This window comes from Drosophila sechellia, chromosome 2L (assembly GCF_004382195.2).
Source record: "Drosophila sechellia strain sech25 chromosome 2L, ASM438219v1, whole genome shotgun sequence".
NCBI classification, from domain to species: domain Eukaryota; kingdom Metazoa; phylum Arthropoda; class Insecta; order Diptera; family Drosophilidae; genus Drosophila; species Drosophila sechellia.
This window is the reverse complement of record NC_045949.1, coordinates 23,196,421-23,268,509: the sequence shown is the minus strand read 5'-3', so window position 1 is coordinate 23,268,509 and position 72,089 is coordinate 23,196,421. Positions and strand designations below refer to the sequence as shown.

The 72,089-nt window shown below is 41.3% G+C and overlaps 2 protein-coding genes across 2 annotated transcripts; one reads left to right on the top strand and one right to left on the bottom strand.

The window, feature by feature from the left end:
• The first annotated feature begins 1,051 nt into the window (after positions 1 to 1,051).
• Positions 1,052 to 2,868, top strand: LOC6620146 (60S ribosomal protein L5). The gene is made up of 5 exons (XM_032725068.1): positions 1,052 to 1,077; positions 1,132 to 1,160; positions 1,299 to 1,562; positions 1,623 to 2,060; positions 2,591 to 2,868. The coding sequence occupies exons 2-5, from the start codon at positions 1,158 to 1,160 to the stop codon at positions 2,783 to 2,785; spliced, it is 900 nt and encodes a 299-aa protein (XP_032580959.1). The 5' UTR covers positions 1,052 to 1,077; positions 1,132 to 1,157; the 3' UTR covers positions 2,786 to 2,868.
• Positions 2,869 to 18,229: 15,361 nt separating this feature from the next.
• LOC116800480 (secreted RxLR effector protein 161-like) lies at positions 18,230 to 53,998 on the bottom strand. The gene is made up of 3 exons (XM_032715716.1): positions 53,830 to 53,998; positions 52,635 to 52,924; positions 18,230 to 18,265 (listed from the first exon to the last, which is right to left on the bottom strand). Exons 1-3 carry the CDS (start codon positions 53,975 to 53,977, stop codon positions 18,230 to 18,232), a joined length of 474 nt encoding a protein of 157 aa, XP_032571607.1. The 5' UTR covers positions 53,978 to 53,998.
• Between the last annotated feature and the right edge of the window lie 18,091 nt (positions 53,999 to 72,089).

Below are 72,089 nucleotides of genomic sequence, written 5' to 3'. Positions count from 1 at the left end.
GTTAACCCATCTTATGTCTGAAACAGCTTAAACGGCTGTTTGCTATCTACAAAACATTCCGCCAACAACAATTTTTTGAAGACCGGGGCACCTAAAAAGGAAATCGAAAGACTTTGCCCAAATCGAAATCGAAAATATGTTACGACTACCGGAGCATGCCTAATATACTTTACAAAATCGGAAACGCTTCGTTCTACCTGTTCCATTTTTTTCATTGAATCTAGTGTAGACTACGGGTAACGAGTAAAATATCTGTACTATATCTCAGCAGAGGATATATGTACATATTATAGTAAAGTCATTGTAGCTGAAAATTCTGTTTCGTCCATATCTGTGATCTCAGGAAGATAAAGTAGATAATTTAGCATTTAATAACATTTGTATATCCAATTATTAATATTTCACATGAGTATTGCAGTGAAATTAAATATATATTAATATAATTTTAATATATATATATATATATATATATATATATATATATATATATATATTTATTAATATGTATTATATATATAATAATATATTATATATATATTAATATATTTTATATATATATTAAATATAGTTTGAAGATAGAGGAAAGCTAATGTATTGCTATGATTTGGACTTAATGAACAATTACCATGTTCATGATTTTTATTTTATACTAATATGACCCACATTGTTTGCTGTTTATCAATTTGTTTTCGAAATTTTTACTTGGATTGTAAATATATTAGAGTAATGCGTTTTGCTGTGTAAACCTGCCGTATTTAGTACCGTTCACATCGCTTGTTTCGTACTTTAAAAATTGCTTTGTTTCGTGTTACACCTAAATCTGTTTGTACATCCTTATGCTGGGTAGGAAAAAAGGTTAACAATTAACTTATTTAAGGTTTTAAAATATCTAATATAAATAATACTAAAGCGGACACTATTTCCAAGTGTTCCATAAGTCGTGCTTTGCCTTTGACGCTGTCTTGCCTTATATTGGCATTTATTATTTTTATAGTAAGGTATTTTTTAGTACTTTTGATGGTTGGATCCAATAAGGCCGCACTATTTTCCTTCTTTTTGCTAGCAATTTCCGGCGAGGTATGTGTAAAATTTTTTAACTCCACGTGATTTTAATAAATCTTTTTATTTTAGCGGTTACATTGTTATCAAGATTTAAAATGGTAGGTGCTTCAAACATTCAGCATTCATTCATTAAGATTAATACTTAAATAAATTATTTGGACGAGCCGACAAAATAATGTGTCCAGGCACCTAAATATTTTGGCTTATTGGTTGCATTTGTTTTTTTTTTTTTGCAGGGTTTCGTTAAGGTAGTCAAGAACAAGCAGTACTTTAAGAGGTACCAAGTCAAGTTCCGAAGGCGTCGCGAAGGAAAGACCGATTACTATGCCAGGAAGCGCCTAACATTTCAGGACAAGAACAAGTACAATACTCCTAAGTACCGTTTGATTGTACGTTTGTCCAACAAGGACATCACAGTACAGATCGCCTATGCTCGCATCGAGGGTGATCGCGTGGTGTGCGCTGCTTATTCCCATGAGCTTCCCAAATACGGGATCCAGGTTAGTTTTACCACAGCGTTCTGGCGTACTCAACTTGATAGCCCATTATATTTATTTAAGGTTGGATTGACCAACTACGCTGCTGCTTACTGCACAGGCCTGCTGGTCGCCCGCCGTGTTCTTAACAAGTTGGGACTGGACTCCCTATATGCAGGATGCACCGAAGTGACTGGGGAGGAGTTCAACGTCGAGCCTGTTGATGACGGCCCAGGGGCATTCCGATGCTTCTTGGATGTTGGACTCGCTCGTACCACAACTGGTGCACGTGTGTTTGGCGCTATGAAGGGAGCAGTCGATGGTGGTCTAAACATACCTCACTCTGTAAAACGCTTTCCTGGATACTCTGCTGAAACCAAGAGCTTTAATGCCGATGTGCATCGCGCTCATATATTTGGCCAGCACGTTGCAGACTATATGCGCTCTTTGGAGGAGGAGGATGAGGAGAGCTTTAAAAGGCAGTTTAGCCGATACATCAAGTTGGGCATTCGTGCTGATGATGTAAGTACAACATAGTTTTTCAAGACGTCCACTTAAAAAATTACAGCTGCGTTTCGCACACAACGCTAACTGTGCCATAAGTGGACAACATAAAACCTGCCACCTATGTTCGAAGTTTTTCTCTCAATAGATCACACTTCCTGTTATGGTTACACATTTCATACATATTATTATCCAAATACTCGCAGAATTAAATAAAATAATAGGTTCGGTAAAAAGCATGTTCCGACCATAATATGCCTTGATTAGGATCACCAGCCGAGCAGATCTTGCTCCTGCTGATCTTAATATGCGTCATGCATCTGTATGTTGAATTTCAGTTTCCGAGCTCTCAACATTTTAATTGCGTATCGACTGTGTTAGCGATCCTGACCAATATTTCATATTTCACTGCTCCGTCTTTCAACCTGGTCCACACTTTTCATCAAATATTGTGTATTTAATTCCAGATAACCATATATATTATTTAGTTTCAAAATTATTAGGTTCAACAATTATTAAAAGTCTAATTCATTATTTCGGTTTTGCAGCTTGAAGATATCTACAAAAAAGCCCACCAGGCAATTCGTAACGACCCTACACACAAGGTCACCGCTAAGAAGTCTTCTGCCGTTACGAAGAAAAGGTGGAATGCTAAGAAACTCACAAACGAGCAACGGAAGACTAAGATTGCAGCTCATAAGGCAGCTTATGTTGCAAAGCTGCAGTCTGAAACTGAGGCTTGAAAGTGATCGTCATCAGCTTCAGTTTAGATTGGTGTAAAAATAAATAAACAGTTGTAATGACACCAGCAATTGATACTGATTAACAGCCATTATTTGGGATTTTTTTTTTTTTTTTAACTTTTTAATCTGTGGTGTGCGGCAGAGAAATCCTCTGAATCCTGACAGAAATAGGGCAATACTAGTATAATTATATGTTTACTTTAAGTGAGGAATGCACTGAAGCAGTATTTAATCTAGAGAAACCCCACCTCTCTCCGTACAAATTACAAATTATAGTCATTTTGGTAAAGAATGGGAAGATCGGAACATGTGTACTTGATTTGATTTCGGCCGCAGTGCAACACTATTTTATCAATTCACTGTTGAACATTTCTCTAGTAGGCAATGTATTACAGCGGAAAATTAAGACGAGTATATATCTAGTATATCTTAGTATATATATATAGTATAAGAATATATATATAGTATATATGAATAAGAATAAGCATCTCCTAGCCTATAAAGTACATATGTTCTTGAAGTGGAATACTATTCGAATCGGTCTGGCCATGTCCGCATGAACTAAAACTATATGGACAAGAGAGTTTGGAATAAGCATGCAGATTGTTGACAAGCAAGTTTGTTTTGCAAGAATGCCTCCCATACCCCCCACACTTGGAAATTCGTAAATTTGTTTCACTGTTATTTGTCGTGTCAATTTCTATCGACAATCCAAACATTTTGGCACCGCCCATCTAAAAACCCTAAACAGCGCAAAACTCTTGCTCTTACCAATTACTATGCAGAGTAAAACGCCCACAGACTGTCTAAAAACTTAATTTTACACTTTAATATTTGTCTTGCAAATTATGCCAAAAACATTTTGTTCTTTTCTAACGCCCAACATTTTTTAGAACGTGTTGATATTTTTTTATACCCGTTATTCTTAGAGTAACAGGGTATACTAGACTCGTTGAAAAGTATGTAACAGGCAGAAGAAAGGGTTTCCGACTATACATATAGATCAGGATCAATAGCCGAGTCGATCCGTCTTTCCTTTATAAGCTTTTTATAAGTAGGCTGCGAAATTATTTTCAAATCAGACGAAATTCAAGTTTATCCCAGGATGCTATCCCATTGCCGCCGGCGGTAGTGGAGTGAGGAGAGCTCCCACACCCCAGTCAGTAGGGCACTACCGCCGGCCGAAGTTCAAACCCAGGTATGGTATGTGGTATTCTGAAGCCAAAAAGCAAAAGCCAAAAATTACTGACGAATTTAGTTTTAATCTAATCAAAGAGACATAGTATGCGGTATTATGAAGAATTTACTTAAGCACAAACAGACATAAATATAAATTATAACACAATTACACTTTTTATTTTATCAAAATCATACTTGGAAATCGAACTTCTGAAATTAATTCAGAAAGTTTAACCATATAATGAAAGAAAAATTGTACCATATATTTATTTTGATTATTGGCCGCAATCGGGATGGTTGTTACTCGTAGATTAAAAGGGTATACGAGATTCGTTGAAAAGTATGTAACAGGCAGAAGGAAGTGTTTCCGACTATACATATAAATCAGGATCAATAGCCGAGTCGATCCGTCTTTCGCGTTCGCATTCACACTAGCTGCGTAACGGATATCTGATAGTCAAGGAACTCGACAACAGCATTCTCTCTTTTGTTAACTACTTCTAACTTAAACTTTTATATTTACTGTTAAACATCCATTCTCGTTTCAAATTTTGGCACTTTCAAAAATTTGGTTTTCCCGACGGGGAATTGAAACCTGGTCCCCACTGTAGTATCGAGGAACCACTTTTCAAAATTTCTTACTTTAATTTGTACATTTGCTTTCTTTAATTTGATATTTTTTTAATTTTGCACTTTACACACACTCATTGCACACCTAAAAAAAAATTCCAAAATGTCTGTATAAATACCGTTCTTTCAAAAAAAAAGTGCCTGTTCGGGCACCAGCTAAGTCGTCCCATATTGGTCGACTTCTGCCGCATGCCCGCGCCGATAATACCTTAGGTTTCGGAGAATATTCGGCGTTGTATCCTTGGAAAACAATGACTTCAATTTAAAGTCTCGGAGGAATAGGTTTTGACAATATAATGTTTTATTCAGCGAGTCGTCGGGCTTACAACACCAGGGAAACTGCAGTGTCTTAACTTATATATAAACATAACAAATAATTCCAAACATCTTCAATAGTAACGTTTAAAGTAAAGTATAATGTATATATATTCTTGATCAGGGATCAATAGCTGAGTCGATCTAGCCATGTCCTTCTGTCCGTAAAAACTTCGAGATCTCAGGAACTTTAAAAGCTAGAAGGTTGAGATTCAGAAAACAGTTTATAAAGAGATAGACGCAGCCCAACGTTCCACGCCCACGCTAACGCCCACAAACCGGACAGAACAGCCACGACCACATTTTTAAGAAAATGTGTTGATATTTCTTCATAATTTTATTAGTATTGTAAATTTTTATCGCTTTAAAAAAAATTTGTTTCCACGCCCAACCGAACGCCCCAAAACTGCAACGGCAACATTTTTGAACCTTTTTTCGAGTTTTCCACATAATTTAATTTTAGTAGTTTTCTATCGATTTCCAAAAAAAATTTTGCCACGTCCACTCAACGCCCTAAAGTGCCTCCCAAAAGTGCCACGCCCAAATTTTTTAACAATTTTTAAATTTGTTCTCGTTTTATTCCCCAATATCTATCAAATATCCCAGAAAAATTAGAAAATTTCGCGTTCGCATTCACACTAGCTGAGTACCGGATATCTGATAGTCGAGGAACTCGACTATAGAATTCTTTCTTGTTAAATTTTCTTTTTTTTTCTTTTTACTTTTTTTTTTTTAAGTTTTACTTGTGTTCCCATAAGCATGAGAATCTGCGTAGATCTATCCCATCAAATCCCTATCAAATATCCCAGAAAAATTAGAAAATTTCGCGTTCGCATTCACACTAGCTGAGTACCGGATATCTGATAGTCGAGGAACTCGACTATAGAATTCTTTCTTGTTAAATTTTCTTTTTTTTTCTTTTTACTTTTTTTTTTAAAGTTTTACTTGTGTTCCCATAAGCATGAGAATCTGCGTAGATCAACTCGATTAGAGCACTCTCTCTTGTGATGTCGTCATGTTTGCTAAGTATCAATTTAGACCGTGGGGCTGCTATTGATACAAGTTCTGCAAAAACAAACAAATGTTGTGCTTTAGTTTTCAGGTTGGAAAAAATAAAAGCACAACACTTGGTTTTATTTAATAATTGTTACAATGTGTGGGCGTGACCGGTTCGGCGGCTTTATGGCATTAGAATGGGCGTGGCTAAAAGCTGTTTAGAAAATGAATAGAAATTTACAAGACTTATAAAATTATGAAAAAATATCGAAAAATGGTTCAAAATGTGAGCGTGGCCGTTTTGGGCGGTTTTAGGGTGTTAGGGTGGGCGTGGCAACATGGGTGCGCGGGACTTTGTCTCTAGAATCTGTATGCTGAATCTTAAAATTCTAGCTTTTATAGTTCCTGAGATTTCGACGTTCATACGGACAGACGGACAGTTGGAAAGACGGATCGACTCTGAATTGGAGTGGGCGGAAAGATTCCTGTGGTTGTGGTTGCTGCGGCTGCTGCTGATTCTCCCCGAAATTAAACGCCCGGGATCGACTTCACAAAAACTTCGTACTTTCTTCACGCACTTGTAAATTAAGACTACCTTAACAATAACAGTGGAAATACCGCGGGACCGCGGAGTGGTGAATACCTTGCGGGAAGGGAGGAGAGCGAGAGGAGAGAAGGAGAGCGCGAGCAGCGGTGCTTGCGAGCCGTGGAGGAGCTTCGAGTACAAGCATTGGCCGCTTACACTGCCGCTCAACTGTTTGCGCCCTTCTGGCGTGAACATTCTCCCCTCCCCTTGCGTAGGCAAAGGTATCCCTGGCCGGCTAGACATCAGGATCGGCCTCTTCATTCCGTGCACGCTCCAGAAACGGTCCATCCGAACACCGTGTTCTGCGCGACGGGCAACCCATCCTCAATTTTTAGGAACCCCGGTTGGATCAAGTAGGCATATACATCTGATCCCAACGCGAGGGAGATGGAGGCCGGCCGGTGGAAGCGCTCGTCCGCGAGACGAACACCGTCAAACTTGGCCCTGGCGGCGTCGCTCAGAGCTCGGATGGGTGTCCGGATCCTTAGGCTGGGTTCGACCTTCAGGACGACGTTGAGTCGGAAGGTGCTTGTTCGGGACCGGAGTGTCACCGAGCAGACCTCGTCGCCTCCCAGCCGGGCGATGGGCAGACGGAACGCAGCCGCCAACGACCGGTCGATGCTGCTCACCGGCATGCATGGGTCGATCATGGCCCCGGTCTCGAAGGTCTTCCTGCCCGTGTCCATCGTACGACGATGGCTGTAGGCAGAATGGGAACAGCCTTCTGCTGCCCCGTTGCCACCGCCGGAGACGCGACGGAGACCTTCGGACGCGGACGATTGTTGGCGACTGGGGCTTGTGGCGGAATGCGGGAAATCCGGACCGGACGAGGTGAGCGGGATGGCGCTCTCTGCGCGTCGGAGCTGGTAGCGCTGCCGGGGACGGAGCGGGAAGGACCTCGTGCATGTGGAGTAGAGTGTGGTGGTCTCCTCCACACTTCTTGCATCCCTCTTGGCTTCGGCAGTCTCCTCCTGAGTGCTGATGGGCGAGGCAGTTCGAGCAGTACTTATTAATAAGTACCGCCCGAAGGCGCTTTTCAGCGCTCAGTTTGTGGAACCTCTTGCACTTCCGAAGAGGATGGATTCCAGAGCAGACTCGGCAGCGGTAGGATTTAATACCTCGAGTACGTCTGCTCTCCAACGACTGGGTGGCACAAGGACGAGGAGCCATTATTGGAGGAAGTGAGTAAGTCTGCCAATAAAAGAAATGAAGAAGCTTAGTATGAGCCGACTACTATTTGGGCCCCGGAATGGGGGAAGTGCCCTAATCCCTAGGAACGGAGGACTCTTTGTCCTCCATCGGTAGCAGAATAACTTTGTGGACAGGGCGTTTTATGGTGCCGCGAGACGTACGGATCTCAACGACTCGAATGCGGTGGTCGGCTCCTGGAAAGGCAGAAACGATTCTGCCGAGCCGCCATTCGTTCGGTGGTAGATTGTCCTCCTTAACAAATACCATATCGTCGGCTTGGAGGTTCCTGGTCGGAAATTGCAATTTGCTTCGTTTATGGAGTTCTTTAAGATACTCCTCTTTCCATCGTGCACTAAACTGCTGATGTTGTGCCTTGAGGTGTTGCCATCGATTTATTATCGACTTGGCTTTGCCTTTTATCTCGGGTTCCGCCGTGGAAAGCAACGGCCCTCCAATAAGGAAATGGCGTGGTGTGAGGGCCAGCAAATCTGAGGGATCTTCGGACATAGGGGAGAGGGGTCTAGAGTTGAGGCAAGCCTCAATCTTAGCGAGAAGCGTCGCCAGCTCCTCAAATGTATATTTGCGGACTGACGTCGATTTAAGGAACAGGGTTTTGAAGCTTTTAACCCCTGCTTCCCACAAACCCCCCATATGTGGAGCCCCTGGTGGGATGAACCGCCATACGAGTCCCTGATGGCTATATGCATCAGTCACGGACTCTTTGATAGCTTGGAGAAAGTCCCTGGAAATCAAAGTTGCCGCCCCCACAAAGGTCTTACCATTATCCGAATGGACCCGCGGAGGGCAACCGCGCCTCGCTACGAAACGAGCAAAGGCCGCTAGAAAGTTCTCGGTTGTTAGATCGGAAGTGGGTTCCAAATGGATAGCCTTCGTGGAAAAGCACACAAACACACAAACATATCCCTTCGTTATGAGACACGCTCTCCCTGTATAATTTTTTATTTCAAAAGGGCCGGCATAGTCGATACCCGTGTAGGTGAACGCCCTCGAGAAGGAGACTCTATCTGTCGGGAAATCGCCCATCAGCTGTGTTTGGAGTGTCTTCTTGTAAATCGTGCAAATCTTACACGGATTGACCACAGCCTTCACCAGATTCTTGATTTTAGGAATCCAATACTTCGATCGGATCAGGCGTACGATCAATTGACTACCGCCATGAAGAGTAATCTGGTGAGTAAATTGGACGACGAGGCGCGACAGTCTACAGTCATAGGGGAGAATAATCGGATGACGTTCATCATATTGCAGGGTTTTGGAGGCAGTGAGACGGCCGCACGCCCTTAAAAGGCCGTGTTGGTCAATGAACGGGAACAAATTCACCAAAGGACTTGACACTGGAAGAGGCCTTTTCTCGGTCAGATGCTGAAGCTCTTGGCCATATGCTCTGCGCTGCGCAATGGAGGTCAGAGTTCGTTCTGCCCCTCGGATCTCTTCACTTGTAGGGCGTGAATTGGGCAAGAACGAACCTTTGCGACAGCGTTTAAGGAAGCGTTGAACATAGACCAGAACTCGCAGGGCCTTGTCCAATTTGGAGAAACGTTCGAGAAAGTCGATGGACGGGGCCTTGACAAAATGCACTTTGACCGTGCGCTGCTCTAGCTCTGTCACTGGAAGAGAGTCGCTTTGTGCTGGCCATAGCTCTCGTGGCCCTTGCAGCCACTCTGGTCCGTGCCACCAGAGATGGTTTTCTGCCAATTCATGTAGGGATACGCCTCGACTGGCTAGATCGGCGGAGTTTTGTTCTGAGCGAACGTGTGCCCAACAGTCGACTGGCGTCGCCTGCGTGATCTTGGCAACTCTGTTGGCCACAAATGTGGTCCAGTTGCACGCAGGCTTTCGTAGCCAGGCTAAGACGATTGTGGAATCTGTCCAGCAGCGGATATCTGAACTGGCGGAGGGCATGTGCGGAAGGATTGCTGTCACCATTTCGGTTAACAGCACGGCACCACAGAGCTCTAGCCGAGGAAGGGAGACGGTTTTTACCGGGGCCACTCGTGTTTTGGCTGTAAGCAGGCGAGTCAGGATCTTTTGCCCCATCTCGACGTGGATGTTTATAGCCGCTTCATAGGCTCTCTGAAACGCGTCACAGAAACCGTGGTGCTCTATGATTACCTCAGGCTGGTACCAGATCCATCTCGGAACGCGGATCTGGTTGAGGTCGGAATACTCGTCTAAAAACGATTGCCACCGCTGACTCATTTCAGTGGGAAGCTTATCGTCCCAGCCTAAGTTTTGCAACCAAATCTCCTGCATGAACATTTTTGAACGGATTATGAACGGCGCGAGCCACCCGGCAGGATCGAACAACCTAGCGATTTGGGACAAAACTTCTCGCTTTGTATAGGAAGGTTCCACAACTATGTCGGGGGGAACGACATAGAATTCGTCGGACTTTGCCCTCTACCGGATACCGAGCGTCTTGGCCGTGCTTTCGGCATCGATGTCGAGGAACTCGCTATGAAGGAGGTGTTCGGCCGGGACGTCTTTAAGGACGTTTTTGTTGTTCGAGGTCCACTTTCTTAGCGGAAACCCGGAGGCACTTAGGGCTGCTTGCAACTCTGGAATTGAACTTTGGGCTTTGTTTACGGAATTCGCCCCTGCCAGAACGTCGTCGACGTACATGTGCTGCTGGATGATGCGGCTGGCATTTGGAAATGGCACTTGGATATCCTCTGCCAGCTGTTGCACGACTCGAATGGCGAGGAAGGGGGCGCAGTTGACCCCGAAGGTAACTGTTTTTAGTTCAAAGTCTCCGATATCTCCTTCCTTGTTTCGGAACAGAATTCTTTGAAACGGGGTATGTTTTGGATCGACCCAGATCTGACGATACATTTTCGTAATGTCTGCACTGAAGACGAATTGAAAATAACGCCATTTCAGGACCTGGATCGTTAGATCGGATTGTAGGACTGGACCAGCATGAAGGATATCATTTAAGCTGGTCCCATTTGCCGACGGACTTGAAGCGTTGAATACAACGCGAAGCTTTGTAGTGGTGCTTTCGGGCTTAACTACCGCGTGATGAGGAAGATGATACGAGGGAGAATTGTGAGTCGGCGGAACTTCTTTCATATGACACAGATCCAGGTACTCCTGGATCACGCTGTCATATTACTTTTTTAAGGGAAAGTCTCTTTTTAAACGATTTTCGTTTCTAAGAAAGCTAACGCTTTCTTTTCTAAGAGATAACGCAATGGACCTTGAATATCCTAAATCGGATCCGGTATTCTCGGGGTCCCGGAACGGGAGCGTCACCACGTACCTCCCGCTTGCGTCTTTTGTTGTTGTTTGGAGGAAGTTCCTTTCACAATAGGAGTCCGACTCTTTTACCATCTTTACTGGTAGATCCGCCACCTCCCAGAACTTGCTGAGAAGCGTGTCGAGCGAATCAGGATCGCCTATTTGGTGCACCTGGGTCGTGAAGGATGCGACCCGTTTCGGCTTACCCTTGGAAATCGGCCCCGTTAGCACCCACCCGAAAATAGTTTCTTGGCCCAGGAGCGAGCCGCAAATATTTTGTCGGGTGCCATCCATCATTATGGATGGTAGAATGTCAGCCCCGATCAGTACATCAATTTGAGAGCTCTCAAAAAAGGTAGGATCTGCCCAGCGGAGTGCGGGCAGGTCCTTCAAAGAATTCCGAGGGATCGGATAGGAGGGCAGTTTGCCTGAGAGCTCCGGAAGGACGTACGCTTCAGTGTCTAACTGTAGACCTGGCTTAGTAGGAGAGCGAATCCCGAAGTGACACAGCTTCGAGGATTTCGCGGAGACCGAATGATTTAACCCGGAGACTTGGGTCTGGGTGTTGCGGAATGGCAACTTGATGAGGTTGAACAGGCGTTCTGAAATGAACGTCGCCTCGGATCCCGAGTCGATTAAGGCTCGGGCTCGGTAGTTCGTCCCCAAATGGCACACGTCAATCATGCTCAGTAGGACGGCTGAAGTGCCGGACGCGAAAAAAGTTTGCACCGCTGAGGTGCTTGCCGATGCATTTCTGCTAGAGGGTCTCGGAAGTTGCTGTGTAGGGGGCGAGGTTGAGGAACTCGCATTTTCGGAATTTGGGGGGCTGCGATGCAGCAGCGTATGGTGCCTGCAGTTACATGTAAAGCAGCTGTGTGTGCTTGTGCAGTCACGTAGCTGGTGACCTCTGGCAAAACAATTCAGACATAGCTGCTTCTTTTTTATATACCCGGAGCGCGAGTCAACAGACATTTGAAGAAAACGCGGGCACAATCTTACCGGATGGTTCTCCTTATAACATAAGTCACACCCTTTCTGTTTGGTGCTGACCTTTGTCTCGAAGGATTGAAGCCTTTTTGGAACTGCCTGAGTCGGTTTCATATCTTCGATGGCTTCCAATGTCCGATACCTTTCGCTCAGGAAGGCATTCATTTCTTCCCAAGCTGGGATCTCGGATTTGGCAGTTAGCGACTTTTCCCATAAGGACAGGGTCTGCTTGGGCAGTTTGCTCGCGCAAAGGAAAACCAAGATACAATCCCAGTTTTCTGTGGATACCTGGGAATGCGCTAGTGCTGTTAAACACCCCTGAATCGTGGATTGTAGCTCTTTTAGAGCATGACCAGATTCTTGCGAAATTGAGCTCAAGTTAAAAAGAAGCTTGAGCTGGCTGTTGACTAAAAGTCGCTTATTTTGGAACCGATCTCGCAGCGCCTCCCACGCCGAAACAAAACCATCATTCGTGAGCGGAGATTTCGCCACGATGGCTTTTGCTTCGCCACTTGTTTTCGTAAGGAGGTGGAATAGCTTCTCGACCGGAGTCAACCTGGGGTTGTTTACGTAAATTGCCGTGAATAGGTCCCGGAAAGTGGGCCATCGGAGGTAGTCGCCATCGAAGACTTCCGTGTCGCATGGAGGTAAGCGGCAGCCGGACGAAATTAGCGGCTGAGAGGGTGCTTGCGCGACTTGAGGCGTTGCTCTGTCGATTGTTTCGCCGATTTGTGCTGCACATGACTCGTATACTGAGTAGCAGTAGTCATATTTGGCCTGGAGAATAGGCACTGTGTCGAGGGATCCTTCTTGGGCCATTAGGTCAGAGCATGTTTCGCACTCTCTTTCCACTTTGTCCCATAAGGCTCGCACCTGTTGCAGACGGACTTGTAACGTGTGTAGGGACGGAGAGGCTTGATAAGGAGTGTTGATCTTCGCTTCGAAACGGCTTACGCGATCGCTGACGGCGATGAATTTATGCAACGCTGCGTTTGCGGGCGTTGGTTGCTCAGAGGATGCCATTTTCCTTGTGGTAGAGCGTGTGACGCGGAGGAAATCAGTCCCGACAGCGGAGGGACTCTCGGATTTTCTCGATAGAGAAGACTCACTAGACGCTCGCGTCACTGGTCGGGAAATGACCAACCTAGGAGTTGTCTTCGAACTGGTCGATGGCAAAACCTTTGCTTTCGGAGTGGGAGTCGCGGTTTTGACCCTGGGACTAACGGACTTGGGTGCTGGCTTACCGCGAGTGGACAGCGCAGATTGCGGGTTGAACTTTTGTTCTTTTCCAGTTGCGGGTGTCTTTTTCTTGTCTTTTTCAGTCTGTCTCCCTCTAGGGGCATGCTCAGCTATGCCCTAAGAGAAGGAAGTCAAGAAGGCCTGCACGCCGCAAAAAAAATGTGGAATTGAAAAAAGAACCAGACAGAGAGGGCACCCAAATCTGGATGGAAAAAGGATCCCGTCGGAATTCGGGAGAAAGTTGCAATTGGGATCTGGAGATTGGAGCACGAAAGAAACAAAAATCGCAATCTTTGTGAAATAAGGCGTGTTGCTATTTTTAGATGTTCTTTAGCCGTTGGGGATCTATGATTCTGCCATTCTCTTCTTAGTCTTCGTTTTTCAAGTACTAGCTGTTCGATTTCACGATTTGTCTTGCTATGATTTGTCATTTTGTGTGTGTCTGGAGGTGTAGAGGCCTTGGCTGCAGCAACAAGTGTTTCCTCTATCGATTTGACCAGGCGATCCACATCCTCGTCGGTGTATACTGTTTGAGTTGGTTCCATGTGAGTACAAACATATTTCGCGTACCTTGCCCAGTTGGTCCTGTTGCCTGTCAGCCTGTAGGGCCGCTCAGTTATATGTGGTCGGTGCCAGAGATTAAGTAGAACTGGAGAGTGATCAGATGATAGTTCTGCAAGTGACTCGGCCGTAATATTATTTCTTGGAATCTTTCTTGTTATTGCGAAGTCAATGAGATCCGGTAGCTTATTTGGATCTGCTGGGATACCTAAAGCCGGAAAGCCGCCAACGCAGATCGATGCATATCGCCCAATCAGCCTGCTATCAACATTCTCTAAGATTTTTGATAGAATACTCTTAGCCCGCCTGATGGAACTGCCGCAAGTAGTGAACCACATACCTCCACACCAATTTGGTTTCAGGAAGTCCCACGGCTGCCCTGAACAAATACATCGACTGGTGAACCAGGTTACGCATGGCTTCGAGCACAAACTCTACACGGTCGGCGTCTTTCTAGACGTGAAGCAAGCGTTTGACAAGGTGTGGCATGAGGGCCTTCTATACAAGATGAAAGCTCTCCTTCCTGCTCCCTACTATGCCATCCTGAGATCGTTCATCTCTAATCGGACGTTCGACGTTGCAGTGCGTGATGCTCGATCCAGCCTGGAAGAGATTTACGCAGGAGTTCCACAGGGAAGTGTTCTTGGGCCCTTCCTATACACCCTGTACACTGCTGACATGCCATCTCCCGCAAACAACGCCGAAGTCCCCCCGGCTCAGCTGCTCTTGGCCACTTACGCCGATGACACTGCCATGCTGGCGTCTCATCCTTCACTGCAAACTGCCTCCAACGCAGTCCAGGAATGGCTGCACGCAATCGAAAAATGGACTGCCAAATGGAATGTGGCCATTAACTCCTCAAAGTCAGCCTGTGTAACTTTTTCCCTGCGACCCGGAACCTGCACAGATCTGACCTTCGATGGAAGCCCTATCACCAATGCTAGATCGCACTGCTACCTAGGAGTTCATCTAGATCGGAGACTGACCTGGAGGGCCCACATCACGTCGGTCAAATCTAAGTCACTGGCGAAGCTAAAAAAGCTCGACTGGCTCTTCCACTCCAGCAAACTTCAAATGAGCTCTAAGGCTCTTTTAATCAAAGCCATTCTCGCTCCAACGTGGAGTTATGCCATCCAGGTGTGGGGAACTGCCGCCAAATCCCAGCTTAATAGGCTCCGTGTGGTCCAGTCGAGAGCTGCACGTCACGCATCTGGGCTCCCCTGGTACGTGACGAACATAGTCATCGAAAGAGATCTGAAAGTTACCCTTCTTGGGGAACAGATTAATTTCCACAGCAGCCGTTATGCCGACAGGCTTATGGCCCACCCGAACCAACTAGCAACTATCATAGCTGATCCCATCTCCCTCCGAAGACTGAAGAGGGTACACCCCAGCGATCTCCTTACCCGGAGGATAACATAACATATTACATTTTCTTTTGTACTTTATAATTAAGATACCACTTGGTCTCATTTATCTTTATCACACATTAGGTTAAGTTCAGAGGAATTACTGAACGATTCCTTTTGAAACCTTAATAAATAGAATAGATCAATAAAAAAAAAAAAAAAAAAAAAATCTGTTAAACATCCATTCTCGTTTCAAATTTTGGCACTTTCAAAAATTTGGGTTTCCCGACGGGGAATCGAAACCTGGTCCCCACTGTACTATCGAGTTTGATATTTTTTTTATTTTTGCACTTTACACACAGTTTTTTTTTTTTTTTTTTATTTTAATTTTATTAATGGAATTAAACAATTTTACTGCTACCTATGTGGCAACTTGACCAGGTTTGACATAAAATTTTACAGCATAGGCATACCAATATAAACATTACTTATACATTACTTTATAAATTAAGTTATTCTAACAATATTTAATTTTTTTTTTCTAGAACAAATAATTATAATAATCTCAATGGGAGATCATGTGGATGGAATCTTTTTAGCCTTCTTTTTTTCGGGGGATGGATAAGCCTTCTCGCCAAGGTGTTGGGGTGGGAACATAGTCGCCGCATATAAATTTCCGCATTGGTCCTCAATACATCGCCTTTCTTTGGAATATTAAGATCTCTTTCTATATCTCTGGTTCTCATGTACCAGGGAGAGTTACATAGTGATCTAACTACTTTACTTTGAGCAACTCTTATTTTATTCAGGTTAGTTCTGGCCGTAATTCCGTATTTTTTCAACGCATACTTCCAAATTGGGGTCAGGATGGATTTATACAGGCGAACTTTATTTGCCAATGAGAGTTTGTTTCTCGGCGATAAGAGCCACGACATTTTTGCAGCCTTTGAAAGTACTGCTTGCTTGATCATAGTCGCATGTCTTTGAAACGTTAGTCCTCTGTCCAAAATCACCCCGAGGTATTTGTAGAAGATCTCGTGTCGAAGTGTGGAGCCGAGCATGGAAATTCCAGAGCAGTTCAAAGGCCTCTTTGTGAATGTGACGCAAGCACATTTGCTGCAATTAATGCCGATATTCCATTCCGTTGCCCACTTCCCGAAGGCCGTCACATATTCCTGTAGGCTCCTGGTTGCATCACTTATGCTTGTACTCCTGACCATTACCGCGGTGTCATCCGCGTAGGTTGCAATAAGAACGTTTTCGTCTTCAACTTCTGTACAGCACAAGAAATCCGGCATATCAGAAGTATACAGCGAATAAAGAGTCGGGCCTAAAACACTGCCTTGGGGTACGCCTGCTGAGATTGTACGCGTAGACGATTTGTCGCCATCGACAACCACACTGAACTGTCTGTTCGATAGAAAGCTTTTGATAAGAAGAAATAGCTGTGGCGTAAAAATGGTCTTAAGCTTACTTAGAAGACCATCATGCCAAACTCTATCAAAGGCTTGTTGTATATCCATGAATACAGCTGTTGTATACATCTTGTCCTCCATTGCCTTCAAAGCAAAGTTTGTCACTCAGTGAAGCTGTTCTGGAGTGCCATGACTTTTTCGGAAACCAAACTGCCACTTTGGAATAGCTTGGCTCACGCTTGGAAGTTTGAGGATGCGTTCTAAATTACTCTTTCCAACATTTTCCCTATATGCATCTACTTCAGTGGGTTGCTTTCCAGGCTTCGGAATCATCGTTATGATTGCTGATTACCATTTGCTTGGAAAGTGTCCCAGTCTTAGAGCGCTAATGAACAGTAGGACTAAGAAAAGTACAGATTTGATGGGAAGGAGTTTGAGCGTCCTGTTATCTATCTTTTTGATTTGCGTTACTACCTCTTCCAAAGTAACAGGGTTTGTGGGAAGGGCCATTTGAAAAGGTTGGTCCAAGAGAGTTTGCACCCTGTCTCGGTGTTCTGCCGGAGTAGATTCAGTGGCTTGAATCTATCCTCTAAGCTGCTTGCAAAGATATCGGCCTTCTCCTGACTGGAGCCGCACCAACCACCAGCCGGATTTCTGATGGGAGCCTTTGGAATAACTTGTCTTTTAAGGTTATTCGTGAGTTTCCACAGCGAGTAATTAGTCGATGCATCAGGACTTGCATTTTCCAGCATTTGGTCAAAGTGGTCTTGTTTGTTTTTCACCAGAACTTTGTTAAGACGATTTTATAACCTTTTGTAAATGTTGTGGGCGCGTGCGTCTCCTGTTCTGGAAAATTCTCATCTAGCTCTTCGGTTGAGATGTATGAGAACTGAAGCGTTTTGTGGAAGTACACTGCGTCTACTCTGGGTAGGAGAATTTCTGCTTCCTGGTGTAGCAAGTGTCGCAGCCACGGAATTTTGTCCATGAACATCACTATAGCATCTTCGATGTCTTCTGGATAATTTATGTCCATGTTTAGGTTAATGCTTCTGTCTAGGACATTCCTTAATGTTTCGACAGAGGAGCCGGGAGCTAGTAAGGATTTCTTTCTGGATTTATATTGGGGAGTGTGGCTTAATGTTGCTACTATAGGTAGGTGATCAGAAGATAGATCGTATTTTGTTTCAATTGAAAGTTTATTTATTGGCACCCCATTTACGATAAAAAAGTCCAAAGCTGTTGGCGTCAGTCTAGTGTTAGATGAGTAAAAGGTAGGTTCACCTGTAGCTAGAACTTCGCTAGAAATAGTTATGATGGCCTCTTGTAGTCGTTTTCTTCGACTGCATGCCCTTAGCTTGCCCCACCATTGGTGCTTAGCATTGTAATCCCCTCCTGCTAAAAACTTGGGGCCCAATGTGATCAGTAGCTGATCAAAATCGTTTTTAGTCCAACCCTTATTTGGAGGAAGATACAGAGAAGCTATTTTGATAATACGACCACTAGTTAAAAAAATGGCTTGCCTTTTGTTGTTACTACCTGTAGCAGTCGCTTTTAGTGGTGTGAGTTGGGTTGTTAAAAGCGGGAGGGCGTAAGGGGGAAAGGAATGCTGCGAAATTATTTTCAAATCAGACGAAATTCAAGCTTATTCCAGAATGCTATGCCATTGCCGCCGGCGGTAGTGGAGTGAGTAGAGCTCCGACACCCCAGTCTGTATAGCACTACCGCCGGCCGAAGTTCAAACCCAGGTTTTATGGTATGTGGTATTCTGAAGCTAAAAAGCAAAAGCCAAAAATTACTGACGAATTTAGTATTAATCTAATCAAACACAGACATAGTATGCGGTATTATGAAGAATTTACTTAAGCACAAACAGACATAAATACAAATTATAACACAATTACACTTTTTATTTTATCAAAATCATACTTGGAAATCGAACTTCTGAAATTAATTCAGCAAGTTTAACCATATAATGAAAGAAAAATTGTACCATATATTTACTTTGATTATTGGCCGCAATCGGGATGGTTGTTATACCCCTTACTCGTAGAGTAAAAGGGTATACGAGATTCGTTGAAAAGTAAGTAACAGGCAGAAGGAAGGGCTTCCGACTATACATATAGATCAGGATCAATAGCCGAGTCGATCCGTCTTTCCAACTGTCCGTCTGTCCGTATGAACGTCGAAATCTCAGGAACTATAATAGCTAGAATTTTAAGATTCAGCATTCTGAATTCTAGAGACAAGGACTTAGGGCACCCATGTTACCACGCCCACTCTAACGCCCACAAACCGCACAAAACTGCCACCCCCACACTTTTGATAAATGTGTTGATGCACATTTCTATTAATCTTGTAAATTTCTATCGATTTCCAAAAAGAATTTTTGCCACGTCCACTCAACGCCACAAAAACCGACCAAAACTGCCACTCCCACATTTTTGAACAATTTTTAAATTTGTTCATTTTATTCCTCATTTTTTTTCCCCAAATATCTATCGATATCCCAGAAAAATCAGGAAATTTCGCGTTCGCATTCACACTAGCTGCGTAACGGATATCTGATAGTCAAGGAACTCGACAACAGCATTCTCTCTTTTGTTATTTAACAATGTTTGTTGACTACTTCTAACTTAAACTTTTATATTTACTGTTAAACATTCATTCTCGTTTCAAATTTTGGCACTTTCAAAAATGTGGTTTTCGCGACGGGGAATTGAAACCTGGTCCCCACTGTACTATCGAGGAACCACTTTTCCAAATTTCTTACTTTAATTTGTATATTTGCTTTCTTTAATTAAAACTTAAAAAAGTTCCAAATGTATGTTTAAACGGTCCCTGTTCGGGCACCAGCTAAGTTGTCCCATATTGGTCGACTTCTGCCGCATGCCCGAGTTAACATACCCCCTCTCTCGGTCTATCCAGTACTGAAAAGAGAGACAACACCGACCCAGCAACAGGGGACTGAGAGCCGAGCGAAAGTTCAACGAAGATCGCCAATACGAACTCCAACGGTGACATTTGGGAGTTACATACATACATATTTGTAAATCTCATTTCATCTCATTTCATACCTCAAACTGCTCAGTCTCGGAGGAATAGGTTTTGACAATATAATGTTTTATTCAGCTGAAAGTTCTGTTTACCCGTTTCCAGTTTAATTGTTACTGACCGCTGGATATTTCTACCAGCCCAGTTAAAGTGCTGATCAGACTTTTCGGCCATGTCTGCGCTCGTTGCGCAATTCGGTCGGTCGAGCGAATGAGCGACTTTTTGTTTGTCAGCAAATTGAATTGGATCGGAAGACCAACTTCTGATTGGCTTGCCTTTTGTTGTTACTACCTGTAGCAGTCGCTTTTAGTGGTGTGAGTTGAGTTGTTAAGAGTGGGATGGCGTAAGGGGGATAGCATTGGTTGGTTGCAGTGTTTCTTATCGGAATGCTCAAGTGCTGAAAGGATGAACCAGCGAGTCGTCGGTCTTACACCAGGGAAACTGTAGTGTCTTAACTTATATATAAACATATCAAATAATTCGAAACATCTTCAATAGGTCGGTTATGTTCATTCATATCGCTCATAGGCAATATGTGTACTTAGACATAATGTTTATAGTTTCGCTTCAAGTATATATAGCTTAATTTTTATTTCTAGGAAAGCTTTTTACAAATAGGCTGCGTAATTATTTTAGCCAACAAATGTCGCAATCACTTCATTATCTCTTCCAGCTGAAATGGGTGCCTCAAAAACACGAATTACCTCAAGCAATTGTTCAGAAGCATAGCCTCGAAACTATTTTTCAGAATGTGATCTTTCATTGAATATTATAGTGCCTTTCTTTTGTAGCAGATGCCAATCCGAGCTGCTGATGAGGTTGAATCTTGATCCTGAGTCAATAACTAGGGGAATTTTCTGGCCTCCTACCCGGCAGTATATAAGCTCTTCTTCCTCATCATTTGCTATTTTGAAAGCTTGTGTTATCCTTTTCCAATTTGGGCTCTGTGTTCTCGCCCTCCACACAACGAACATTCGTATTACGTTTCTTAACATTTTCAAAATTAGACTGAGAGTTCCGTCTCTTAAGAATTCTTCTACACTTTCGGGAGAAATTATGATTTTTTAACATTTGTTGCACTTCGCTTGCCTTGCTGGGCATGATGAGTCATAACTAGCGTGACCAAAACGTCCGCATCTTGAACATTTACCTTGTGGCTTTGGCTTCCGAGTAGAAATTTTTCGAATTGCGTCGACATCGGATTTCGACAATATTACCTCAGACTGTTTATTAATCTGCTCTTCCACTTGGCATGTTTCAATTATTTCATCTAGTGAATATTCTTCGGCCAGAAGTTTTTTCTTTAACTCTATAGGGGCCCACGAGTAAATTATTTTATCATTGATGCAAATCTGCTCTATCTCGGTTATATATTCTCCAAATGAGCATTTATACATTTGTTGGCGTAACCGCAACATCAACGATAGCATCTGGCAAGGAAAAGGCAACAGGCCTTCACATAAGAATGGTTTCAAATTGTGCTCAGCCATGTTTCATTTGCAATCTAAAATTCAAAAGAAAATATATATATAAATTACCTTTTTCCCTTCTAAGACCAACATTTTGTTGATCTAGCTTTGCTTGTATCATTTATAAGCATATATGTATAAGTTACTCAGCCATTTATATTTTCTAAATATGTCAAGTGCATAAGCTTGCCAGGAGAATTCTCTTCACGCGCAAAGCCTTTTATTTTCAACAGCTTGCAAAAAGAAGTTCTTTCTTGCGCGGCCTTTGATTAGTACGGCTTGTATAGATAACTTTACGCAGCCTTCCAGCTTGCAGCAGTAACACTCTTCTGCCCAGCCTCTTTCTAATAGCTTGCAAAAGAGAATTCTCTTTTGCTTGGCCCTTTATCATTAATACAGCTTGTCTTTACGCAGCCTTTTGTCATTGTAGCTTGTCAAGAGATCTCACTCTCTCTCTTGACTCAGCTTCTTTTCACCGTTATTTGGCTTCTTCGTTTCTTTTCCTTTTCTTTTGCATGTACATACTTATTTTATGTTGGACTTTAGATTTTAACTTATTGTTCCTCCGAATGTACACTTTTTGAACACATATATATATATATATTTACGAATTTTGACCGAGAGTTTAATAAGAAAAATAACACAATTATGTTTTTTATGTATTATTAAACGTTTTTATTATTTCCAATAATGGAAGATCTAGAGCCTTTGGATTATCACGCGATTGATCAGAACTGAACAAGTGTATGGGGACATGTTTGGGTTTATATAGGCAGATTGGGATAGCTTAAGAGCGAAGTTTAAGAGAATAAAGTTATCAACGTCTATTCTCCCGAAAAGAGAGGTGTCTATTCTCCTGCTCCCGAAAAATAGGAGTAATTTGAGAATCCTGAGACGATTGTGTGGGCGGAAGTTTTTGTTATTTCAGTTGGCTCGCCAAGTGATCGAATGTTTAGGGGACGTGGACGTTGGCTCGCCACAGAGTCTAGACTTTGGACTTTGGACTTTTTCATTTTGTTGTGCGTAAATGACAGCTAAGGTTAATCGAAGGGCTATCGATCATTGATTACATTTCGTACTTAGACATTAATGTGTGTGTTGGGTCATGCAGCCGCCAAAACTGTGCAGTAGACTAATTTCATACTTGTTAATATTTAAGCCAAATTAGCAGTTACATGCCCATAGTGCAAACCGCTGCTCTCGCGCGCATTTATCTGTACGGCGCTCATTCCTTTGTTGTTGTTAGCTACCTATGTTAAGCTTGGGCGCTGCATTTCGGCTGCCTGGCCGCCAATTGCCTTTTCGTCGCGCTTCGGAAAAGACCAAACTTACTTACTTATTGTCGCTATCGTAAATTATCGCTATTTCCATCCATCCGGACCTCTCCAACGTTGAGAAATTCCAACATCTGCGGTTGGTGCAGCGCGCGCATTTATGGGAGGACCTGCAGTCCCTAAAAACGCTGGGAAGAGTTTCCTCGTCTAGTCCCATATCATCGCTCTCGCCGTTCCTGGATCAATTTGGACTTCTTAGAGTAGGCGGTCGCCTCCGGAATTCGTCGTTGGACTTTGATGGCCGCCACCCGAATAACTGCCACATCTCGGCAGTTATTACTCCAGACCTTTAGTTCCCATTTCAGAGAACCCCTGCCGATCTAGATGTCCTCACTCCGGCGCATTTTCTCAATGGTGGTCCGCCTTCGTCGTTTGACGAGCCAGATATAACGGGCCTGAACTATAATCGGCTTGACTCTTGGCAGCGCATCTCCTTTCTTCAGCAAATATTTTGGTCGCGATGGAAGGAAGAGTACTTGACGTTGCTCCAGCAGCGTTCCAAGTGGCGCACCCCAAAGCCTGGCGCAGCCGTGGACAACGTCGTTCTTGTTAAGGACGAGAATCTACCCCCAATGAGATGGCCTTTGGCGAAAGTCATACAGTTGATTCCTGGCAGAGACGGCGTCGCTCGAGTTGCAGAATTGAGGACCGCGTCTGGAGTAATAAGACGGGCAGTGAACAAGCTGTGTCTGCTCCCCCTTGAGGACTCTGTTGGAACACAAGCTTCCAACGGGGGGAGGATGTTGGGTCATGCAGCCGCCAAAACTGTGCAGTAGACTAATTTCATACTTGTTAATATTTAAGCCAAATTAGCAGTAGCATGCCCATAGTGCAAACCGCTGCTCTCGCGCGCATTTATCTGTACGGCGCTCATTCCTTTGTTGTTGTTAGCTACCTATGTTAAGCTTGGGCGCTGCATTTCGGCTGCCTGCCCGCCAATTGCCTTTTCGTCGCGCTTCGGAAAAGACCAAACTTACTTACTTATTGTCGCTATCGTAAATTATAGCTATTTCGCAAATAAAACTGTCGTAATAAAACAAACTTTCTTCGGTTTTTTATTATTCTCAACAGCTATTGAAAAAGCTCAATAGCTAAACAGTGTGTGTGTGATTGTTTACAATAGTGTGTGTGGTTGGGGAGTTGTGGGTGTAGAATGGATACTATATGTTACTTCCCCATCCTTAAGAAAAAAGCCTGTCATCAGGCGTTTAGATTAGGTTACAATACAGGGGTATTGGGGGTGCAATATTATCTGTGTCAGGACTTATAATATTTTCTTTTTTTGGGGTATGATTTTTAAATTTTAGAATTAACTTTTAGGGTATAGTCTTATATTTATAGATAAAGTACAATATTACAATAATAACTATTATGATTAATGTTGTAAGTGTTATTATTTGAAAGATATTATTTGTCTGATTTTGTTGTTCTATTATTTCTTGTGCCTCAATTTATTCGAGTGGTTCATGTTTTGTTACATTATTGTTTACATAGATAGTTTGAATATGTCTAACATTGTGTTGGTATAAATATTTCTTCTAATTGGACAGAACAATTAAATGCTTTTATCATGTTATTGCCTTCTATTATAGTTTCTATATTGATACAGTTTTGGTTTAGGGTAGTCTTGGGAAGGTTCCAAGTTTTGATTACATTAGGTTCTACATATTTTATTTAAAAATCAGAATGTGATTTACTATGTCTACATTGTGTGGAGACCTGGTTTAGTATACCAGTTATACATTTATTTACAACCAATCTTTGAGAACTTGCCGTGTAAGTCTGATTATTGTGTGAAAAATATTTGTCATGTATTGTTTCGGTAAGTATATTACTTTTTCCGTCTGGGTAGAGTATTATTTTAAAAACTGGTGTTTTGGTTATTTCTCTTGGAATGTGGGATATTATCAGAATTTCGATCGTATCGGATTTAAGCCAAGCTGAAATTTCAATATTAAGAAGTTTTTCAGAATTGACGTTATTAAATCGTGTTTTAAAAGTTTTGGATTAAAGATACCTAAGCGTGTCAGTTACAAACCAAGCTCTATGTCTTCAATGTATTCAGTGAATTGTTGTAAGTTGAAAATTATTAAATTTATCATTTGTTTTCCTTCAAAGTTATTATTTAAATGATTGGTCAATTCGATTCCTTGGTTAATGACTTCTATTACGTGGTTAAGTTCGCTTATTTGTACATTTATTTATTTTATTTTTAGAGATGTCGGCTATTTGTTGTTTATTGAAATACTAAAATATTACTTATGTAAAGTTGGCAGCAACTATATGCTGAAAGTTGGTCACACTGATCTGAATAAGTTCTTTTTGTTTTTCTGGAAACTTCCTTCTTCTTGTGTTAACTTCCAAACGACACAACGGTGTCACGCTTATGTCAAATAAAACAGTTATTAAACTTTAACTAAATCGCCTCGCGTTTTACTCCACCATTTACAATAGGTTATGGGCCCAGGAGTAGTAAAGACTTTAATAATTGTGTGTGATCGAGAGGAAAGTAATTATTATATATAATTAGCTTGAACATTTTTTATAAACATGAGCGGACAAGGGATGTGTGCGATCGACAAATTGAACGGCGAAAATTACGCAGTATGGTCGGTGCAAATGAAGAGTGTATTGGTGCACTCGGGTATGTGGTCGTTGGTGTGCGGAAGACGCGTGAAGCAGGATGGTGATACAGCTGAGCAAGGAGCCCAATTCGACGAACTAGACGAGAAAGCACTAGCAACAATATTGCTGTGCGTGAAGGCTTCAGAAATTAATTTGATTAAAAACTGAGCTAGTTCTAAAGAAGCTTGGGACAAGCTTGCAGCTGTGTACAAGCCTCGTGGACCCGCCAGGAAAATTACCTTGTTCAGGAAATTACTCCGGTTGAGTTTGTCGGAAAGTGCGTGCGTACAAAATTACATAAATGATTTTGTGGATATCGTCGAAAGACTGAAAGAAATTGATATGGACATTTCTGAAGATATTCTTACTATTTTAATGCTTTCGGGACTCGGTAAGAAATTCGAAAATTTCGTGGTAGCGATCGAAACGCGCGAACAGTTACCGACTCTCTCTATAAAAATTATAGAAGAGGGTGTTCGGACGAAACGGAACTTTGTGTGCAGCAAGCGTTTGTGTCGCGTCCCAGTGGAAAGGGAGACAAGAAAAATAGATCGGTTTAGACAAAAATGATGAAATAGAAACATCTGCAAAAGAGAAGTCGTTTACTATGCTTGCAAGTGTAAATAAAAATGACGTTTTAACGAAATCGATGTGGTGCTTGGACAGTGGAGCAACTGCTCACATGTGTTGTGGAAAGTCGTGGTTCGCGGACATTAAAGAGCATAAAGAGAAAATATTACTTGCAGAAGAAAACTATATATTTTCGGATGGCGTCGGCACGGTGGCCGTTAAAACAAAGAATGGTTCCGTTAATTTGAAAAATGTGCTTTACGTAAAAAGCTTGCAAAGTAATTTCATATCGGTACCGAAAGCCGTTGAAAAGGGGTATAAAGTGATTTTTCACAAGCAAAGTGCGTATATAAAGGACGGTCGAAATGAAGTAGTGTTACAGGCAAGAAAAGCTGGAAATCTTTTTGTTGTTGATACTTCGAACAATCGGTGGATGTACTTGTGTTCAAATGATGAATTGTGGAAGTGGCATTATCGTTATGGTTATTTGAACATGGCGAGCCTAAAAAAGATGGCAAGTGACAATATGGTCAATGGCTTAAAGTCAATCAAAAATGTTGTGGACTAGACCGAATCGCATCGCATGTGAAACCTGTGCTAAAGGTAAAATCTGTGTGAAACCATTCCCAAAAATGGCAGAAAATCGTGCGGACAATGTGCTAGGGCTAGTGCATTCGGACATTTGCGGGCCAATGAACAAAGTATCTGCCGGTGGAGCAAGATATTTCGTAACATTTATTGATGACTATTCGCGTTATATGTTCGTATATTTTTTGAAGACCGTGATGAATTGCTTCCCACGTTTAAAAACTTTGTCGCTTTTGCAGAAAAACAGACCGGTGAAAAACTTAAAGCAATTCGCAGCGATAACGGTCGCGAATATATAAGCCACGAGTTTCAGAAGTTCCTATCCGAAAACGGTATCAAGCGGCAATTGACAGTACCGTACACTCCGCAGCAAAACAGGGTTGCTGAGCGCGCTAACCGGACGCTTGTGGAAATGGCAAGGAGCATGATTATACATTCAGGAGTGAATGAGTCCCTGTGGGGAGAGGCAGTTAGGACTGCAGCATATCTACGCAACAGATCGGAGACAAGGTCGTTGAAGAGTCAAACAGCATTCGAGCTGTGGACGAACTGTGTAGGGTATCCGAAGAATGGAAACAGCGAATGGCACTTATTGGCGAAATTAGAGTTGATGGTTCGCAGATTTTGGCAGTTGACAACAACAAAGAAGATGCTGAGGTGCTCGAGGAAGAGCAAATTGACAGCGAGATTAATGAAGCCGATAGTTCTGATGTTTACGAGAGTGCGAAGAGCGATGATACCAAAGAACGGAAAATTCATGGTCCTGGTCGCCCTAAGAAGATAAAAACTGGAAAGCCCGGGCGTCCACGAAAACAATACAACTTGTTGAACATGATGAAGGTTCAAGATGTTAAGGTACCTGTTACGTTTGCTGAAGAGACGCAGTCTGAAATGAGTCAAGAGTGGATAGCATCAATTCAGAAGGAGATTGACGCCCTCGAAGCTAATCAGACATGGGAGCTACAGGACTTACCAGAAGGTAAGAAAGCCATCGGTAGTAAGTGGGTTTTTGGCATCAAAGGAGATAAGGATGGCAATGTGATGCGATTTAAATCGAGGTTGGTGGCTAAAGGATATGGTATCGACTTTTTTGAAATGTTTTCACCAGTTGTCAGATATTTGTCGGTGAGACTTATTATATCTCTGGCTGTTGAGCATAACTTATTTCTACATCAGATGGATGTATCGACAGCATATTTAACTAGCGAATTAAGCGAAGAAGTCTATATGAACATTATGGAAAAGTTTTGAGACTAAAGAAGTCACTTTACGGACTAAAACAGAGCGGTAGAGAGTGGAACGCCAAGCTCAACGAAGTCTTACAAAAACTGTATTTTGTTCCCTGTGCCAGCGAGCCGTGTGTGTACACACGCAATGAGTAGGACAATGTTAGTATAATTGCAGTATATGTCGACGATCTTCTTATTGCAAGCTCATGTAAAGATGATTTGATTGGTATAAAAGAGTCAATTGCCAAAGAGTTTAAAGTAGTAGATAGCGGACAGCTTAATCATTTCTTGGGCATCGAAGTTGAGCGAGAAGGTGAAACTGGAGCCATATCCATAGGTCACAAGACATATATCGAGAGTATGCTACACACCTGGGGCATGTTAGATTGCAAATCGGTAGCAACGCCTTTGGAGGCAAATTTCCAAGTTAAGTGTACTGATCCTAACTGCAAACCTATTAACGAAAAGGACTACCAGTCACTTATAGGATCACTGATGTATTTGGCAATTACAACCAGGCCAGATATAATGCATTCAGTTGCAAAACTGGCTCAAAGAAATGTGAACCCACAGAAGGAGCATGAAGTCGCTGTCAAGCGTATACTAAGGTATTTGAAGGGCACCTCAAACTTAAAGCTTCATTATCACCCAACAGGTAAACCGATTCATGGCTACGTCGACGCAGATTGGGGAAATGACACATCGGATCGTAAATCCTACAGTGGATATATCTTCATAAACGCAGCTGGTCCAATATCCTGGGAGTCCAAGAAGCAAAGTCTGGTGGCATTATCCAGCACGGAGGCCGAATATGTTGCATTGTCCATTGCAGCAAGAGAAGCAGTATTTATTAAAAAGTTTCTGAAGGAAATGGGTTTTTTGATAGATCACTCAATTTTAATTTTTTGCGATAATCAGAGTGCTTTATGTTTAGCTAAGAATCCAGTATTACATAATAGAAGTAAGCATATCGACATAAAGTACCACTATGTTAGGGAACTTTATTCCAAAAGGAAATTGATGTAAAATATATATGTGCAAACGACATGTTAGCAGATATTTTAACAAAAAACCTACAGAAAAACAAGCACTTAAAATGTATAACTGAAATGAATTGTTTCTGAATATGTTGTTGAGAAGGAGTATTGAAATACTAAAATATTATGTATGTTAAGTTGGCAACAACTACATGCTGAAAGTTGGTCACACTGATCTGAATAAGTTCTTTTTGTTTTTCTGGAAACTTCCTTTTTCTTGTGTTAACTTCCAAACGACTCACAACGGTGTCACGCTTATGTCAAATAAAACAGTTATTAAACTTTAACTAAATCGCCTCGCGTTTTACTCCACCATTTACAATATTGTTGTAATTCTTCTTTATCTTCTTGATCTAAAGTACCGAATAAGTATTTGTAAATATTTCCCATAAAGTTAACAAAACCGCGCTTACTACGTTTTACAATTCGAATACCGTTCAATTTTCTGTTAAGTTTTTCTACTAGATACTGTATTTGTGGTGAGTTATTAAAATGTTGAGTTTGTTTAATAAGTTCTTCATAAGTAGTTTCTGTTTTAGTTAAGTTAATAGATAAGTAATGATATTTGTGGCTTATCGGTAAGTCTATTGGTCCGGTTTGAAAGATTAGGTAGCCGTTTTTGGCCTGGATAGGGGTTACTTCTTGGTATTATGTGTTAATTGTCGATAGGAGGCATAACATGAGTATCGTGCTCGGGAGTAGGCCTGGAATTATCGTTATTATATTTACTTTTATTAATTTTATTTTTCTTTTTGAACTTAGACTTATAGTGTATTATCTTTCTACCTCTATTTATTTCTTCGAAATGTTTAACATCTATTTGTCTTAAATTTCCTGTCTTTTTGAATGGGTTAGTCGTTTTTGTTCTAACTAGAGGGGATTCCTTGAAGTTTGTGTCTATGTTAAAGTCGTGTCTATTTTCATTGAGTTTGTCAATTTTGTTTACTCTATTTTATTGAGTGTTATAGGCAGAGGTTCCTGCAAAAATGAAGATGTCTGCTGGGGTTCGAACTTTGTTCTAACGACTTTGGAGTCGTACTTAGAATAAATGTCAATACATGATAGGAATTTTTTATTGTTTATTAAGTAAAAATCCATGACTATTGTCTCTGGGACTAAAGGCTTCTGGGGTTGTTTCAAGGGTTAATTTTGTGTTTCTATGTTCAGTTTTAGCGATGTTACAGATTTCACATTCGTTTATGATGTTTTGGATAAGTTTTTGATAATCTGGGTAATAGTAATGTTCTTTGAAATGAAGTGTGAGTTTTTCTATACCAGGCTGTAATAATTCTCTATGTGTTTTGAGAATGATTTCCTTGAATTGGGCGTATGTTTGAATGTCTATTAATTTACTACTAGTTTTCATAGTTTTAGTGACACTGTCGGGACTTATGATTTGAATATACGCATTTTGAATATTTGAAATCCGATCTCATCAGGGAAGTAAATAACACTTTTCTTAGTGCAAAAGTATTCTTTGATTAGATCCTTAGCAAGGGTATCAGTCATTTCTTTATAACTGATTTTTATTCTGGTTTTATGGAAATATTTTATTATTTGGACGTCGTTAAAATTGTATTTTATGGATTCAAATTGTCTGTTATAATAATTAAGAGGTCTTTCTATTATTGAAATGTGATTTTGGTTGTCTTCTTGTGCTGCTGTGGGAAGGGAAGCTGGGTCATCTTCCCCTAGTAAGTTTTCCTGAATTTTAACTCTAGATAGCGCGTCAGCTACATGATTTTCTTTACCGGGTAGATATTGAATATGTCGGAGCACAATTATTATTTTCCATTTCACGCAGCGAGATTCGAAGGCACCGAAGGTCTAAACACAATTAATTTGTGTCACTCACTTCTTCTCCGTGCTGACCTTCGAACCACACTCGGCGACAGCGACCACACGCTGCGGCCGCGCTGAAGCGGGAGATGCCAAAGCTACAAAAATACAGCCGACCAATAGCCACGCAGTATGCAATAATGCGATATGATGAAATACCAATGGTTTCCCCAAAATGATGAAATTACTATTCTTCTGGAATATTCTAACACATAATGCAATATGATGAAATACCATTGATTTCCCAAAATGATGGAATTACTATTCTTGTGAAATATTCTAGCACATACACTAGCTTACAAAAGTATGCGCCGACAAATATTATAATCGTATTCGTTAAGTTTTATCTTCCATCTCTGTAATTTCACATTGGGATCTTTTATGTTGCTTAGCCATACAAGTGGTCTATGTCGAACTTTCTACCGAATAGGTAGGACCTGAAATATATTGTTGCCCATACTATAGCTAATAGTACTTTTTTTATAGCCGAATAGTTAAGTTCGTGTTCGTTTATAGTTCTGCTTGCATAGCAGATGGGTTTATGCTCTTGGGTAATACAGCACCTATGGCTATATTACTTGCGTCCGTTGTCAGTGAAAATTTCTTTTGGAAGTTGGGGTATATTAGGATTGGATCGGAGGTGATGAATACTTTTAGTTTCTCGAAGGCGGACATGTAATCATTATCTTTTGTGTTAATTACTGCTCACTTCTTTAATTTGGAGGTCATAGGTTTTGCTATTTTTGCAAAATTGGGAATGAACTTACGGTAGAATCCGCAGAGTCCAAGGAATGATTTTATTCCTTTTGTGGTTTTAGGAATAGGAAAATAATAATTGCATTTATTTAGGGTTAGGGGTAATTAGGGTTTGGTTTTACACTGTCTGTTGTAATAATGTGACCGACAAATTCAGTTTCTTTCTTCAGAAATTCACATTTATCAAGTTGCAATTTTAGATTAGCTTATCGTAGCTTATCAAATAACTTTTTTAGTGACATTATATGTTCTTCCACTGTGGAATAAATGATAATATCATCTAAATAAGCTAAACAATCTTTATAAATTAAGTCTTCTAGAAGATTGTTCATGAAGCGTTGAAATGTTGCTGGTGCATTTTTCAGACCAAAAGGCATACGAGTATATTCGTAATATCCCTGTTTTGTTAAAAATGCTGTTTTAGATATGGATTGCTGGTCCATTTGAATTTGATGGAAACCTTTAGCTAGATCCATAGGGAATAGGGAATTTGTCGTCAATGGTTATTTCATTGAGACTACGATAGTCTATGACTAATAGAAATTTTGGTTTACCAGAAGCATCACTTTACTTTGGCACAATCCAAAATGGAAAACAATTGGGGGATTTGTGGGAAAGTTGCTCCCTTCCTTCTGTATTTAGATGTTCTAATCTGAATACATTAGATTCTCTTAACTCGTCATCTAAGGCGTAGTTAGAGGATGTTACTAGAAGAGCTTCTTCTATGTATGGGGTAATAAGAGGGTTTTCCTCAGATTTAGAAGTGAGAAGGAACACTCATTGGTAGTCTTGGACTCTTCTGGGTTAGACGATCTGGGGCACTCATTGGAGTCCTTTGACTCATCTGGTTTTAGGTGGTGTTTTCGCTTAATTTTTTGGCGGTTTTTCTGCGTATGTAGAGGGGTTTCCTCTGAATTAGATGATCTGTGACACTCATTGGTAACCTTTGACTCATCTGATTTTAAGTGGGGCTTCCGCTTAATTTTCCGGAGGGTTTTCTCCTTTTTTGGGGTATGTAGAGGGGTTTCCTCTGCGTTAGATGACCTGGGGCACTCATAGGTAGCCTTGGACTCATCTGTTTGGATGTGGTCACACCACATTTTAAATGTGTAGCCATTGTAAGTGAATGTTTGTGTTGAATAATTAATTTCAGTGTTAGTTGGTTCTATATAGTTTCTGCCTAATTGTAAGTCATATTTTTCTGAAAAGTTGTGATAATAGAATGTTTGTCTTTCTAACCTTGGATTTCGTTCGCAGGGTCTCGGAGTAGTGCTTGGATTTGACTTAATTGTATTATGCATAGCATTGTTCACGAAATTTTGATAGTTTCCCTTATTCTTAGAGATTTGGGGTTGGATTGTGTTAGGATTGGAATTATTATGGGGTTTGATTCTGTCATTGAAAGTTATTTCGTATACACATTCTTCTTGTTGTGCTATTTGTTTAAGTTTATATACTTTCGTAATGTCAAATCTCATAAATAACCAATCGGGCCATTTTCTCATGATTACATCTTTGATTGTATTATTTAATGCATTTGTGTATAATACGGTATTATCAAAGACACTAGAATAACAAGATGCGTAACGCCATACAATTTTTTGGCACGCGATTTTTTGGCCGTGGCTCTAGAGGTGGCTCCAGGCTCTCTCGAGTTTTTGTTCGAGAGAGAAAGAGCGGAGAGCCCTACAGCAAACAGCTCTTTTCTACGCATACAGTGATAGCAGACAACTGTATGTGTGCACACGTATGCTCATGCATTGTAAATTTGACAAAATATGCCCTTCACCTTAGAAGTTCGTTGACTTTAAATCTACTATATTATTTTTTATCAATTGGCGCCATGCGAAAAATTCTTGTTTTGCATTGCCTTAACGTTATTATTATTTAAATAAAGCTTAGAAATAGTAAAAGCCGAATCTATGTACATCACAAAATAAATTTCGAAAATTACTTTATATTAGAATACTTGTCATTAGGGTATTTAGCTTGCGGCGTGACAAAAATTAATAAGGCAATGATTATTGAGTGCTTGTGTCCGCACTTTGTGCCTGAAGATATGACTTTTGCAACAAACTGTTTTCATATTTTTATTTATTTTATTAATTTTTTTTCTACTACGTATTATTATTTTTTATGAATTAATTTTATGAAATATTATTTTTATTATTTATTATTAAAATTATTATTTTTTTATGAAATTAAAAATTAATTATTATTTTTATGAAATATTTATTTGTCAATGTAATGTCTTCTTTTTGGAAAATTTATGTTTCAAATTACAGTAGTTATAATAATTTCCTTTGTATTTGCTTTAATTATTTAGTATACTTATTAAGTCATTTGCCTTAATATGATGTATGTAAATGAACCATTTTTATTATTTAAAATGCGCATTATATTCAGCTTTCAGTTTTATTTTTTTTTTTTTGGTCTTTTCCAAATTGATATTTTTAAAAAGCGCGCACTTTTGGGAGGTAAGAATAGCGCGCCATCATTATATTGCTACGAAATTGGCCACAACTCCAAATATGTAAATTCGTTTCTTCGATCAGAATGGATTTCGACACGAAAATCGTCTTCTAGAACAACACGCACACATGTACGCGTTCTCGTCTCTTGTTTTTACTCACATAAGCAAGCAAAATCTATTTTTAGATTTCTTACGCTCTCAGCGTCAGCGAGCGGAAAGAGAGCAAATTTGGCCTTCACCAAAAAAGTGGCTGCATAGTGCCAAACCAATGTATGGCCGTTACGCATCTTGTTATTCTAGTGTCTTTGGTATTATTGATATCATTTTCTAGCATAAGTTTATTCGGTATTGTGAATGATTTAATTTCTAACTGTTCGACGAACTTACGGATACTTCCGCTGAAGGGTGTGTTGTAAAGACGACGGAGTAATTCTTTACATGGTGTTTGGGTTTTATATTCGCTGATGAGCGCATTCATTAGGGTTGGCCAGGTTGTTGCTCCAGATAACTGGTATACTCGTTGAGGATGTCCTGCAAGTAGCATCTCAATTGCGCTGAAGAATGCATGCCTTTGCCTGGTGTCGGTTGTTGAATAGAGCTGAAGTATGAACTCGATCCTTCGAATTCCTTCGGATAAAGGCACTCAGTTCTTGGGTATTACCACTGAATGTTGGTATTTGCCTAATTTGACTTAAGGCTAGATTCAGATGGGATTCCGATAACAGTTTGACTTGGTTGATGAATTAATTTTTATTTTTGTTTTTACACTTTTATTGACCGTATGCAGTAGGTTTGACTATTGCGTTTCAACCACCGATTATACGTAGTTCTTTTGCGGATAAAAAGAGTTAATTGTATTACGATTTTATGTTATCTTTAGCGCCGATTCGCGAGGTTCAATCTTAAAAGATATGCTTGGTCGTACAAGGATCTTTTGTCACTAGATTGTTATTTGTAAACAACTCGCACAATTTCCATATATCCAATCCATATATTTATGTGTATTAAGTTGGATATTAAGCACCAACAGGAGTATTTTCATAGGAGTCTTATCACCGCGTCTCTCCCGCTCACGCGTCTGTGACGTCGCTGCTTGTTCCAGTAGCGTCGCTGTTTAACGAGGAAATGAACATAATGTAATCAATAATAATAAATAATGTAAGTAAATAAAAACATAACTTTAATAAATATTAGTGTTAGTAGGATCTAATTATGTACTGAAAAAGTTAAAATTGATTGCTTTAAGAGCGGCAGAGAGTCAAGATTACAGATAATAGGATAAGGGTCATGCAACTCATAGTTAGATCTACCATGATTTAAGATAAGGGGTATATAGTTTCTAGTGAATATAATATATATATATTATATTGGTTTTGGTCACACTTTTATTATTGCCTTCCGGTAAGAAGCTCTTTTTACCTCTTCTCAGTTTTAATCACTGCTATGTAAATGTCGGTGTTGCAAAGAAGGCATAAGATATATAAAAATATAAGTTTTAAAGGTGAAATACACATAAAAACTGTTCTTATTATTGAGGGTTTTAAACTAAACTTGGTTTTGACAAGCTAGAGCTAATATATTTAATAGTAGTCTACTGGAATAAGAAGCTAACATTAGCTCTGCATCCCAATTTAGACGCTGCAAGGCGATTGAACCAATTCATTGCGGTCCGAGTGAACTACATACGTATTGTGGCCTCCAAACAGGCGATCCATACTCAAGAATCAAGGACGGACTAGCGAAATAAATAAGGTTTTAGTCATGTAAGGATCATCAAATTCCTTAGACCACCTTTTTATAAAACCAAGCACACCCCTGGCCTTATTGACAATAGTTGAAATATAGTCGGAAAATTTTAGTTTAGGGTCCAGAAGAACACCAAGATCACCAACTCGTGTTTTTCTGTCCAAAGGGCACCCACTTAGAGTGTAAGTCGAGAGTATTGGGTTGACACGACAAAAGGTCATAACTTTACACTTGGAGCCATTTAAGTTTAATACGTTATTACGCCACCATATTTGAAAGCTGTCTAGATCGGATTGTAAGTCCAAATGGAACGAAATGTCCTTGTGCTGGAGGCATAATTTTACATCGTCTGCGTACATAAGTACACGCGAATGTTTTATTACTAAGGGGAGGTCTATAATAAATAAGGTAAAAAGAAGCGGACCAAGGTGGCTCACTTGTGGGACACCGGATGTGACTCGGAGAATGCAAGATAGAGAATTTTTAAAGAGGACCATTCAGATAGCTTGAAATCCAATTTAGAAAATCAACAGGGCAACCTAATAGATCAAGTTTCCTTACTAGAAGGTAATGATTAACAGAGTCAAATGCTTTACTAAATCAGTGTAGATGACATCTGTTTGAAGATGATTTTTGAACAAGAGGTTAGTGGTTGTTGATCTGCGTTTCATAAAACCGTGCTGAAAACTTGGCGAATAGATCGGCTATTGCATGATCCAATGTTACCGTAGTGTTTTCAAAAAATAGCGAGGAAGGGTAAAAACTTGTTTTTCGCTTAGTGTTAACGAAATTATAAAACTGTTTCGGATCCTATGCGAATTGGAACTTACAACGTTTTAAAAAATTCCTGTAACACTGAGCATTAAGCACGGTAAAGTTTAGCCGAGTGCATACATATTTAGAAAGGATGGACTGAGAACCGGTATTTTAAAATGTTGTATAAAGTCTGGACTTGGCATTTCTTAGGTGTGTCAACTCTTTATTAAACCAAGGAGGTTTAGAGATTGACGGATAGTACATCGGAACACAAGGGTCAAAAAATTATTTAATTGCGGTATAAAACATATTAATCGCATCCGCCATTATGTTGCAGGAGTAAAGATCGGACCAATTAAAGCCAGCTATAAAATTGTTTAGCCTCCGAAAATTTGCCTTGCGAAAACAGGGAATTCGCTTTGTTGACTTTTCTGAATTTACTTTTAATACCGTACCTAAGTCGATTTCCACCTCGAAAGTAGGATGATACAGGTTGAGTAAGAGGTACTACCCTGGACAGAAACACACTTTCAGGACTTGTTACAAAACATAGATCCAAAAGTCGACCAAAAGAATTTGGAATATAATTAACTTGCGACAGCGATAAGTCGAGCAAGCAAGACTGGATAGCGGACAGATAATTCTGATATTCTGGGAATTCAGAAGATGGCGGAATATACGAGCACGTAATATAAACTGATATGTCGGAAAATGGCAGCTTTACGCATAAGAATTCAGAGTTACGGGACTCGTCAAAAAGTAACTCCTCCGACGCGAGGGTAGATCTAACCGTAATTAAAACTCCACCTCCCCGTCTGGAGGGACGGTCAAACCTATATATAGTGTACATACCTGGGAAGACTTCGGAGTTAAGTATCTCCGGCTTTAACCAAGTCTCTGTGAGCACTATAATATGGGATGCAAATGAAAGACTATCACAATACAATTTGATTAATTTGCTACGCAAGATTCTAACATTTTGATAGGAGATAGTAAGTTTTGTAGTTAGTTTTTTGAAGAGGAAGAAGATGAAGAGGCGGATGGTGCAGTGGTCTGGCCACGTGAGGGAAGTTTAATTCCCACGGGCACCTTTTTCTTATTTTTGATCTTAGCTTCAAACTCTTTTACCACCATACTATCCGGCCAAAAATCACCCGAACATATGGTCGAAAAGAGCTCGTTTGGGACAGTTATCTTGAAAGATGATATGTCCCTAGCGTAAGAGAAGTTAAATTTTTCCACTTTTTTATTATCGGCTTTTGTTTTGTCTAGCATATAAGACAATACATCCGACGATGTTTGATCAGGGGAATGGCGAGAAACGAAAATTTGTTTCTTTAGTGGAACCACCGCGAGGGGTTTTGGCCCTGCAGATTGTATTTCTGAAGCGCCAACTTGTGCCGGTAGTCCGGACTCAATGTTTCCTTGGTTGAGAAACCAGTGCAGACAATTCGGAATTTTTAGCAATCACAGGGTGGGGTCCATCCGCAGCCGATTGATCGCATTTCTCCGAATCTTTTTTAGCTGCGGAACTTAGCAGCATATGTGGATTTACTGCGATTGACAGCTGATCAGTTGTGGAGTCCTGTTGATCATTTGCCCGTGGTTGCGGGGCCTTAGGCAGCCAACCACCAGCGGCTTTTTTGCGCTTTGGAGATTCATCTAATAGCTTAAGGCCATTAAACTTTGAATTAAGCGCGGAAAGAAGATCACCGGCTCGACGAAAACTATCTCTAGCTACGCCAAAACTGTTGATCAGTTCTTTCAAGCCACCTTTAGTTTGGCGCATAAACGATTTCATCTCGTTCGCAACCACAAGGCAAGCATCACAACAGTAATTTAGATTTTTACCCTTTGCTAGGTCATCACTTGTACGGCCATTAAAACCAGCGCACTTAGAATACACCATTCTATCACAAAGCCAACAAATAATTTTTGTCTGCTCAGGTTTTATAACCTGGCAGCAATTGTTATAAAAGCAGAAAACATTTACTGTTTCCATATTTGTCTACAATCAGACCACTGTGCACGAAAACACAAGATCAAAAACTTTCAAGCGAGCTGTTAAAAGAACCGCACGAGAGCAGTCTGCACGCTCAGAAATTTAAGATTTTGTGTGGGAGAGCGAAAGAGAGAGAGAGTGAGAGCGAAAAGTGCAGTTTATGTGCATGCAAAAAACAACACCAAACAGCACTACGAACAACGCACAAAAGGGAGAGTAAACAAAACAAAGAGACGAAAAATGCAAAAAACTTTTTATATTTGTTTAAACTACTGCACAAATCACAAAGAATCACTCGCGAAGCGAACGTATAATTATGTTTAATGACCTGATTAGTCGGCTTGACATCTCGGTTCCAAGTAGACTCACTGGAAACTATATACCCCTTATCTTAAATCATTGTAGATCTAACTATTAGTTGCATGACCCTTACAGAGTATTATGTTCTGACTGTAATAGACTTTATCGTATTATCTGTAATCTTGACTCTCTGCCGCTCTTAAAGCAATCAATTTTAACTTTTTTAGTACATAATTAGATCCTACTAACACTAATTTATTAGAGTTACTTTACATTATGTTCATTTCCTCGTCTTTGTTTTCTTTTCCATATCGCGTCTATCTTCTCGCGAATCGAGCTGTACGATACACGGCAGCGCCCCTCTGTCGGTTGGGCGGAAGGCCGTGGGTCCCGTGAGAAAAAAAAAAATATCGGAATGATGAAGAAGGGAAAAGTTGAACCAGCAAGTCGTCAGGCTGACAGCAGCAGGGCAACTGCAGTGTCTTAACTTATATATAAACATATCATATAAAAGACCGGCTCCACTTGCTCGAAACGCGATATGTGTACTTAAGACATTATGCTTTCAGTTGCGCTTTAAGTATTTATAGCTTAGTTTTTATTCCCAGAAAGCAAAAAGGCTGCGAAATTATTTTCAAATCGGACGAAGTTCAAGGTTATCCCAGGATGCTATGCCATTGCCGCCGGCGGTAGTGGAGTGAGTAGAGCTCCGACACCCCAGTCAGTAGAGCACTACCGCTGGCCGAAGCTCAAACCCAGGTTTTATGGTATGTGGTATTCGGTGAAGAATTAACTTAAGCACAAAGAGACATAAATACAAATTATAACACAAATACACTTTTTATTTTATCAAAATCAAACTTGGAAATCGAACTTCTCAAATTAATTTAGCAAGCTTAAACATATAATGAAAGAAAAATTGTACCATATATTTATTTTGATTATTGGCCGCAATCGGGATGGTTTTTATACCCCTTACTCGTAGAGTAAAAGGGTATACGAGATTCGTTGAAAAGTACGTAACAGGCAGAAGGAAGGGTTTCCGACTATACATATAAATCAGGATCAATAGCCGAGTCGATCCGTCTTTCCAACTGTCCGTCTGTCCGTATGAACGTCGAAATCTCAGGAACTATAATAGCTAGAATTTTAAGATTCAGCATTCTGAATTCTAGAGACAAGGACCTAGGGCACCCATGTTACCACGCCCACTCTAACGCCCACAAACCGCACAAAACTGCCACCCCCACACTTTTGATAAATGTGTTGATGCACATTTCTATTAATCCTGTAAATTTCTATCGATTTCCAAAAAGAATTTTTGCCACGTCCACTCAACGCCACAAAAACCGCCCGAAACTGCCACTCCCACATTTTTGAACAATTTTTAAATTTGTTCATTTTATTCCTCATTTTTTTTTTCCCAAATATCTATCGATATCCCAGAAAAATCAGGAAATTTCGCGATCGCATTCACACTAGCTGCGTAACGGATATCTGATAGTCAAGGAACTCGACAACAGCATTCTCTCTTTTGTTATTTAACAATGCAATGTTTGTTGACTACTTCTAACTTAAACTTTTATATTTACTGTTAAACATCCATTCTCGTTTCAAATTTTGGCACTTTCAAAAATTTGGTTTTCCCGAAGGGGAATTGAAACCTGGTCCCCACTGTACTATCGAGGAACCACTTTTCAAAATTTCTTACTTTAATTTGTACATTTGCTTTCTTCAATTTGATATTTTTTTATTTTTGCACTTTACACACACTCATTGCACACCTAAAAAAAAATTCCAAAAAATCTTTATAAATACCGTTCTTTTTAAAAAAAAAACGTGCCTGTTCGGGCACCAGCTAAGTCGTCCCATATTGGTCGACTTCTGCCGCATGCCCGCGCCGTTAATACCTTAGGTTTCGGAGAATATTCGGCGTTGTATCCTTGGAAAACAATGACTTCAATTTAAAGTCTCGGAAAAATAGGTTTTGAAAGTTCTGTTGACCCGTTTCCAGTTTAATTGTAACTGACCGCTGGATATTTCTACCAGCCCAGTTTAAGTGCTGATCAGACTTTTCGGCCATGTCTGCGCTCCTTGCGCAATTCGGTCGGTCGAGCGAATGAGCGACTTTTTGTTTGTCAGCAAATTGAATTGGATCGGAAGACCAACTTCTGATTGGCTTGCCTTTTGTTGTTACTACCTGTAGCAGTCGCTTTTAGTGGTGTGAGTTGGGTTGTTAAAAGCGGGAGGGCGTAAGGGGGAAAGGAATGCTCAAGGAGGGAAAGGGTCAACCAGCGAGTCGTCGGGCTTACAACACCAGGGAAACTGCAGTGTCTTAACTTATATATAAACATTTCAAATAATTCCAAACATCTTCAATAGGTTGGTTATGTTCATTACCTCATAGGCGATCTGTCAATGGCTCATATAAAAGACCGGCTCCACTTGCTCGAACGCGATACGTGTACTTATGATATAATGATTTCAGTTGCGCTTTAAGTATTTATAGCTTGATTTTTATTTCCAGGAAAGCTTTTTATAAGTAGGCTGCGAAATTATTTTCAAATCAGACGAAATTCAAGTTTATCCCAGGATGCTATGCCATTGCCGCCGGCGGTAGTGGAGTGAGTAGAGCTCCGACACCCCAGTCAGTAGAGCACTACCGCCGGCCGGAGTTTCTAACCCAGGTATGGTATGTGTGGTATTCTGAAGCCAAAAAGCAAAAGCCAAAAATTACTGACGAATTTAGTTTTAATCTAATCAAAGAGACATAGTATGCGGTATTATGAAGAATTTACATAAGCACAAACAGACATAAATACAAATTATAACACAATTACACTTTTTATTTTATCAAAATCATACTTGGAAATCGAACTTCTGAAATTAATTCAGCAAGTTTAAACATATAATGAAAGAAAAATTGTACCATATATTTATTTTGATTATTGGCCGCAATCGGGATGGTTGTTATACCCCTTACTCGTAGAGTAAAAGGGTATTCGTTGAAAAGTATGTAACAGGCAGAAGGAAGGGTTTCCGACTATACAGGATCAATAGCCGAGTCGAGCCGTCTTTCCAACTGTCCGTCTGTCCGTATGAACGTCGAAATCTCAGGAAATATAATAGCTAGAATTTTAAGATTCAGAATTCTGAATTCTAGAGACAAGGACCTAGGGCACCCATGCTACCACGCCCACTCTAACGCCCACAAACCGCACAAAACTGCCACCCCCACACTTTTGATAAATGTGTTGATGCACATTTCTATTAACAGGCAGAAGGAAGGGTTTCCGACTATACAGGATCAATAGCCGAGTCGAGCCGTCTTTCCAACTGTCCGTCTGTCCGTATGAACGTCGAAATCTCAGGAAATATAATAGCTAGAATTTTAAGATTCAGAATTCTGAATTCTAGAGACAAGGACCTAGGGCACCCATGCTACCACGCCCACTCTAACGCCCACAAACCGCACAAAACTGCCACCCCCACACTTTTGATAAATGTGTTGATGCACATTTCTATTAATCTTGTAAATTTCTATCGATTTCCAAAAAGAATTTTTGCCACGTCCACTCAACGCCACAAAAACCGCCCAAAACTGCCACTCCCACATTTTTGAACAATTTTTAAATTTGTTCATTTTATTCCTCATTTTTTTTCCCAAATATCTATCGATATCCCAGAAAAATCAGGAAATTTCGCGTTCGCATTCACACTAGCTGCTTAACGGTTATCTGATAGTCAAGGGACTCGACAACAGCATTCTCTCTTTTGTTATTTAACAATGCAATGTTTGTTGACTACTTCTAACTTAAACTTTTATATTTACTGTTAAACATCCATTCTCGTTTCAAATTTTGTCACTTTCAAAAATTTGGTTTTCCCGAAGGGGAATTGAAACCTGGTCCCTGTACTGTACTATCGAGGAACCACTTTTCAAAATTTCTTACCTTAATTTGTACATTTGCTTTCTTTAATTTGATATTTTTTTATTTTTGCACTTTACACACACTCATTGCACACCTAAAAAAAATTCCAAAATGTCTGTATAAATACCGTTCTTTAAAAAAAAAAACGTGCCTGTTCGGGCACCAGCTAAGTCGTCCCATATTGGTCGACTTCTGCCGCATGCCCGCGCCGTTAATACTTAGGTTTCGGAGAATATTCGGCGTTGTATCCTTGGAAAACAATGACTTCAATTTAAAGTCTCGGAGGAATAGGTTTTGAAAGTTCTGTTGACCCGTTTCCAGTTTAATTGTAACTGACCGCTGGATATTTCTACCAGCCCAGTTTAAGTGCTGATCAGACTTTTCGGCCATGTCTGCGCTCCTTGCGCAATTCGGTCGGTCGAGCGAATGAGCGACTTTTTGTTTGTCAGCAAATTGAATTGGATCGGAAGACCAACTTCTGATTGGCTTGCCTTTTGTTGTTACTACCTGTAGCAGTCGCTTTTAGTAGTGTGAGTTTTTTTTAAGTATTTATAGCTTGATTTTTATTTCCAGGAAAGCTTTTTATAAGTAGGCTGCGAAATTATTTTCAAATCAGACGAAATTCAAGTTTATCCCAGGATGCGATGCCATTGCCGCCGGCGGTAGTGGAGTGAGTAGAGCTCCGACACCCCAGTCAGTAGAGCACTACCGCCGGCCGAAGTTCAAACCCAGGTATGGTATGTGTGGTATTCTGAAGCCAAAAAACAAAAGCCAAAAATTACTGACGAATTTAGTTTTAATCTAATCAAAGAGACACAGTATGCGGTATTATGAAGAATTTACATAAGCACAAACAGACATAAATACAAATTATAACACAATTACACTTTTTATTTTATCAAAATCATACTTGGAAATCGAACTTCTGAAATTAATTCAGCAAGTTTAACCATATAATGAAAGAAAAATTGTACCATATATTTATTTTGATTATTGGCCGCAATCGGGATGGTTGTTTACCCCTTACTCGTACAGTAAAAGGGTATACGAGATTCGTTGAAAAGTAAGTAACAGGCAGAAGGAAGGGTTTCCGACTATACATATTGATCAGGATCAATAGCCAAGTCGTTCCGTCTTTCCAACTGTCCGTATGAACGTCGAACTATAAAAGATAGAATTTTAAGATTCAGCATTCAGACTCTAGAGACAAAGATCCAGGGTACCCATGTTACCACGCCCACTCTAACGCCCACAAACCGCACAAAACTGCCACCCCCACACTTTTGATAAATGTGTTGATGCACATTTCTATTAATCTTGTAAATTTCTATCGATTTCCAATGCAAATTTTTGCCACGTCCACTCAACGCCACAAAAACTGCCCAAAACTGCCACGCCCACATTTTAGAAAAATTTTTCAATTTGTTCATTTTATTCCAAATATCTATCGATATCCCAGAAAAATCAAAAAAAGAAATTTCGCGTTCGCATTCACACTAGCTGCGTAACGGATATCTGATAGTCAAGGAACTCGACAACAGCATTCTCTCTTTTGTTATTTAACAATGCAATGTTTGTTGACTACTTCTAACTAAAACTTTTATATTTACTGTTAAACATCCATTCTCGATTCAAATAAAAATAGTCCTTCGACTAGGACACACAAACATAACCCACCAACCCTACCTAAATCCCAATTCAATACCAACTTGTCCGTTTTGCCAAGGTGATATTTCTATAAGCCACTTTTCAGCCATACTTTTCCTTAAAAAAACCAAATTATATCACAAAATCTAAAAACAAAACAGGCAATTGTACATAACAAGCCAGCAATTAGTTACCAAATTAGATATTAACTAAATTAAGATATAATAACATTGTAAATAAATATAGCTGTAAGCCCCGTAGCTAATGCTATACCATCTAAGTTAGTCTAGTTTTGTAAATTATTCTATCTATCATAATAAATAAATAAATAAATTCGATACAACTTTAATAGGTCGGTTATGTTTATAACCTCATAGGCGATCTGTCAATGGCTCATATAAAAGACCGGCTCCAATTGCACCAGACCGTGCTCGAAACGCGATATGCGTTGCGCTTTAAGTATTCATAGCTTAATTTCTATTAATTAATTAATATTTTGATATTTTTTTAAATAATTAAAAAAAAATATTTTGCCACGCCCACTTGAACGCCATAAAACCGCCCAAAACTGCAAGGCCCACAATGTTGAACTATTTTTCGAGTTTTAGACATATTTATATGTCTTGTAAATTTCTATCGATTTGGTAACCAATTTAGTTAGGCCACGCCCATTCTAAAGCCCAAAAGCCGCCGAACCGGTCACGCCCACAATTTGTAACAATTATACAATTTTTTATAATTTTATTCCCGAACATGTATCGATATACAAGAAAAATTATAACATTTCGCCTTCGCATTCACACTTGCTGAGAACAGGGGTATCTGATAGTCAGGGAACTCGACAACAGCATTCTCTCTTTTGTTATTTAACAATGTTTGTTGACTACTTCTAACTTAAACTTTTATATTTACTGTTAAACATTCATTCTCGTTTCAAATTTTGGCACTTTCAAAAATGTGGTTTTCGCGACGGGGAATTGAAACCTGGTCCCCACTGTACTATCGAGGAACCACTTTTCCAAATTTCTTACTTTAATTTGTATATTTGCTTTCTTTAATTAAAACTTAAAAAAGTTCCAAATGTATGTTTAAACGGTCCCTGTTCGGGCACCAGCTAAGTTGTCCCATATTGGTCGACTTCTGCCGCATGCCCGAGTTAACATACCCCCTCTCTCGGTCTATCCAGTACTGAAAAGAGAGACAACACCGACCCAGCAACAGGGGACTGAGAGCCGAGCGAAAGTTCAACGAAGATCGCCAATACGAACTCCAACGGTGACATTTGGGAGTTACATACATACATATTTGTAAATCTCATTTCATCTCATTTCATACCTCAAACTGCTCAGTCTCGGAGGAATAGGTTTTGACAATATAACGTTTTATTCAGCTGAAAGTTCTGTTTACCCGTTTCCAGTTTAATTGTTACTGACCGCTGGATATTTCTACCAGCCCAGTTGAAGTGCTGATCAGACTTTTCGGCCATGTCTGCGCTCGTTGCGCAATTCGGTCGGTCGAGCGAATGAGCGACTTTTTGTTTGTCAGCAAATTGAATTGGTGGTGTGAGTTGAGTTGTTAAGAGCGGGATGGCGTAAGGGGGATAGCATTGGTTGGTTGCAGTGTTTCTTATCGGAATGCTCAAGTGCTGAAAGGATGAACCAGCGAGTCGTCGGTCTTACACCAGGGAAACTGTAGTGTCTTAACTTATATATAAACATATCAAATAATTCGAAACATCTTCAATAGGTCGGTTATGTTCATTCATATCGCTCATAGGCAATATGTGTACTTAGAGTATATATATATAGTATATATAGCTTAATTTTTATTTCTAGGAAAGCTTTTTACAAATAGGCTGCGTAATTATTTTAGCCAACAAATGTCGCAATCACTTCATTATCTCTTCCAGCCGAAATGGGTGCCTCAAAAACACGAATTACCTCAAGCAATTGTTCAGAAGCATAGCCTCGAAACTATTTTTCAGAATGTGATCTTTCATTGAATATTATAGTGCCTTTCTTTTGTAGCAGATGCCAATCCGAGCTGCTGATGAGGTTGAATCTTGATCCTGAGTCAATAACTAGGGGAATTTTCTGGCCTCCTACCCGGCAGTATATAAGCTCTTCTTCCTCATCATTTGCTATTTTGAAAGCTTGTGTTATCCTTTTCCAATTTGGGCTCTGTGTTCTCGCCCTCCACACAACGAACATTCGTATTACGTTTCTTAACATTTTCAAAATTAGACTGAGAGTTCCGTCTCTTAAGAATTCTTCTACACTTTCGGGAGAAATTATGATTTTTTAACATTTGTTGCACTTCGCTTGCCTTGCTGGGCATGATGAGTCATAACTAGCGTGACCAAAACGTCCGCATCTTGAACATTTACCTTGTGGCTTTGGCTTCCGAGTAGAAATTTTTCGAATTGCGTCGACATCGGATTTCGACAATATTACCTCAGACTGTTTATTAATCTGCTCTTCCACTTGGCATGTGTCAATTATTTCATCTAGTGAATATTCTTCGGCCAGAAGTTTTTTCTTTAACTCTATAGGGGCCCACGAGTAAATTATTTTATCTTTGATGCAAATCTGCTCTATCTCGGTTATATATTCTCCAAATGAGCATTTATACATTTGTTGGCGTAACCGCAACATCAACGATAGCATCTGGCAAGGAAAAGGCAACAGGCCTTCACATAAGAATGGTTTCAAATTGTGCTCAGCCATGTTTCATTTGCAATCTAAAATTCAAAAGAAAATATATATATAAATTACCTTTTTCCCTTCTAAGACCAACATTTTGTTGATCTAGCTTTGCTTGTATCGTTTATAAGCATATATGTATAAGTTACTCAGCCATTTATATTTTCTAAATATGTCAAGTGCATAAGCTTGCCAGGAGAATTCTCTTCACGCGCAAAGCCTTTTATTTTCAACAGCTTGCAAAAAGAAGTTCTTTCTTGCGCGGCCTTTGATTAGTACGGCTTGTATAGATAACTTTACGCAGCCTTCCAGCTTGCAGCAGTAACACTCTTCTGCCCAGCCTCTTTCTAATAATCTCCTGTTTATGTTTACCGCACCGGATCACGATGGGCGGTATTTATCCCTTTGGGCCTTCGTCGGTGCATTTTACACTTCCTGGCAATATTTCATATTCGACGACTTGCAACTTTTACACCGGCGATTCGGCGTGCGCTATGGCTGCGGTTGGTTGATTCCCCCAGTTTTTTAAATAGTCGTCAAGCCCAATCGTTTTATTCAGCGATTCCGCGTGTGCTATCACTGCGGTGGGTTGTTACTTCATTTTAGTACATCAAAATTAAAACTGAGAATTTTCATTAATATTTATACCCGTTACTCGACTGTCCGTCTGTCCGTATGAACGTCTCGATCGTTGCTAGAAGTTTAAGATTAAGTAACAGATTCTGAGGACAAAGACGCAGCACAACTTTGTTGACCCATTCTGACACGCTCACTCAATCGCTCACAAACCGCACAAAACTGCCACGCCCACACTTTTAAAACACGCGTTGATATTTTCTCACTTTTTTATTAGTCTTGTAATTTTCTATCGATTTCCAAAATATGTTTGCCACGAGTTACCGTCAGACGGAGACTTAAGAGTCGCCTCAGTAATTACCCTCTGCGGTCCCCGCCGAGACCCCTCTTGACAACCGGAGATTTAGATGACATTCACAAATATTTGGTATCGAACGGCACTTGAAATGCTGAGTCGCTACAAGCATCGGGGTTCACCCGATACCCCTCGACACCACAGAACTGGATCCGCTCTAAATCCACTTTTCTGCCAGATCAGCACTTTAAGTAAACAAATATGTAACAAACAGAGTTGGGAATAACTAGATAGTATAAATAAAGATTCATTCCGAAAATCTAAGGCAAAACGAACAGACGTTTAATTTCTCTAAATAAAATCCAAATTAAATACCAAACTCGACAACACTCCGCAACTCCCCGCAACCTCTATCAACCCAAAAGAACCTACTTATCATAACTGGCGTGGTCGGTAGTCCTTAGGCCTAAGGACGGATTCAACAGGAAGGAAGGAATCGTGACGACCGAGGATGTGGAAAATTATTTTATTAATAGCATTGTAAGGAAGAACAAAAAAAAAAATCGCAATTAAAATGAAAATAATGCAAATGAAAAGAATAAAACAAACAAATGCAAGAAGAAATAAAAAAAGAAAGTAAATCACAATTAAAGAAATATGATAAAAATATAACAGCTGTGGAAAGGAGAAAAAAACAAATGCAAGAAAAAGTGCGTTATAAAAAAATATTAGGAATTAATGGAAATAATAAGTTAAAATGCCAAGGCGAAATAGAGTAGAAGGGAAGTAATTTAGAAATTTAAATATGACGATGAAATTGGAAAAAGCAGAATTCATTGTGGGAGAAATAAAAACACGAAATAAAATTCGTTTAAAAAATAAATCAATTTAAAGTTACGGTCGACAATAAAATGCACGGGCAAGCAGTTCGGTTCTATTGGAAATAGTGGAGTAAAACGCGAGGCGATTTAGTTAAAGTTTAATAACTGTTTTATTTGACATAAGCGTGACACCGTTGTGAGTCGTTTGGAAGTTAACACAAGAAGAAGGAAGTTTCCAGAAAAACAAAAAGAACTTATTCAGATCAGTGTGACCAACTTTCAGCATATAGTTGTTGCAAAATTAACATACATAATATTTTAGTATTTCAATACTCCTTCTCAACAACATATTCAGAAACAATTCATTTCAGTTATACATTTTAAGTGCTTGTTTTTCTGTAGGTTTTTTGTTAAAATATCTGCTAACATGTCGTTTGTACATACATGTTTTACATCAATTTACTTTTTGGAATAGATAGTGGTACTTTATGTCTATATGCTTACTTCTATTATGTAATACTGGATTCTTAGCTAAACATAAAGCACTCTGATTATCGCAAAAAATTTAAATTGAGTGATCTATCAAAAAACCCATTTCCTTCAGAAACTTTTTTATAAATACTGCTTCTCTTGCTGCAATGGACAATGCAACATATTCGGCCTCCGTGCCACCAGACTTTGCTTCTTGGACTCCCAGGATATTGGACCAGCTGCGTTTATGAAGACATATCCACTGTAGGATTTACGATCCGATGTGTCATTTGCCCAATCTGCGTCGACGTAGCCATGAATCGGTTTTCCTGTTGGGTGATAATGAAGCTTTAAGTTTGAGGTGTCCTTCAAATACCTTAGTATACGCTTGGCAGCGACTTCATGCTCCTTATGTGGGTTCACATTTCTTTGAGCCACTTTTGCAACTGAATGCATTATATCTGGCCTGGTTGTAATTGCCAAATACATCAGTGATCGTATAAGTGACTGGTAGTCCTTTTCGTTAATAGGTTTGCAGTTAGGATCAGTACACTTAACTTGGAAATTTGCCTCCAAAGGCGTTGCTACCGATTTGCAATCTAACATGCTTGTGTCCTATGGATATGGCTCCAGTTTCACCTTCTCGCTCAACTTCGATGCCCAAGAAATGATTAAGCTGTCCGCTATCTACTACTTTAAACTCTTTGGCAATTGACTCTTTTATACCAATCAAATCATCTTTACATGAGCTTGCAATAAGAAGATCGTCGACATACAAAATACAGTTTTTGTAAGACTTCGTTGAGCTTGGCGTTCCACTCTCTACCGCTCTGTTTTAGTCCGTAAAGTGACTTCTTTAGTCTCAAAACTTTTCCATAATGTTCATATAGACTTCTTCGCTTAATTCGCTAGTTAAATATGCTGTCGATACATCCATCTGATGTAGAAATAAGTTATGCTCAACAGCCAGAGATATAATAAGTCTCACCGACGAATATCTGACAACTGGTGAAAACATTTCAAAAAAGTCGATACCATATCCTTTAGCCACCAACCTCGATTTAAATCGCATCACATTGCCATCCTTATCTCCTTTGATGCCAAAAACCCACTTACTACCGATGGCTTTCTTACCTTCTGGTAAGTCCTGTAGCTCCCATGTCTGATTAGCTTCGAGGGCGTCAATCTCCTTCTGAATTGATGCTATCCACTCTTGACTCATTTCAGACTGCGTCTCTTCAGCAAACGTAACAGGTACCTTGACATCTTGAACCTTCATCATGTTCAACAAGTTGTATTGTTTTCGTGGACGCCCGGGCTTTCCAGTTTTTATCTTCTTAGGGCGACCAGGACCATGAATTTTCCGTTCCGTTCTCGTAAACATCAGAACTATCGGCTTCATTAATCTCGCTGTCAATTTGCTCTTCCTCGAGCACCTCAGCATCTTCTTTGTTGTTGTCAACTGCCAAAATCTGCGAACCATCAACTCCAATTTCGCCAATAAGTGCCGTCTCGTTCTCGCTGTTTCCATTCTTCGGATACCCTACACAGTTCGTCCACAGCTCGAATGCTGTTTGACTCTTCAACGACCTTGTCTCCGATCTGTTGCGTAGATATGCTGCAGTCCTAACTGCCTCTCCCCACAGGGACTCATTCACTCCTGAATGTATAATCATGCTCCTTGCCATTTCCACAAGCGTCCGGTTAGCGCGCTCAGCAACCCCGTTTTGCTGCGGAGTGTACGGTACTGTCAATTGCCGCTTGATACCGTTTTCAGATAGGAACTTCTGAAACTCGTGGCTTATATATTCGCGACCGTTATCGCTGCGAATTGCTTTAAGTTTTTCACCGGTCTGTTTTTCTGCAAACGCGACAAAGTTTTTAAACGTGGGAAGCAATTCATCACGGTCTTCAAAAAATATACGAACATATAACGCGAATAGTCATCAATAAATGTTACGAAATATCTTGCTCCACCGGCAGATACTTTGTTCATTGGCCCGCAAATGTCCGAATGCAATAGCCCTAGCACTTTGTCCGCACGATTTTCTGCCATTTTTGGGAATGGTTTCACACAGATTTTACCTTTAGCACAGGTTTCACATGCAATTCGGTCTATGTCCACAACATTTTTGATTGACTTTAAGCCATTGACCATATTGTCACTTGCCATCTTTTTTAGGGTCGCCATGTTCAAATAACCATAACGATAATGCCACTTCCACAATTCATCATTTGCACACAAGTACATCCACCGATTGTTCGAAGTATCAATAACAAAAAGATTTCCAGCTTTTCTTGCCTGTAACACTACTTCATTTCGACCGTCCTTTATATACGCACTTTGCTTGTGAAAAATCACTTTATACCCCTTTTCAACGGCTTTCGCTACCGATATGAAATTACATTGCAAGCTTTTTACGTAAAGCACATTTTTCAAATTAACGGAACCATTCTTTGTTTTAACGGCCACCGTACCGACGCCATCCGAAAATATATAGTTTTCTCCTGCAAGTAATATTTTCTCTTTATGCTCTTTAATGTCCGCGAACCACGACCTTTCACAACACTGTCCAAGCACCACATCGATTTCGTTAAAACGTCATTTTTATTTACTCTTGCAAGCATAGTAAACGACTTCTCTTTTGCAGATGTTTCTATTTCATCATTTTTGTCTTTCACTTTGCACTGCGCAATAAAGTGACCCTCGCGACCACATCGAAAGCATTTTTTATTCTTCTTCTTCTTTTGCGCCGATCTATTTTTCTTGTCTCCCTTTCAACTGGGACGCGACACAAACGCTTGCTGCACACAAAGTTCCGTTTCGTACGAACTCACTCTTTGTCTCTCTCCCTCTTCTATAATTTTTACTTGTAAATCAGAGAGAGTCGGTAACTGTTCTCGCGTTTCGATCGCTACCACGAAATTTTCGAATTTCTTACCGAGTCCCGACAGCATTAAAATAGTAAGAATATCTTCAGAAATGTCCATATCAATTTCTTTCAGTCTTTCGACGATATCCACAAAATCATTTATGTAATTTTGTACGCACGCACTTTCCGACAAACTCAACCGGAGTAATTTCCTGAACAAGGTAATTTTCCTGTCGGGTCCACGAGGCTTGTACACAGCTGCAAGCTTGTCCCAAGCTTCTTTAGAACTAGCGCAGTTTTTAATCAAATTAATTTCTGAAGCCTTCACGCACAGCAATATTCTTGCTAGTGCTTTCTCGTCTAGTTCGCCGAATTGGGCTCCTTGCTCAGCTGTATCACCATCCTGCTTCACGCGTCTTCCGCACACCAACGACCACATACCCGAGTGCACCAATACACTCTTCATTTGCACCGACCATACTGCGTAATTTTCGCCGTTCAATTTGTCGATCGCACACATCCCTTGTCCGCTCATGTTTATATAAAATGTTCAAGCTAATTATATACAATAATTACTTTCCTCTTGATCACACACAATTATTAAAGTCTTTACTACTCCTGGGCACATAACCTATTGGAAATGGTGGAGTAAAACGCGAGGCGATTTAGTTAAAGTTTAATAACTGTTTTATTTGACATAAGCGTGACACCGTTGTGAGTCGTTTGGAAGTTAACACAAGAAAAAGGAAGTTTCCAGAAAAACAAAAAGAACTTATTCAGATCAGTGTGACCAACTTACAGCATATAGTTGTTGCAAAATTAACATACATAATATTTTAGTATTTCAATACTCCTTCTCAACAACATATTCAGAAACAATTCATTTCAGTTATACGTTTTAAGTACTTGTTTTTCTGTAGGTTTTTTGTTAAAATATCTGATAACATGTCGTTTGCACATATATATTTTACATCAATTTCCTTTTGGAATAAAGTTCCCTAACATAGTGGTACCTTATGTCGATATGCTTACTTCTATTATGTAATACTGGATTCTTAGCTAAACATAAAGCACTCTGATTATCGCAAAAAATTAAAATTGAGTGATCTAACAAAAAACCCATTTCCTTCAGAAAGTTTTTAATAAATACTGCTTCTCTTGCTGCAATGGACAATGCAACATATTCGGCCTCCGTGCTGGATAATGCCACCAGACTTTGCTTCTTGGACTCCCAGGATATTGGACCAGCTGCGTTTATGAAGATATATCCACTGTAGGATTTACGATCCGATGTGTCATTTGCCCAATCTGCGTCGACGTAGCCATGAATCGGTTTACCTGTTGGGTGATAATGAAGCTTTAAGTTTGAGGTGCCCTTCAAATACCTTAGTATACGCTTGACAGCGACTTCATGCTCCTTCTGTGGGTTCACATTTCTTTGAGCCAGTTTTGCAACTGAATGCATTATATCTGGCCTGGTTGTAATTGCCAAATACATCAGTGATCCTATAAGTGACTGGTAGTCCTTTTCGTTAATAGGTTTGCAGTTAGGATCAGTACACTTAACTTTGAAATTTGCCTCCAAAGGCGTTGCTACCGATTTGCAATCTAACATGCCCCAGGTGTGTAGCATACTCTCGATATATGTCTTGTGACCTATGGATATGGCTCCAGTTTCACCTTCTCGCTCAACTTCGATGCCCAAGAAATGATTAAGCTGTCCGCTATCTACTACTTTAAACTCTTTGGCAATTGACTCTTTTATACCAATCAAATCATCTTTACATGAGCTTGCAATAAGAAGATCGTCGACATATACTGCAATTATACTAACATTGTCCTACTCATTGCGTGTGTACACACACGGCTCGCTGGCACAGGGAACAAAATACAGTTTTTGTAAGACTTCGTTGAGCTTGGCGTTCCACTCTCTACCGCTCTGTTTTAGTCCGTAAAGTGACTTCTTTAGTCTCAAAACTTTTCCATAATGTTCATATAGACTTCTTCGCTTAATTCGCTAGTTAAATATGCTGTCGCTACATCCATCTGATGTAGAAATAAGTTATGCTCAACAGCCAGAGATATAATAAGTCTCACCGACAAATATCTGACAACTGGTGAAAACATTTCAAAAAAGTCGATACCATATCCTTTAGCCACCAACCTCGATTTAAATCGCATCACATTGCCATCCTTATCTCCTTTGATGCCAAAAACCCACTTACTACCGATGGCTTTCTTACCTTCTGGTAAGTCCTGTAGCTCCCATGTCTGATTAGCTTCGAGGGCGTCAATCTCCTTCTGAATTGATGCTATCCACTCTTGACTCATTTCAGACTGCGTCTCTTCAGCAAACGTAACAGGTACCTTGACATCTTGAACCTTCATCATGTTCAACAAGTTGTATTGTTTTCGTGGACGCCCGGGCTTTCCAGTTTTTATCTTCTTAGGGCGACCAGGACCATGAATTTTCCGTTCTTTGTTATCATCGCTCTTCGCACTCTCGTAAACATCAGAACTATCGGCTTCATTAATCTCGCTGTCAATTTGCTCTTCCTCGAGCACCTCAGCATCTTCTTTGTTGTTGTCAACTGCCAAAATCTGCGAACCATCAACTCCAATTTCGCCAATAAGTGCCGTCTCGTTCTCGCTGTTTCCATTCTTCGGATACCCTACACAGTTCGTCCACAGCTCGAATGCTGTTTGACTCTTCAACGACCTTGTCTCCGATCTGTTGCGTAGATATGCTGCAGTCCTAACTGCCTCTCCCCACAGGGACTCATTCACTCCTGAATGTATAATCATGCTCCTTGCCATTTCCACAAGCGTCCGGTTAGCGCGCTCAGCAACCCCGTTTTGCTGCGGAGTGTACGGTACTGTCAATTGCCGCTTGATACCGTTTTCAGATAGGAACTTCTGAAACTCGTGGCTTATATATTCGCGACCGTTATCGCTGCGAATTGCTTTAAGTTTTTCACCGGTCTGTTTTTCTGCAAACGCGACAAAGTTTTTAAACGTGGGAAGCAATTCATCACGGGTCTTCAAAGAATATACGAACATATAACGCGAATAGTCATCAATAAATGTTACGAAATATCTTGCTCCACCGGCAGATACTTTGTTCATTGGCCCGCAAATGTCCGAATGCAATAGCCCTAGCACTTTGTCCGCACGATTTTCTGCCATTTTTGGGAATGGTTTCACACAGATTTTACCTTTAGCACAGGTTTCACATGCAATTCGGTCTATGTCCACAACATTTTTGATTGACTTTAAGCCATTGACCATATTGTCACTTGCCATCTTTTTTAGGGTCGCCATGTTCAAATAACCATAACGATAATGCCACTTCCACAATTCATCATTTGCACACAAGTACATCCACCGATTGTTCGAAGTATCAACAACAAAAAGATTTCCAGCTTTTCTTGCCTGTAACACTACTTCATTTCGACCGTCCTTTATATACGCACTTTGCTTGTGAAAAATCACTTTATACCCCTTTTCAACGGCTTTCGCTACCGATATGAAATTACATTGCAAGCTTTTTACGTAAAGCACATTTTTCAAATTAACGGAACCATTCTTTGTTTTAACGGCCACCGTACCGACGCCATCCGAAAATATATAGTTTTCTCCTGCAAGTAATATTTTCTCTTTATGCTCTTTAATGTCCGCGAACCACGACCTTTCACAACACTGTCCAAGCACCACATCGATTTCGTTAAAACGTCATTTTTATTTACTCTTGCAAGCATAGTAAACGACTTCTCTTTTGCAGATGTTTCTATTTCATCATTTTTGTCTTTCACTTTGCACTGCGCAATAAAGTGACCCTCGCGACCACATCGAAAGCATTTTTTTATTCTTCTTCTTCTTTTGCGCCGATCTATTTTTCTTGTCTCCCTTTCCACTGGGACGCGACACAAACGCTTGCTGCACACAAAGTTCCGTTTCGTACGAACTCACTCTTTGTCTCTCTCCCTCTTCTATAATTTTTACTTGTAAATCAGAGAGAGTCGGTAACTGTTCTCGCGTTTCGATCGCTACCACGAAATTTTCGAATTTCTTACCGAGTCCCGACAGCATTAAAATAGTAAGAATATCTTCAGAAATGTCCATATCAATTTCTTTCAGTCTTTCGACGATATCCACAAAATCATTTATGTAATTTTGTACGCACGCACTTTCCGACAAACTCAACCGGAGTAATTTCCTGAACAAGGTAATTTTCCTGTCGGGTCCACGAGGCTTGTACACAGCTGCAAGCTTGTCCCAAGCTTCTTTAGAACTAGCGCAGTTTTTAATCAAATTAATTTCTGAAGCCTTCACGCACAGCAATATTCTTGCTAGTGCTTTCTCGTCTAGTTCGCCGAATTGGGCTCCTTGCTCAGCTGTATCACCATCCTGCTTCACGCGTCTTCCGCACACCAACGACCACATACCCGAGTGCACCAATACACTCTTCATTTGCACCGACCATACTGCGTAATTTTCGCCGTTCAATTTGTCGATCGCACACATCCCTTGTCCGCTCATGTTTATATAAAATGTTCAAGCTAATTATATACAATAATTACTTTCCTCTTGATCACACACAATTATTAAAGTCTTTACTACTCCTGGGCACATAACCTATTGGAAATGGTGGAGTAAAACGCGAGGCGATTTAGTTAAAGTTTAATAACTGTTTTATTTGACATAAGCGTGACACCGTTGTGAGTCGTTTGGAAGTTAACACAAGAAAAAGGAAGTTTCCAGAAAAACAAAAAGAACTTATTCAGATCAGTGTGACCAACTTTCAGCATATAGTTGTTGCAAAATTAACATACATAATATTTTAGTATTTCAATACTCCTTCTCAACAACATATTCAGAAACAATTCATTTCAGTTATACGTTTTAAGTACTTGTTTTTCTGTAGGTTTTTTGTTAAAATATCTGCTAACATGTCGTTTGCACATATATATTTTACATCAATTTCCTTTTGGAATAAAGTTCCCTAACATAGTGGTACCTTATGTCGATATGCTTACTTCTATTATGTAATACTGGATTCTTAGCTAAACATAAAGCACTCTGATTATCGCAAAAAATTAAAATTGAGTGATCTAACAAAAAACCCATTTCCTTCAGAAAGTTTTTAATAAATACTGCTTCTCTTGCTGCAATGGACAATGCAACATATTCGGCCTCCGTGCTGGATAATGCCACCAGACTTTGCTTCTTGGACTCCCAGGATATTGGACCAGCTGCGTTTATGAAGATATATCCACTGTAGGATTTACGATCCGATGTGTCATTTGCCCAATCTGCGTCGACGTAGCCATGAATCGGTTTACCTGTTGGGTGATAATGAAGCTTTAAGTTTGAGGTGCCCTTCAAATACCTTAGTATACGCTTGACAGCGACTTCATGCTCCTTCTGTGGGTTCACATTTCTTTGAGCCAGTTTTGCAACTGAATGCATTATATCTGGCCTGGTTGTAATTGCCAAATACATCAGTGATCCTATAAGTGACTGGTAGTCCTTTTCGTTAATAGGTTTGCAGTTAGGATCAGTACACTTAACTTGGAAATTTGCCTCCAAAGGCGTTGCTACCGATTTGCAATCTAACATGCCCCAGGTGTGTAGCATACTCTCGATATATGTCTTGTGACCTATGGATATGGCTCCAGTTTCACCTTCTCGCTCAACTTCGATGCCCAAGAAATGATTAAGCTGTCCGCTATCTACTACTTTAAACTCTTTGGCAATTGACTCTTTTATACCAATCAAATCATCTTTACATGAGCTTGCAATAAGAAGATCGTCGACATATACTGCAATTATACTAACATTGTCCTACTCATTGCGTGTGTACACACACGGCTCGCTGGCACAGGGAACAAAATACAGTTTTTGTAAGACTTCGTTGAGCTTGGCGTTCCACTCTCTACCGCTCTGTTTTAGTCCGTAAAGTGACTTCTTTAGTCTCAAAACTTTTCCATAATGTTCATATAGACTTCTTCGCTTAATTCGCTAGTTAAATATGCTGTCGATACATCCATCTGATGTAGAAATAAGTTATGCTCAACAGCCAGAGATATAATAAGTCCCACCGACAAATATCTGACAACTGGTGAAAACATTTCAAAAAAGTCGATACCATATCCTTTAGCCACCAACCTCGATTTAAATCGCATCACATTGCCATCCTTATCTCCTTTGATGCCAAAAACCCACTTACTACCGATGGCTTTCTTACCTTCTGGTAAGTCCTGTAGCTCCCATGTCTGATTAGCTTCGAGGGCGTCAATCTCCTTCTGAATTGATGCTATCCACTCTTGACTCATTTCAGACTGCGTCTCTTCAGCAAACGTAACAGGTACCTTGACATCTTGAACCTTCATCATGTTCAACAAGTTGTATTGTTTTCGTGGACGCCCGGGCTTTCCAGTTTTTATCTTCTTAGGGCGACCAGGACCATGAATTTTCCGTTCTTCGGTATCATCGCTCTTCGCACTCTCGTAAACATCAGAACTATCGGCTTCATTAATCTCGCTGTCAATTTGCTCTTCCTCGAGCACCTCAGCATCTTCTTTGTTGTTGTCAACTGCCAAAATCTGCGAACCATCAACTCCAATTTCGCCAATAAGTGCCGTCTCGTTCTCGCTGTTTCCATTCTTCGGATACCCTACACAGTTCGTCCACAGCTCGAATGCTGTTTGACTCTTCAACGACCTTGTCTCCGATCTGTTGCGTAGATATGCTGCAGTCCTAACTGCCTCTCCCCACAGGGACTCATTCACTCCTGAATGTATAATCATGCTCCTTGCCATTTCCACAAGCGTCCGGTTAGCGCGCTCAGCAACCCCGTTTTGCTGCGGAGTGTACGGTACTGTCAATTGCCGCTTGATACCGTTTTCAGATAGGAACTTCTGAAACTCGTGGCTTATATATTCGCGACCGTTATCGCTGCGAATTGCTTTAAGTTTTTCACCGGTCTGTTTTTCTGCAAACGCGACAAAGTTTTTAAACGTGGGAAGCAATTCATCACGGGTCTTCAAAGAATATACGAACATATAACGCGAATAGTCATCAATAAATGTTACGAAATATCTTGCTCCACCGGCAGATACTTTGTTCATTGGCCCGCAAATGTCCGAATGCACTAGCCCTAGCACGGAGACCAAGTCTACATCCCCGTGAAGACGGACGTCTTAAATTAACGCTGCGCGAAATTATAGAAGTTGTGTCGGCCGGTGTGTGCGGCAAACTGACAAAACCACACGGTGGAGTCGCGCCACAGCTTTGCGCTGCAATCACGCGAGTTAATTGCGCGCCTGTCTCAGGTAAATAGGTAATTTATTAGCTGGCGTTTGTTGCAGCGGATAAAACAGCTGATAGCGCTGCTAACTATGCGCAACGGGTGATCTGGAGAGGGCGGCGTTGCCAGATCAACCGTGTGATCAGTGTTGTGTTGCGACAGTAAGTCGCGAAATTCAAAATTAAATTCAAAATTAAACCGTTGAAATTTAATTTAAATTTAATTTTGTTACTGGTTACTGGGAGCGCACAAGTCGTTAAGAAAGGGGAAAAGGCGCAAAGGTCGCGGACAGATCAAATATCATCCTCTCACCGTGTTGGTGCCTAAGCAGAGGCTCTGGTGTCCGAGTCGAGGCGGTACAAACCTTCATCCGTATAAGCCAGGGGGAAATCCGTGGCCTAGGTGGGAACCCCTTTCTAAGGCTGGTGCTTCGCCTAGGTAACCTTAGGCCATCCTTCAGTTGATGGACAGCTCAGTGGGGGCAGTCCCCCTGATCGCAACGACCCGTTCAGGAGGAGCTCCCGACTTTCGAGATCCCACACCAGAGGAGTCAGTAACCCGACCCATGGTGACGGAATCTCAGTCCCGTCGGTGGCGAGGGGTGAGCACGCAGGCTCCCAGCCGCCGTTGACTAGCGACTGCAGCGATGCTGTAGAGGTGGAGAACTTGGCGCCTACAGCATCTACGACCGCGACAAGTCAGAAGACGATGGACCACATTGCCGTGCCATCGCAAAAGACGGGAGGGAAGTCCCCAGCTGATTCCCCTCATCGGTTTTCGGACCTGACCACGGCTCTCCAGAACGAGGACCTGAGGGGCATTCTGGGATGAATGGGATGAATGGCAAGATCAACATCCTGCTATCCGCTTTCGAGACCCAACGGCACGTGACACGAGAGACAAAGGGCATAGCTTCCGAACTCTCAGCCCTTAACAACAGGGCTATAGAGCTGTACGAAGGTACTTCTAGCGAACTCCGCTTGAGGAGCAGTGCTACCCAGACGGACGTACAAAAGCCTTCCAAAAAGGCTCCTCAAAAGGCGCAGGTAACCAAGGTGCAAGTGCCAAACGCCCAGGCGGCCAAGCCGAGCAACGGTGAAGAAAAGGCGCCCAGACCTAACGAGTCCAAGCCAGGCAGCTACGCTTCTGTCGCCAAGAATGCTAGCACGGGTGCAGAGTGGGCCAATGTGAAGCCTACGCGCCTGCGTAAAAAACCTGAGGCACTCATCGTAAAAAAGACAGGAGAGGCTTCGAACGCAGAGATGCTTCGGAAGCTAAGATCGGACCCGAGCCTTAGCGAACTGGGCAGCCACGTACGAAAAATCCGGAGAACGCAGAAAGGTGAGCTGTTGCTTGAGGTAGAGGGGAAAGCTTCGGAAAGCGTTCCCAAGTTTAAGAGCGACCTGGAATCGGCGCTCAATGACTTGGCCTGTGTGCGCACGGGAGCGCAAAGAATAGCCCTATCTTGCAGCGGTTTGGACGAGGCTACGACAGCAGATGAGCTCCACAACTGCATGGTCGCCCAATTCCAGGGTCTGCAGATAAACCCTGAAGATATCTGGGGCCTTCGCAGAATGCGGGATGGCACGCAGATAGCCTCAGTGCTGCTGAACGCGAACGTGGCGATACCAGTCCTTAAACAGGGCACCTTAATCGTTGGATGGTCAAGATGTCGCTTCACCCAGGACGTCCGACCCACGAGATGCTACAGGTGTTTGGGCTATGGACATCGATCAGCAAACCTGCAAGGACACTGACAGGGCAGACTGCTGTCTTAGATGCGGTGAGCGTGGGCACAAGGCAAAGGGGTGCGTTGCAGCAGCAAAATGCCTGATCTGCAGCAGCGAGGTGGACAGAAACCACCCGACGGGTAGCTTTGCGTGCCCGACCTACAGAGCGACCCTGAAAGATGACAAGAGCCACCTTAATGCACGCCCACATTAGCGTAGTACAGCTCAATGTCAATCATTGCGCAGCAGCTCAGAGCCTCCTGGCCCAGACTGCGGCTGAGCGCAATGTAGACATCATGCTCCTAAGCGAACCCTACGTCTCTGGTAGTGGACAATCATCCATGATCCTTGACGAGACAGGTAAAGCAGCTATCAAATGCTGCAGCTCTCTCCACGTCCAGGAACTGGCTGCTTTACCTATGCGGGGTATCGCTTATGCGAAGCTAAATCACGTGCACATGTACAGCTGCTACGGAGTTTCTGGAGGTGGACCATGCGCTCGTGGACCATGCGAGAGGGCGAAGCCCGAAGGTCGTTGCCGGCGACTTTAATGCCTGGGCAGTGGAATGGGGCAGCAACGACAGAGACCGAGCTGCGATTGACGCCATGGGAATGCTGGACCTTATACTGCTGAACGACGGACGGAAGCCGACGTTCAACAACGATAGGGGTACGTCCTTTATTGACGTTACCTTTGTCAGCAGAGGGCTAGTGGACATCAACAACTGGATGGTCCATGACGTCATGACGCTGAGCGACCACGCCCTGATCTCCTTTAGTCTCTCCCCAGAGGGCATGCCCAGGAGACGGCAGAGCAGAACAGCCGGGAAAGCATGAGACACCAGGAAGATCGATGAAGCCATGCTGGCCTATCAGATCAATTCCCTGGAAATCCCAAATGGGGACGCAGAGAGTATGGCGGCAGGCCTTATGTTTATGCTCGAAGGAATCTGCGACGCAACCATGCCTAGGAAAAATAAAGCACAGCGCAAACCACCCGTTTACTGGTGGAGTGCCTCCCTAAGCCAACTAAGGTCTGATTGCCTCAGGGCTAGGAGAACGGCGCAACGAGCCAGAGGCAGTACCCACCACGCGGAACTCTTAGAGGCTTTCAGAAGGAAACGCCTAGAGTTCAAGCACGGCATCGCGGCTGCCAAAGCTCGGTCGTTTAAGGAGCTGCAGGATGGCGTAGACAGCGATTCCTGGGGCCTCGCCTACAAACTTGTTACCAACAAGCTAAGGAGGAGAGCAGCAACCCCATCCGACCCGGGGGTCCTGGCTAACATAGTAGGGGAGCTATTCCCAAAGCAAACCACTCTATGGAGGTCAACAGAGGCAGCCCCTGCACCAGATTTCCAGTGCGTCACAGAACTTGAAGTCGTCGAGGCAGCCAAGCGCATCAAACAAAGCCCCTGGACTAGACGGTATTCCTGGAGCTGTTATAAAAGCAGTGGCGCTGGATAGACCTGAAATCTTCAGGGCCACCTTCCAGCAATGCCTTCTGGACGGAATCTTCCCAACAAGGTGGAAAAGCCAGAAGCTAGTCCTGTTGCCGAAAGGCAAGGGACCAGCACATGCTGCAAACAGCTATCACCCTCTATGCCCACTGGATATAGTAGGAAAACTATTCGAACGTATCCTGTATACTAGAATAGAGGCAATCACCGAGAGCACCAACGGCCTGGGAAGCCATCAATATGACTTCCGGAAAGGAAAGAGCACACTGGACGCTCTTTCGGCCGTTAGTATCATCGCCAAGACCGCCCTATCTGGTGATAGATGGTTAGGGGGCAGGAAGGAATACTGCGCAATAGTGACTCTGGACGTAAGGAACGCATTTAACACCGCCAGATGGCCCGTAATACTCGCAGCTATGAACCGCATGGGGATCCCGGAGTACCTAAGGATAGTCGTTGGCAGCTACTTTAGGGACCGGGTCTTATGGTACGATACTGAAGATAGCCCAAAAAGATACCGAGTTTCGGCAGGTGTTCCCCAAGGATCGGTACTTGGACCAATCCTATGGAACATTATGTACGATGGGATCTTGGGCATCAACAGACCCGTAGGAGTAGAGCTGCACTGTTTTGGTGACGATGTGGCAATCACGCAGGGTTGGAGGACAAATGCAACTCTACGATCGGTGCTGCCATCCTGTGGCTCGAGAAAGCCGGGCTAGCAATAGCGGCTCACAAGACCGAAGCAGTCCTTCTCAGCAGCAGTGGAGAACATGCTGGTCTCCGTCAATGGCACACAGGTGACCTCTCAAGAGTCCCTAAAGTACCTGGGGGTAATGATAGATCGCAGACTATCGTTCAAGGACCACGCGAGCTACGCCAGCAAGAAGGCAGCAGTCACAGCCTCTTCGTTGGCTAGGCTTATGCCCAACGTCGGAGGCCCAAGACACCCGGCCAGGAAACTGCTGGTGTCAGTAGCAAAGGCTTCTCTGCTATACGCTGCACCAATCTGGAGCAATGCCACTAGCAGGGGCTCATACCTGAAAGGAGCTCGTTCGGTGCTACGGTCAATGGCCCTCAGGCTCATTAGAGGTTTCAGGACCATATCTGAGGACGCGGCGCTAGCCCTGGCAGGCCTGCCGCCAATTGATCTGGAGATCAAGGCTCTCAGCCTAATGCGAAGTGGCGCTTCCAAGCAAGAGGCACACGAGTGGCTAACAGGTGAATGGCAGAGCAGATGGAAAACTTCGCGACGGGGGAGGTGGACTCATCAGCTCATCCCTGAGATGACGGTTTGGGCAGAGTGCCAGCACAAATATTTGAACTACCACCTAACCCAGTTTCTTACGGACCATGGCTGCTTCCGGGCCTACCTACTCCGGTTCCGTCACGTAGAGTCAGCTCGATGCTTGTTCTGCGTCGACGGTGAGGAAACAGCAGAACATGTGCTAATGCACTTCTCCAGGTTCAAGGCGGAGAGGGAGCAGCTAAAGACGCTGACGCCCCGCTCAGCCCTAGTGGCTTGTTCGCGGCTATGCTGGCGAACAGCGAGGCTTGGGTGCTGGGACACAGCCTTATCATTAATATGATGAAGCGTGTCCGATCAGACGAGATTTTGTTTTAGTACGTAGGCATAATTCCAATAGCGCTTATGAATCGTGCATGCCACCTACGGACAGTAGGTGGTATCTTTCCAAGATTTTAATTTTCCTACCGTAAGTCAAATAAAAAAAAAAAAAAAAAAAAAAAAAAGTAGCCCCAGCACTTTGTCCGCACGATTTTCTGCCATTTTTGGGAATGGTTTCACACAGATTTTACCTTTAGCACAGGTTTCACATGCAATTCGGTCTATGTCCACAACATTTTTGATTGACTTTAAGCCATTGACCATATTGTCACTTGCCATCTTTTTTAGGCTCGCCATGTTCAAATAACCATAACGATAATACCACTTCCTCAATTCATCATTTGCACACAAGTACATCCACCGATTGTTCGAAGTATCAACAACAAAAAGATTTCCAGCTTTTCTTGCCTGTAACACTACTTCATTTCGACCGTCCTTTATATACGCACTTTGCTTGTGAAAAATCACTTTATACCCCTTTCCAACGGCTTTCGCTACCGATATGAAATTACATTGCAAGCTTTTTACGTAAAGCACATTTTTCAAATTAACGGAACCATTCTTTGCTTTAACGGCCACCGTACCGACGCCATCCGAAAATATATAGTTTTCTCCTGCAAGTAATATTTTCTCTTTATGCTCTTTAATGTCCGCGAACCACGACCTTTCACAACACTGTCCAAGCACCACATCGATTTCGTTAAAACGTCATTTTTATTTACTCTTGCAAGCATAGTAAACGACTTCTCTTTTGCAGATGTTTCTATTTCATCATTTTTGTCTTTCACTTTGCACTGCGCAATAAAGTGACCCTCGCGACCACATCGAAAGCATTTTTTATTCTTCTTCTTCTTTTGCGCCGATCTATTTTTCTTGTCTCCCTTTCCACTGGGACGCGACACAAACGCTTGCTGCACACAAAGTTCCGTTTCGTCCGAACTCACTCTTTGTCTCTCTCCCTCTTCTATAATTTTTACTTTTAAATCAGAGAGAGTCGGTAACTGTTCGCGCGTTTCGATCGCTACAACGAAATTTTCGAATTTCTTACCGAGTCCCGACAGCATCAAAATAGTAAGAATATCTTCAGAAATGTCCATATCAATTTCTTTCAGTCTTTCGACGATATCCACAAAATCATTTATGTAATTTTGTACGCACGCACTTTCCGACAAACTCAACCGGAGTAATTTCCTGAACAAGGTAATTTTCCTGTCGGGTCCACGAGGCTTGTACACAGCTGCAAGCTTGTCCCAAGCTTCTTTAGAACTAGCGCAGTTTTTAATCAAATTAATTTCTGAAGCCTTCACGCACAGCAATATTCTTGCTAGTGCTTTCTCGTCTAGTTCGCCGAATTGGGCTCCTTGCTCAGCTGTATCACCATCCTGCTTCACGCGTCTTCCGCACACCAACGACCACATACCCGAGGGCACCAATACACTCTTCATTTGCACCGACCATACTGCGTAATTTTCGCCGTTCAATTTGTCGATCGCACACAGCCCTTGTCCGCTCATGTTTCTAAAAAATGTTCAAGCTAATTATATACAATAATTATTTTCCTCTTGATCACACACAATTATTAAAGTCTTTACTACTCCTGGGCCCATAACCTATTGGAAATGGTGGAGTAAAACGCGAGGCGATTTAGTTAAAGTTTAATAACTGTTTTATTTGACATAAGCGTGACACCGTTGTGAGTCGTTTGGAAGTTAACACAAGAAGAAGGAAGTTTCCAGAAAAACAAAAAGAACTTATTCAGATCAGTGTGACCAACTTTCAGCATATAGTTGTTGGAAAATTAACATACATAATATTTTAGTATTTCAATAGGTTCGATCGGACGAATGGTCGGGGCGGATGTTGGCAGGCGGTTCGCGTCGAACGGCTCAAGCAGACGAACGACCGTCGGCAAGCGACCTGGTTGTCGGCGGCTCGATGCAATGAGAAGTTCGCCGAGCGAACGGTCGTCGGTCGACGTCAGGCCGGACGTTTCGGGCGGACGGAGTTCGAGGTTCCGTGCAACAAAAAGTTCGATGGTATGAGGCGGTAGGAGAACGGTCGTATTTAACGGTCCGATGGAAGCGAACGTTGCATACAAGTACAGGGCGGATCGGAACACACCGAGGGGCCTGAAGTAGGAATATTAAATCAATTAAAATATATCGGAATAAATATAAAATGAAAAAAAAAAAATTAAAAATGGAAAAAATTAATAAAAGAAGAATAAAGAAAACAAATTATGCAATCCAGCCATGTACATGCATTGGTCGGCGCACTGTAACGCACATGGCGGCTGCCTAGCGTAGGTATGGCTGGGGGGTTAAAGAAACTACGCAGTATGTGAGAGAAAATGGAAACACCAAGGTGCAATGACTGTCCGTATTTGGTTCCGAAGCTGTATCGCACAGCCGACGAGCTAGCTTCAGCATGCAAGGTGGAATAGACAAACGGGGATGCCTTAGCAATGACTGTCCGCAATTGATTGTGAAGCTGTATGGCACAGCTGAACAGCTAGCTTCAGCATGCAGGGTATTTTAAGGAATAAGGTATCAGAAGGAAAAATAATAACAAAAGTGAAATAACACCCAATAATAAAACAAATAAAACAAGCGACACTTAGTTTGAAACCCCATTTTGTTAAAATAATGTTGAATATTGAAGAGTTATTCATGATAATTAATTACAGAAACTCCATTTCACACACGGACACTTGATTATAGATTAGAATACATCGATACAATTCCATTAACGATTGATATGCTATGGTTAAACTCAAATGATGTTGCCGAGAGCTTATTATTGGCTAAGATAGGAGTAATTTTAAGATTCATATTCAACAGGCAAGAAGCAAGCAATGCAAGAGCTAGAAGATCAGGGCGTACATTTAATTTCAGAAGAACACATGTATGAATTCTTCGACCTAAGAGCCATAATGAACAGAACTGATATCATATTTTCAATTAGATTACCTATTTTAAAGAAAAAAATATTTTCAATGCGAAGAATAATCGCACTCCCAATGAATAACACAGAATTTTTAATAACACCAAATTATTTGGCGATTCATGAAGACGAAATGTATTATTATAAGGAAAAATGGCAGTTTATAAGGAATACATATATATGTAAAAACGATAAGATTGTAAACCAAGCTAATGAAAAATGTATAAGAAGGCTGATAGGTGGAATGGAGGTGGAATGCGAGACGAAGGATGCAGGATTCATCACCACGATATTCGAACCACAGGCTGGGTAGATCGCGATATTTAATGGAGAAAATGTGAAACTATAAACAGATTGCGGACCGGAGAAGACATAAAATGGATCGGCTTTAATAAAATTTAGCCATTGCAAGGCAATGGTGAACAACGTCCAATACGAAGCAGCTGAAGCTGGATATACCGCGGATAGAGACGATCAAAAAGAACAGGACAACCCAAGAGTTGGGGATACACGAGTTAAGGATGGAGGATCTCGAAACCAAAATACAGATACAACAAAATACGTTCGGGAACCACGGTCCACGCGACAACTACATACACGATGCTTGTCGTCTTACTGATAATGGTATCTGCTGTGGCATGTTTCTCCAGGAGAACAACCATTTTTTCACCGGCAGACACACCACTTGCCACCTTCACACTAACCACCTCTCCAGTTGCTACGTTTGCAGCAACCACGGTCCGCTATGGTCGGTAGTTCAGTCTGAGAAGGGAGGAGTTACCGCCTCAGCATACGCCCTCGGCGACCCCCCGCCGAAACCCCGTCGTCAGCCAGAGACTTATGTGTCGCCTCAGCAATTAATTTCGGGGGTCTCCGCCGAGACCCCTCTTGACAACCGGAGATTTCGATGAACGAACGGCACTTGAAATGCTTAGTCGCTACAAACCCCGGATACCCACCCGATACTCGACACCACAGAACTGCATCTGCTCTAATTCCACTTTTCGGCCAGATCAGCACTTTAAGTAAACAAATATGTAACAAACAGAGTTGAGAATAACTAGAGAGTAGAAATAAATATTCATTCTTAAAATAGAAGGCAAAACGAACAGACGTTTAACTTCCCTAATTAAAATCAAAATTAAATACCAAACTCGACGACACTCCTCAACTCCCCGCAACCTCTATCAACCTCAAGAACCTACTTATAATAACTCACATCCACTCAAACGCCCTAAAATCGCCCAAAACTTCCACGTCCACATTTTTGAACTATTTTTAAATTTTTTCTCATTTTATTCCCCAATTTCTATCGATATCCCAGAAAAATTAGAAAAAATTAACAAAAGAAAAGAAGTTTTCCTTCCAATGTACTGCTTGTTGACTACTTCTAACTTAAACTTTTATATTTACTGTTAAACACCCATTCTCGCTTCAAGTTTGGTTTTCCCGACGGGGAATTGAGACCTGGTCCCCACTGTACTATCGAGGAGCCACATTTCCAAATTTCTTACTTTAATTTGCACATTTGCTTTCTTTAATTTATATTTCTATATTTTTTTCACATTACACACACATTTTGCACACCTAAAAAAAAAGTTCCAAAATGTATGTATGTATGTATATCGTCCTTTCAAAAAAAAAAACGTGCCTGTTCGGGCACCATATTGGTCGACTTCTGCCGCATGCCCGCGCCGATATTACCTTAGGTTGCGTAGCATTTTCGGCGATGTATCCTTGGAAAACAATGACTTTAATTTCAAGTCTCGGAGGAATAGGTTTTGACAATATATTTATTTGGTAATGCATACCGCAGTCAGCAGCAGCTCATTTTAAATTTGAGTTATTTGATTTATCACTCTTATACATTGCTCTGTGCAGCAATAGATTTTGTATTCCCCTTTGTGCTTTGTTCCTCTCTCTCGATATTTGCTCATTTGCCTTCTGCATAGCAAAGTCAGTTCCAAATTAAGTGCTGATTACACCGGTACTGTTGTGATGCACTTTAACTCTTAATCAGTTCGGTACGGGTGGTGCCGCCGTTCGTTTTATATATCACATGTGGCAAAATATATTGAAATAAAACTGAAATGTTAATTGAAACATTAACTTTGCCGTGTTTATAAATTGCCACACCACTTCTCCAAGTCAATGAAAAAGCTCATTTCCTTAACATTTGGTGACCCCGACGTGATCGGTAACACTTCTTTATCGGGAACTCAAAAACAGTTTAACTAACTTCGGTGCACTTTTGTGTGTACATAAGTGGCTGTACTTTTCGCCCTAGGTACTTTTTGTTTATCGCAGGCATTTTCTCATAGCGGCAGTTGCACCCGTTTCGCTTGCTTTCGTTTCGTTTTCGGTTTCTTCTTTGCCCACCGCCAAAAAAAAATGTCAAACAAGGACACAGTCAGTTTGCCAGCTGACAGAACAACATTTTTAAAGCGCAAGGAAAATTCCACATTTGTCGACGCTAAAAAAATTGCTGCAGGTTTAACCACCGAATCGGTCACTTGCCTTAATGATGATGGTCTGCATTTAAAGCTGGACTTAATAAGCCAAACAGAGACTTCGTTCAACTTGTCTCACGATTCCCTGGAGTACCTGCATCTCAGTCAAATGGGAAGCGAATTGCGTGACCAGTTGAAAGACATTGCCTTTGAAATGCGGTATATTGTACAAACGGAACTCAGTAGACGCTAAGTGCAAGAGATTGATTGTTCAACTATGCGTCAAGATCTAGCAACTAAGTGGCCTTCTGGATCTCTATTTCGACGACCGAATGTGCCTAACCTGAAGCTACCAACCTTTAGTGGAAATTTTACTAAATACACAGATTTTATGTCGATGCTTTCCACTGTCATCGATAAAAACCCAATACTGGCTGACATGGATAAGCTTTAAGTCAACTCAAGTCTTGCCTAAAAGGTCCCGCTTTGGATGCCGTTGGTGCTTTAGAGGTTACTGATGCAAATTACCCGGCTGCCCAAGAATTGTTGGATAAGCGCTACAAAAATAAGCGGCTTATTTTCGAGTCTCACATTTCGGCGATCATGAACGTACCAAAGGTAGAGAGTTCATCTTCTGTAAAGTTGCGTGAACTGTCCGACCAAATTAATCTGCGATTACGGGCACTTAACAACATGGGTACACCTGTGGAAATATCCGAGTTTATTCTCATTTATTGTCTTCTCTAAAAAATCGACCGTGAAACCCAGCTATTATGGGAGGATGCTGCTCCCGCTGAATGGCTTCCAAAATGTAATGAATTTATTAAGAATTGGAGACAAGATACCAGAAGGTTGAAAACATCGAACGTACCAATGTTGCACTTGGAATCATGCCACAGGTTGTAAAACCTAGGAAAGCGATACACAACTCTAGAAATTCATTTGTCGCCACTACCCGTCGCTTGCTGCCCTTTCTGCCGTACTGTACATAATTTTTGAATGCTCACAATTCAGAAAACTGTTGCCTCAAGATCGTTTAAAGGAGGCAAAAAGGTTGACTTTATGCCAAAACTTCCTTAAAGGTGGACATCACCTACAACATTGCAATGCCGATCGCTGTCGTATTTGTGGAAGTAAGCACAACAAATTGGTACATTTTGGCTCAAGGCCTTCGTCATTTCGCTCCCAGGCTGCTCAACCTCATTCCAACGGGATGCAAGTGATTGCAAGTTGCACGGGAATCATCACCTGGTCAATCTTCTTCCTTAGTGGCTCAAAACCTCGTAGCAGACTTTGTTTTGTTGGCCACTGCCGTCATTAATATTCAAAACAAATCAGGATCTTGGGTTTCTTGTCGCGCCTTGCTTGACTCAGGCGCGCCACTACACATAATCACCTCTCGTCTGGCACACACTGTGCAATTGCCCAAGTATAAGTCTGCAGCTACAGTTTCTGGAATTGGTGAAGCCAGATTCAGATCAGATGTATGTATGGTAAATATTGATCTCAAATCTCAAACTTCAGAGTTCGTTGCCAATATCGCAGCGTTGGTAGCTCCTACTATCACGGACAACCAACCCAACCTAACTGTAAACCCTGAAGACTGGAAAATACCAGCTAATCTTCGCTTGGCCGATCTCCAATTCTTCAGGCCCCAAAAAATTGACTTGCGCCTATCTCGCTAGTCTTTTCTTTGATCTGCTACGTGTAGGCCAAATAAAATTGGTCGATGGAATTCCCATTCTCCAAAAAACTCGTTTTGGAACTGGTGCGCACATTTTGGGAGACAGAAACCATTGCTGAATCCGTCTCTAAGCGCATAGAACGATTCCTATCGACAAGACTATCTGGAAAACAAACTTGAACGCCATCGCCAGCTCGAAGAGAAAGATTCAGCCTTTATTCACGAGTACTTACCTTTTTTTTTTGAAAATCATGTCTTTGGTACCATCTCAGAAACTATGCAAATTTTATTTGCCGCTTCACTGCGTTTCAAAATAAGACAGCAAAACAACTAAGCTGCGTGTTGTCTTTGATGGCTCTGCCAAAAGTTCTTCTGGATACTCTTTAAACGAAATACTCATTGCAGGCCCCATTTTGCATTCCAAACTGTTTCACACTTTGTTACAGTTTCCAACCAAAGACACTAGAATAACAACATGCGTAACGCCATACGATATTTTGACACAAGAGCGAGAAAGCGGAGAGCGCTACAGCGAACAGCTCTCTTCTACGCATACAGTAACAGCCGACTACTGTATGTGTGCACACGTATGCTCATGCATTGTAATTTTTACATTCATCTTAGAAGTTCTTAGACTTTAAATATATATTATTTTTGATCGATTGGCACCATGTGAAAAATTCTTGTTTTGCATTGCCTTAACGTTATTATTATTTAAATTTAGGGTAGAAAAAGTAATAGTCGAATCTATGTACATAATATCACAAAATAAATTTAATAAAGACTTTATATTGGAATATTCGCCAATAGAGTATTCAGCATGTGACGTGTGAAAAATTAATAAGGCAATTATTGTTGAGTGCTTGTGTCCGCACTTCATGCCTCAAGATATGACTTTTGCAATAAACAGTTTTCATATTTTTATTTATTTTATAAATTTTTATTTTCTACTACGTATTATTTTTATGAAATCTTATTTTCTCAATGTAACCTATTTTTGGAAAATTTATGTTTTAAATTATTATTATTATTATTAATAAGTGGGTTTCTATTTGTACTGCGACCCAGTAGGATCTATTGACTCAATCATCTCCCTGAAGTCCAATGCACTGTATAAAAGCCAGAATTTTATTGGGGTTCAGGGCTGCAATTGTTTCCCGTGGGACTACATACATGCCCAGGAGTCTGTTCTTCCTGATGGAAAGTGCCGTGCAGTCACACATAATATGTGTAGAGCTCTCCTTCTTCATGCAACAGAAGCGACAGAGTTCACTGTCTGCAATGCCAATCTTATGCAAATGAC

Coding starts and splice junctions, on each gene's coding strand:
- LOC6620146 (XM_032725068.1), top strand. Junction 1,563..1,622: donor TTCCCAAATACGGGATCCAG/GTTAGTTTTACC, acceptor TATTTATTTAAG/GTTGGATTGACCAACTACGC. Junction 2,061..2,590: donor TGGGCATTCGTGCTGATGAT/GTAAGTACAACA, acceptor TCGGTTTTGCAG/CTTGAAGATATCTACAAAAA.
- LOC116800480 (XM_032715716.1), bottom strand. CDS start 53,977: ATGATGAAGGTTCAAGATGTCAAGGTACCTGTTACGTTTGCTGAAGAG. Junction 52,925..53,829: donor GCTACAGGACTTACCAGAAG/GTAAGAAAGCCA, acceptor ATCACCCAACAG/GTAAACCGATTCATGGCTAC. Junction 18,266..52,634: donor TATGTTTAGCTAAGAATCCA/GTATTACATAAT, acceptor TTTGCTTTTTAG/CTTCAGAATACCACATACCA.